The following is a 72,089-nucleotide window of genomic DNA, read 5'->3' as shown; positions in this document are numbered from 1 at the left end:
CAATAGAAATCACTGTTCTCTATGGAAAGTTAGTGGTGAAAGAGGGGTAGGGAATTTGTACATTGTTTTAAGGGAAAAGGATGTCATGTGCAATATTGTGAGAAAAGTAAACAGAATGCAGCTCTTTGCATATTGTGGGCAGAAAAACAAGTCCAGGAAACAGGTTCTAAAATGGGTTGGTCCAGTAGAGGCGACCATGAAGCAAACAAAGTTGGCTATTTTTTGCAAATATTCAATAACAGAGAGAAGAAATAGTTGCTGGTGGCTGGCTAGTAGTATATAAATAGTCATAGCTAATTTTTGTTACTCTTTTTCATGTACATGGTGCCTTTCATCCAAAGACATCAAAGCACTTTACACACATTAATTAAATCTCACAGCACAGCTCTAGGCAGGTGATTATTACTACAGTATAGTAAATGGAGAGAGAGAAAAGCTGAATGACTTGCCTCAGGTCACTCAGTGAGTGGCACAGCTCAGCCTAGAACCCAGGAGTCCAGACTGCCAGTCCCCTGCTGCTGCACAGATGACACATCTTTCTCCCTTTCTTGTCAATCCAAATATGTTTTGTAGCAAGCACCAAAGAAACCTTATTTTGGCAGATCAGAACACAGCTGCCAGAGCTAGGAACATTAATTGTGATACCTAGGTCACTTTCCCAATTGCCAGAATGTGGCATGTGATTTCAGGCACCCTGCCTCCCCAACCCGGGGAATTGAAGTCTGTGGTTTCCATGGGAAACAGCTGAGACTAGAAGCATGAACTTGCAAAATATCTTGTAAAAAGAAAAGGAGTACTTGTGGCACCTTAGAGACTAACCAATTTATTTGAGCATGAGCTTTCGTGAGCTACAGCTGTAGCTCACGAAAGCTCATGCTCAAATAAACTGGTTAGTCTCTAAGGTGCCACAAGTACTCCTTTTCTTTTTATGAATACAGACTAACACGGCTGTTACTCTGAAACCTGTCAAAATATCTTGAGAATTCAGCTGATTTATTTCTCATGCCCTAAACACGTCACCACTGCATGCATTAGCTGTCAGGAGCTTCTTACTTGTGCCAAATATTGCTAGCCCTAAACATAGAGGGCCAAATTCTGAACTGACTTACATACTAGACAATCCCTTTGGATTCACTCTCTTACTGATATGTTGAAGTCAATGGAATAGAATGGAGTTTAAATCAGCGCTCAGTGGTTTGAGCATTGGCCTGCTAAACCCAGGGTTGTGAGTTCAATCCTTGAGGGGGCCATTTAGGGATCTGGGGCAAAAATTGGGGATTAGTCCTGCTTTGAGCAGGGGGTTGGACTAGATGACCTCCTGAGGTCCCTTCCAACCCTGATATTCTATGATTCTATGACTGCTGCAGGATTTTTAAAGAAAACTGAACCCACCTTTCCCAGTGCAGCATTTTGAAAGATTACATGGTGAGAAGCAGTTTTCACCCATATATAATTTTTAATTGCACTTGATATTAAAATTTTGAAACTCCCGTCAATGCCAACCACCTATCTGAAAGGTGCTGTTATATTTAATATGTGATGGAAATATCGGGCTCAGTTTTAGTGGCACCGAGATATGTGATATATCCCCTTTTAATTGGTTTCACAATCTGAAAAAGAACTTCAGTCATCTAATTCAGTGTGTAAGCATCGCCGGAGTTATGCCAGGAAGGAATTTAGCCCATTATGTGTTATTTTTCTAATGGTTCAGGTGATTGTTATAGCTGGAACAAAACTGTTTTTCATTGTCACGGGGTCCCAGTATTTCCTGTCACATACAATATCATTTTCCAGCAATAATATAACGTAGAGTATCTCAGAACATTCAGAAGAATTAATAAAAGGCAAAATCCCCACCCTACTGAAGTTACTTAGGGAAGTCTATGAAATGTGCCGTGTCTCCAATGCATGCAAGTTTGCAGACCCGCAAGCAGAGGCAGAGGATGTGGCCCTCTAATTGCAGGTGCATTCTGGGATCTGTGGGGAAATCCTGCAGAATGGCTAACTGATGAAAACAACCTGATTAAAGAAAACAATATTTTATTATAGGGGTTCTCAAACTGTCATCCGGGACCCCAAAGTGAGTCACAACCCTGTTTTAATGGGGTCACCAGGGCTGGCATTAGACTTGCTGGGCCCCGGGGCTGAAGCTGAAGCCCAAGGGCTTCAGCCCCGGGCAGCGGGTCTCAGGTTACATGCCCTCTTTGCTCAGGGATGAAGCTCCTAGGCTTGGGATTTGGTCTTCCAACCTGGGGCGGCAAGTTCAGGCTTCAGTCCCCTCTCCTGGGGTCATGTAGTAATTTTTGTTGTCAGAAGGGGGGTCGCAGTGCAATGTTTTATTCCAAACAGGATCATCTCTGTAGCTAAACATCTCTGTCTCCATCTTGAAGTAAAATAATCTACCACATTTGAAACTATATACATTGCAGGGGGAGGAGGGAAGCATAATTTCTTACATCATTTAAAACCACAGTAAATATACATCTCAGTGGAGTACTGCATTTAAATATCCCTACCACCCAGTGTCTACATAGCATTTATCTTCAGACTCATTGTTACAAATCATTTCAATTGCAATCATTCCCTTAAACTGATTTTAGTTAGATTAATCTTATTTCTTCTCATTAAACACATCTTTCATGCAGCGTATAAACCAATAATCCAGTTGTAATGATTCTTTTGATTCTTATCAAAAAGAACAGTGGAGAATCAGAGTTAATGATAATAACATAGGGGCTACATTTATTCAGCTAAACTTAGAGTCTGCTGTTTGGGTGGCAGAGCTTCTGTGGGTTTTTCTAAAGAGCCTGCCAAAGGGCTGAAGTGAATAAAATTCAGGAGCTGATAATGTCTTTGTGCATTGACTACAGCATCTGGGCATTGGCAACCCTTTCCCTCCACTCTCCTGGAACTATCCTAAAGATGACATCCCTTTATCTACTGTATATGTGGCATCTGACCCCACACACATGTTAATTTCCTTCATGAAAATAATGTAAGTTTATTTGAGTTAATTTAATAAAATATTTTTAAAAGCCCTGAGAATATGGTGCACCTGAAAGGTGCCAGATTGACTGAAAGCCTCTAATTATCCATAGAATGTTTCTAACATGGGCCGCAGCAGTGCAAGCTTCCCTACAGTGCCATCCTATGATGCTTCAACCCTGACACAGAGAGAGATCACAAACCAGAGGATGGTTCAGTGTCCATGCCCATTCAAACCTGGGCGTCTCTGCTAAAACTGACATCAAGGTTGCCAGTCCTGGGTTTTATGATGTGAACATTTGTCCTCATGTCACACAGGCCCTAAGATGCTACCACACACTTGTAAGCTCAGGCTTTGAAAACAAACCCAGAAGCATGTGGGCACTTCTGCGTTAACATGTGTGCCCTGAGAGATGGGTGTGCAAAAGTGAACGTACACTTTTGTGTGAGCAGGTTTGGAAATGTGGGCCATAATATACTGTTGATTGAATGTGTACCATGAGAACAGAGATACCAGCACTAAGGGTAATGCTCTCCCTATGCAAATGACAGCACCCTTTTTGAAGTTTCTCTGCACTGAGTTTACGAGAAGAAGCACATATTTTTTTCCTTATGCTTATCAGAGCTCTGTTAATGGCCATTTTCATGCTCAGTTTCCTCAAGGTTGCAGCCAGCTAGCTGATTATAGAATGTCAATATTTATAGGAAACCATAATGTACAGAGCTAATGACACAATTCAATATTAATGAAGAGTGTTTTCATAAATATCAACATTCAATAATCATCACAGCTTCCGCATTAATACTTCTTCTAATTTCAAGCGGTAATGAACATGTTTCTTAAAGTTTCCAAGCTGCAGATCATCCATCCAGGATGCTTTTGACGACTTCCATCTGCTGTGTTTTGTACTGAGAAGAAAGGATCATGAGTCCATATTCCCTGCAACTAACTTTGAATGGGGCACTGATCCTGCAAGTTATCTTGTCACAATCTTTGGCTTTTTGGACCGGTGGAGATCAGGGATATTTTGGAGATGATGATATGCATGGGTCCCAAGTGCAAGATGAATAATCACAGCAGGAACACCTCCTAGATTTATCCATTTAATTCCTATGTCTGCCTTAGAAGAGATCAATGGATTCTTTTCCCATTTGCAGGATGAGCATTGCATTCTCAAGCCTTTTAAGTAAGGTGTATGTGGATGAGAGAAAGTTCCAGCAGGATATGCCATTGATTAAGAGAGTGGCACCCTGCCACCAGGTAGAAAGATCCAAATTTTAAAATGAATTCTGTTTCAGTCATAATTTATATTTATACAGCACCTTACATCCTTGAGCAGAATCATAGAATATCAGGGTTGGAAGGGACCTCAGGAGGTCATCTAGTCTAACCGTCTGCTCAAAGCAGGACCAATCCCTGACTAAATCATCCCAGCCAGGGCTTTGTCAAGCCTGACCTTAAGAATATCTAAGGAAGGAGATTCCACCACCTCCCTAGGTAACACATTCCAGTGTTTCACCACCCTCCTAGTGAAAAAGTTTTTCCTAATATTCAACCTAAACCTCCCCCACTGCAACTTCAGACCATTACTCCTTGTTCTGTCATCAACTACCACTGAGAACAGTCTAGATCCATCCTCTTTGGAACCCCCTTTCAGGTAGTTGAAAGCAGCTATCAAAGTAGCCCACAGCTCTTTCTAAACTTTATATATGCAAGAAATTAAAGTCTTAAAAATAAAAATCCATACCCACAAAACAAAAAGTGAACAGAAAGTCTTGAGACCTGGTTCAGTGTGCTGAAGAGGCAGGGGAGATCATTTTAGAGACAAGAACCACCCCAGTGAAGACTTTGTCTTCTATTGTCTCAAGATTGTAATGAAGGATGGTCAGCAACTCCAACCCCAAATCTTGTGGTGACATATAAACTCATAAACATTCCCTCAAGCACAATCCCATACTATTAAAGCCTTTAAATATGAATAGTAAGCCCTTGAATTGAACCTCATGGATTTTTGGGAGCCAATTTTATTAACAATGCATTGGCACCATCACACTCACAGACAAAAGCCTTTAAGAAGTCATTCTTCTGTGTTTAAAAGCTACCACCTGTGAATAGCACATCTGAGTAGCCAGCATAGAGGCCATGCAGGAAAGGCTCACAATGGCAAGGTTCATTTCTGGGGCGTTTGGGGAGACAAAGCTTACCACTTCTGAATAGTTTAGAAATGAAAAAAATAATCCAGCATTCTTGACACTGCTGAAATATGTGCTTCCATGTTCAGTTCACAGTTAAGAATTACAACTGCATAATTGCAACAATAGAGAGAACCTCAGCTTTATATCTTATCCAAAAGACAGCCCTTCTACTGTTCCCTAGCCCCAGACTGTCTCAGTGAGGAACAGTATCAACTATAGAAGAGCTGACCCCACTTTCTGCAACACTTGGGTTTCCTTAAGGAACATCTACACAGGGACACTTAGAATAATGAATCCAAAATTAACTAAAGGTGTGAATTAATCTTAATTAAATTAAACCCCATTAAGGGCACTGAATGGTGTGTCCAAACAAGAGGTTTAGTGAGGTTAATTAATCCACTTAAAATTCACATGGTTAGTTAAATTGGATTAACAGCATGCCTGTGCAGACAAGTCTTTAAAGGCTTCCCATCCACGTACTAACCAGGCTTGCTTTTACTTCAGACAAAGACTTCTATCAACTTAAGTGGGCACTGAGTCAGGTCCTTATATTGCAAGATCTGCTGAAATCAGCATGAGCTGGTATTTCAGCAGGTCATTGTGCTGTAAGTAGAAGTGACTTGGCAGTGGTGTAATTTTTTTTTAAAAAAAGGAGTGGGTAAACTAACCTAAACTAAACTCCATTTTCCCCAAATGAGCAATGGGTAAACTCTGTTTACCTGCTTTTGCCCTCAGTGACACTATTGCTTGTCATACCCACCCATGCACTGCTATTCTGACCATCACAGCAAAGAGATTTCTGTATGCAAAGAAGCAACATGATGGTACCAGAAATTAAAGGATGAAAGCTCTTCCTAGTCATCACTGAGTGGGAGAGGGGTGGAAACAAGGTGATGAGGAGCCCATGTTTAATTGCAGGAGGAAATGGTGGGGTGGCAAAATCTAACTTAACAAAAGAAAGAAAATGTAGCTGGCTTTTCCGCTAACAAAGGAATATCTATTGGACTAAGCAGAAATCTGGGAAACAGGGACTCTTGAGTTTTAATGCCACCTGTCTAACTCACTTGCTGCATGGGCTTGTCCACTCTGGTAAGTTCCCTATTTCTTCATCTGTAAAATAATGGAATGTGAAATAATATCTAACTTAGTCACAAGGATGCTGCGAGACTAATGTAGTTAATGTTTGTATGCTATTGTGAAAAACACCAAATGCTGTGTAAGAGCTAAGTGTTATCATTTTTTTCTTGTCATGAATGGTAAATGGTTCATTTGCATAGCAAAATCTCTTTATTCAAAAATTTTAATTAATAGTGATAATCATTAATAAAATTAGTTATATCCACATTCACTATCTCCTGGATCATCCAGAGCTGTAAAAGGCAATGCTCAATTCCTTTGTCCACTGCCCTTTTTCATTATATTGACATTGGCATAAAATAAAATTCTTGATCTTTCTATAGTACAAGTTCGACCTTTTGTGCAGTAATATGAAGAACTTGTGACTGCAGAAAGCTAATTTTACCTAATTTTCCTGTGGGAATTAAGGAATAGGGCCAGGATATTAAATTTGCCTCCTTTTGAATAAAATGTATCAGTATTTATGGCACATTTTGGAAAACTGCATTAACAGTGTTATGCATAAATAGATCTTTGACATGAAAGTGTGAAGTAGATCCTGAAATAGATGTTAATGCAAGAAAAGGGTCATATTTTCAAATGCATATTAAACATTTCCCCTGGGTTCCAAAAGTGTTTGCTAAACAATTGCAGATGCAGATTTGTTTTGCTGGGAAATGCTGTTTTTGCCACCACCTGATAGGAAGGCAAACAAAATGATCCATTAAACAACTGTAATCACAAAATAGAAACCTCTTTCCTTGTTAATTTGAAATAAAGCACATTAAAAGAAAGAATGACATTTTAAAAGTTATTTAGAAGAGTGAATAATTATTTTTCTGTTCAGAATTTGTTGCCCCTTTCCCCCCCCCACACACAAAAAACAGATGTTAACCTTATTGCATTACGGCTTCTACCAAAGCTCCCTTGTTGTAGTAATTCAAAGTAATTTGCATGGATACGTTGTAGTTTTCTTTGATAGGCCTCCTAGCTGAAGTCCCTTTAATTCTCTTAAGCGTGTGCATTGCCTGTAAACGTTGGACAGCTTAGGAGAAAGAAGTATTCAAAAATAGGCACAATTCCTTCATTTAATTGTTTTTCATTTGAATTAAAGCAGTGCCTAGATGCCATTTATCACCGCCAGCTGTGATTGGGGCCCTATTGTGCTACAGCTACATAGAGATAGTCCCTGAACCAAAGAGTTTACAGTCGAAATGGACAAATCAGATAAAAGGCAGTAGGGCAAACACAGGTAAAGTGACTTGCCAAAGGTCACACAGCAGGTCAGTGGCAGAGGAGCATGTGGTGAGGAGGCTAAATCAGCAAGAAAGCAGTAGGGCACTAAAGAGAAGCGTACTGATATGATCCTGCTATAGTGTGAAGAATGTATTAATAGATACTTGGTGCTGACATGACAGCATACTCTGACAATAGGGAATGTGGTCTGAAGGAAAAGAAACATTGTTGGCCTGAAATCCAGTAAACATTTATGATGTCATCCACAGACCATGAAAACCTGCTTCCACCTTTGTACAGGGATTTTCTTGGGCAAATGTTTATAGTTTATGATGGGCCTGTATCGGAGATCGATGGGTGGAAGCTGCTGAGGGAAAGTGGGGAATCATTGCACCCTCCTGCCATCTTGGCCATGACCACTTCTCGTCCAACACTGCCCACTTTGTAAGTGACCTTACCCTTTTTGGAACCATCATCTTAAGGGAGGCTGGGGCTGCTATTTGCCAGCCCAACCTCCTTCCCTGAAAGACTTTGTTCAAATGGGTCTCTATTCCAGAGTTTACACTGGCATAAACCTGGGCTGAATAAAACTAGAGCAGAATAATAGACAAGACACAGGCAGGACAAGACATACACATAAGGACAAAGCCTGTCAAGGCAGTTTCTTTCCCTAGCCATCTCTGTCTCTCGGAGTAGTGAATGACCATTTTCTGGAAATCATTTAAAACTAGTATAGACCTAGCCCTACAAAAAGATACCTCTTACCAGCCATTGGGGCTCAAGGTTATCAGTGAAAATACCTCTTAAATTCTTTTTATTATTCATCTGGAGTTTAAGAAAACACTTTGAATAGTGTAATACTGTGTACCCAGTAGACGGATGCCGGAGATTGCATTAAAATAGTATAAAGACAGCCTGAACTGTCTAATATGCTGGGCGATCTACATCCATATATTAAACTGTATTGATCTGTGTGCCATGGAGAAAAAGATTAAACAATGAATCAGGCCACATACTGTCTGCATCTTAGACACACAGGGGTGGTGTTTTTCACTGATGCATAGGGAGGCTTGAAACCCTCATTAATTGTAACAGGAGTTGAATAAGCTCAGAAGATGAAGCCTATAGATTGCAATATGTAGATAGGCTGGCTGTTGCTGAGTGAAAACAAGCCAGGGTTTCTCTGTAATCCCCCGGCCGTGTTGTTTGAAGGAGAAGGAAGGACAATGGTTTGGAGTGTGAGGGAATCTTCTACAAGAATCTGGAGATGAACAGATCCAAGTGAATAAGGCTGGAACTACCCAACAAGTGCACATAGCCACTACCACGGCGTGCAACTTTCCTACATTTGTAACCCTCTAGTCCCGCTATGTCGCTAAAGTGGAGCCTTGGGAACAGCTCAGCTATCAAGAGGCTGTGTGCTCCCACCAATAATTTTTTAAGAGAACTGGCTCTTCAGCCAGCTCAGAAGCACCTTTCTGCCTTCCACAGGCTCTCTCCTGCACTCACCTCTCCACTGCAAGCTGGCTGTTGTTCCTCTTACAGATGCTGATGTAGCTGCTAAACTTGTGCGGCTGACCGGCTGCTGCTCAGGGTCCTGGTTGCCACGTTCCTCTGCTTGCTGCTCCTCCACTCAGCCTGATTTCCCAGTCCTTCCTGATGCACTCACTTCACTCCTTTGGCTCCGGCTCCCAGTCTGCTGATCACAACCTCCCTCACAGCGGTTCCTGCTCACCCAATCTCCACTGGAGAAGAGGTTGTCTTTAAGATCCTCATCAGCTGCTGTACCATTGATTTCCCTCCAAACCTGACTGGAAACAAACATTGGGAATGAAGGGACTATTAAAATGTGTTATTTAATAATAAAACCCCCTCACCTCCTGAATCACCACCCTCAGGCGAAGGACTTGGGGCCTGTTGTTTAGTACTCCAAGCTGATGTGGCAGGTGGCCACTGCACTGAGTATTGCACACGTGCACACGAGACTGACTAAGGAGCAATAGGAAAGTCTGAAATTCAGAATCAGTGTCTGGAATTCTGAGGGCTGCCTCTGGTCTCAAGAAGCCAAAGTGTTTTTAAAATGCTGTTTTACATGCATTCCAGGCAGGGCTGGATTAACCAATAGGCTAATATGGCTATAGCCATAGGCCCTCCTATTTTTAGGCCCTACTGGTCAGGCAGGGGATGCGGCTGGGGCTGAGTTGGGAGTGGGTGGGCGGAGCGAGCGAGCTTGCTCACACAGTCCTGCTGAAGCGCTCCTGCCAGCAGGAAAGGCAAAGCAGCGCCCTGCGGCTTGGAAGAAGCTCAGGTCAGCTGGCAGCATGCTGCGTCTCCCCGCACAGCAGGAACACGCTGTCAGGTATCCGGTTAACACTGGTGACCGGACACTAAAAAGCCAGTTACCACAGGAACCCGTGGGTGTAGTTTGGGCAGATATTGTGTGTGTCCCCCAGCTTGCCCTACCCCCAATTTCTCCGGAGCTCTGCTTAGCTGTCAGGGAGGGAAGAGGCTCCCTCTGTCCCTTTCCTCAGCTGAGGCTGGCAGGCAGCTCCAGGATGCTGCCTCCTGGGTCCTAGTGCCTGCTACTCATCTTCTATGTATGCTGGGTCCCATTTCTGGACAACTAGTGAGTGGCGGGGCTGGGGGGAGCAGAGCAACAGGGTGGCAGGGGGAAGAGGCAGTACCAGATGGGAAGCTCGCGCAGAACCTGCACACGCTCTATCCAGCTCCAGCCGGAACTATTGCCCCTCCCATGTATAAGGAACGAATTCCCACACATTTGTAGGAAAAACAAAACAAAACATCCCATTCTGGGTACCAGTACTTTACATATTACAGTACCTTCCATCGAGAGGCTTCAGAATTATGATGCACTGTGTGCAATACTGTATTGAACTGTACTAAAAATCAAAGAAATCCAATTTTTTCTTTGATGTATTTTTCTGTACTGGGATGCACAGGCAACCAAGTTCTTTCCTTATGCTCAGCCTAGTTCCACAGATCAACACATCTTTGTACTTTTAAGGGGGTGCAAAAGCACTGGAGGAAGCTCAACACATAAATCCACTTCTTAGCAGGCTATGATAAAAAGACTGGCTGAATAGGCTAAAGGTAGGTTCTGTCCATGTGCTGGTTCTCTAGCAGTTCAATCCACCATAAAAGTACCTTTGATTGAACGTAAAGCTAAATAAAGCTGAAGTTAGTCCTCATTTTTCTGCCCCATCTCAAACCAGCTTCTTTCCCAAGTGGAAAATGTTGGGTAAGCATGGAATGTGTGTGGTTCGAGAAGGGAATGAGAACACAGGCCAATTCCTGCTGACAGTTATACCTGTGTAGCCTTATTGACTTCCGGGAGAACAGATTTTTGCACAAGAATAGATTTTGGTCCCTTCTGCTTTTTCACACCTGGTATAAGCGGAATCTCATTCACCTTCCTCCCCTAAACTCTGAGCACTTTAAGGGAAAGAAAAAAGCAAGGTCTGCTTGATTTACACATGCAAATGAAACAGGAAACTCTCCCTTCATTCTACACCAGCCTTAAACAAACACCAGACCTGATGTAACAAGGGTGTCGCTACAGCAACCTTGGTTCGACTGTTCTTTTGAAAGCTCCTTAATGGTTCTTTTAAGATGCTGATTTTCAGTGAAGTCTTTTTGTTCAGTGGGCAGAGAACACAACAGGGAATAGCTCTGTTTTGTCAACTCCTAGTCATTCAGAAGCTGAAAGGCTTTAGATTAAGTTTGTCTAATGTTTGTACAGCGATTTTGAAGAGCTAACATAGTACAGAAGTGCTAAATGTTATGACTGGGCAACCATCTAAAGATCTGTGTCCCTTCTAGCTGTTACCTTACGGAAAGCTTGAAACAAACAAATGCAAACCGTAGGGGGCTGGTGCACGCAGAGGTCATGCTTAAAAAACCTCATGTCAGAGCTGCTGATCACACATTCTAGACTAGATAATACTTAGTCCTGCCATGAATGCAGGGGACCGGACTAGATGACCTCTCGAGGTCCCTTCCAGTCCTACGATTCTATTCCATGATTCCAATTGTGGAAGAGCTTGGTGACAGAATGGCCTGATGTGGTGAATCACTGGACATTAACTACACAAACTGTATCGTCCCACAAATAATATTTGGGTTCAATGTGAAAACAGTAATTCATTGTCCTCAGCCAGTGCAACACTGGGAGGCAGCTTTCAGAACAAGACAGCCTAAAATGCAATTCCACCCAATGTAATTTTCCCACTACTACTTCCTCTGCTCCAGTGGATTTTACACTTGAGTGGTTTTCTTGTACATAATAAAAGCTGGCTGCCTCTCAGACTGAAGTCAGAGTGAGATGGGGTATGTGGTGTAGAATCCATAGCTTGGGGGAAATACCTGCAGAGCTTGGCTTTGCACTGTGCCAAGTGGAGAGCTGAGGGTAGAAGCACAAGGCTGGAAGAGGTTAGCAGGATGGGGAATGTTGCAATGTTCATCCTCGTACAGACAAGCACTCCACTACCTAGGAGGAAGGAGGCCTAAGAGAAGGACAGCGTAGCATCCCTCATGCTACCTCTTACTCGGAAATATCTGTTTGAAGAACTGAGTGTAGTGAGAGTAGAATAAACTTATTAATTTTACAAAAATAAATAACATGTAAATATGTATGTAGAGAAATGTTTGATTTCATAATTTTTTTTGCAATATGTAATTAATACTTAGGCCCTTCCCTCCCATTAGACTTATGCCCCATCAGAACCTTAATCCAGTCCTGTCTGTATGGAGATATTAGGAGAGCTAGTGAGACACAGGTGACAGTGCCAGCAGTACATTGGCAACACCAAGCTACATCTTTACATCATACAGAAAAGGTACTGTTTCCCAACTCTCTTAATGCCTAGCCAAGACCATTTCCAGCATGAAGAATAACTGGCTAAAGCTGAACCCAGGCAAACCTGAGGTGTTGCTTCTCTGCAATTGGCCAAGAGATTGTGATGCACATCATCAGACCTGGCCACTGATATTCTCTCATTCCCTCATTATAAACTCAGACCTGGCCACTGTGATCCATGCATTCATGGCCTCCAGGCTTGATTATCGAAACTCCTGTATAGGAATGAAACCATACCTCCTCAGAAAGCTCTAGCTGGTGCAAAATGCAGCAGCCTGTCTGTTCAGCAATACAGGTCACTGTTAGCCTGTCACACCAGTGCTCTGCGCACTGTACTGTACTCTCTATTCAATAAAGAATCTAATTCAAGATCTCTCCTGATAAAGTCCAATATCATAAAGAGCTTTGAGTGTTACCTAAGAGATCACCTCTCCCTCCACAGTAGTGATGACCCACAACAGCTACATTCCACTGGAACCATGAAACTGTCAACTGAAATAGAGGAGACTTCTGACCGTGGAGTCGGAGCTTCCATGGGAACTGGATCCATATCATGGAACTAACTACCCAAAAAGATAAAAGTGACCATAGGCATCACTGTATTTAGAACAAAATTCAAGACCCATTTCTTTCACTTGACTTTCCTCAAAAAGCTCTTCACTCAGACAATTAAAACAATTTATAAGCTACTTCTCCTACATGTTGAAAAGAAAGAAGGTGAAAGAGCAATTTTGCAAGATTTTGGAGGTGTTTAGATGTTACTTATGCTTCTCATCACTATATCTGGAGGCACAGACACCGACTCCATGGGTGCTCTGGGGCTGGAGCACCCACAGGAAAAAAATAGTGGGTGCTCAGCACCCACCGGCAGCCCCATGGATCAGCACCTCCCCTTCCCTCCCAGTGCCTCCTGCCCACCATGGATCAGCTGTTTAGTGATGTGCAGGAGGTGCTGGGAGGGAGGAGGCAGACCAAGGGCAGGGTGTGCCCAGGGAAGGGGTGGAACAGGGTGGGAACAGGCAGGGCAGGAACGGAGCAGGGGTTGGAAGAGGAATGCGGGGCCTGAGGCAGAGCAGGGGCGGGGGGGGGAGTCAAGCACCCCCAGGAAAATTAGAAAGTCGGCACCTACGTCTGGAGGGATTAGCTATGGCAAGCTTCCCCATCAATACACTGTCATTGTGACCTGTGGAGACCTGCACATGTCACTCTACAGAACCTGAGACCAAGTGTCAATCAGAAAGTCACTTGAGAGTGAGTTGCTCTCTCTCCTTCATAGGCTGAGCCTTCTGCTTCTGCTCTGTGGTCATCCCCTACTGACCTGAGGGCAAAGTATCCCAAACTCAAAGCCAGTAGTGGGTGATTGTACAGCCCCTAGGATGTTTTGCAGTTACCCAGGCACAGCCAAGGAACTGGGGATGGAATTTCTGCTGAAGTCAGCATATGCTGCCTTTGTGGTTTGACTGTATGATTTATACAATAATTAACAATTCTGGTCACAGCAAATTGTAATGGAAAGCAAGAAGAAAAACAAATATGATCACATTGAGGTGAATGTGTGGTTCCTAGGGAAAGGGAAACTGCAATTGGGTTAAATAAGGGCACTTTAGAAAAGTAAACAGAGAAGCCTGTTTCCAAAACCAGCAGTTTCTTGTTTTAGTTGTTGCACAAACCCTAAAGATGTAATATAACTGTAATATAATTTCTGCGATGTTAGAAAATAAATAAATAATGCAACTAATATTTTGAGAGACAAGGTGGGTGAGGTAATCTTTTATTGGACCAACTTCTAATTATTACTATTCTAAATATTACTTCACCCAGAAGATGGTCCAATTAAATATATTACCTCACTCACCACCTCTCTCTAATATCCTGGGACCATCACATCTAAGACAACAGTGCATATGCTAATATTTTGGATATATGTACTGTATGCTTATCCAAGGATCCTTAAGCATTTTACAGACCATAGTGGATTAAGCCTCAGAGTAAGGAGGTAAGGAAGTATTATAATCTCATTTTACAAAAGGAAAAAGTGGGGCACATAGTGGGGATGTAACATGGCCGACACTACTCAGGAAGCGTCAGGTAGAATGAGGCTGTGATCATGAAGAAGATATTGGGGGGGAGGGTTAAAATCCACTCAGTTGGGTATTCCATAGCAGCATGAGGAACCATGGTAGGAATGAAAAGATGGAAACACTGAAGAATGAAAGTTTAATAACTTATTACGTTGTTTGCATTTTATGGACATGTCCCAGAATTAATATTTTTACCACAGTAGTGAAAAGAATAAAAGAACCATGCCCACAGACTAAGCTGCAATATAACTTGGAATATATATAAAGAGTGAAATACCACTTAAGTTGAAATGTATATAGTATGTACATTATTTTAGCAGCTAGATACTCCAGCTGATACTGGGGCTAGGCACTGTACAAATCATGACAACACTCCCTGCCTCAGAAAGCTTGCAACATAAATAGAAAAGACAAACAGGAATGAACAGAGGCACTAAGAAGTGAAGTGGTCACACAGCAGATCAGTACCAGAGCCAGGGATGAACCCAGGTCTCCTGAGTCGTAGTCCTAACCATAAATTCACAAAATTTGTAATTTGCAGTTGGCAGGCAGGCTACATGTTGTACGGTTCTTGAGATTGGATATAATGATCTATAGCTCTTATTATGATCAAGATACCACAGTCTGACAGACAAAAGACAACATTGTTCATTTTCAGAAAAAAGCCTGGCATATTTAAAGAACTTCTCAGAGGTCATTTCATGAATGAAAATTGAATTAATTATTATTTTAAGGTGTGAGCCATTTCTATTGATCTAACTAAACCAATCCTGAGTTACACAAAATATAGACATCCATTTTAAGTGGTTAAGTCTAGGTAAGGAAGCTAAGCCAAAAGGAAGCAGAGTGCAAAAGACTAGAAAAATTTTCTTCTTTGGGATCTTTGGAACCTAGTTAGAAGATTATCATCTCTCAGGCTCTTGCACTGAGTTTTAAGAGAGATTCTGGCTGAAAATAATCAGAGTGGACTGTGTCTAGATATTGATGCATACTTTATTGCACCAAATACATGCCAGTCCATGATATGTTCAAAGATCTTTGAAATACTCTGTGCAGAATACACAGAAAGATTGTTTATAGATTCATAGATACTAAGGGCAGAAGGGACCATTATGATCACCTAGTCTGACCTCCTGCACAACGCAGGCCACAGAATTTCACCCACACACTCCTGCGAAAAACCTCTCACCTATGTCTGAGCTATTGAAGTCCTCAAATCGTGGTTTAAAGACTTCAAGGCGCAGAGAATCCTCCAGCAAGTGACCCATGCCCCATGCTACAGAGGAAGGCGAAAAACCTCAAGGGCCTCTTCCAATCTGCCCTGGAGGAAAATTCCCTCCCGACCCCAAATATGGCGATCAGCTAAACCCTGAGCATAGGGGCAAGATTCACCAGCCAGATACTACAGAAAATTCTTTCCTGGGTAACTCAGATCCCACCCCATCTAATATCCCATCACAGGCCATTGGGCCTATTTACCATGAATATTTAATTACCAAAACCATGTTATCCTATAAAACATGGTTAGAGGAAAGCATACAATATTTTTTGAGAAAACTAAGGATAAGTTATCCAATACATTTATTTGATTTCCAGGACCAAGCATTTGCAGTCTAGACTTACAGCTGTCATTTTAAAAAATACTTAATCAGTCTGTCTCTAGACTGTTATATTGGTGAGGTTTCCAACTTTGCATCACAAGAACATGAAAAATAGAGCAGGAGATACCAATATTTCAGAGATTTTCTTTTAGGGGAAGAGATGTAATGTGTCTCCAAGGCAAATATGGGCTGCTCCAACCCCCATTCTTTGGCCCTGTCACAAGGAGGGTGAAATGAAGAGTTGATATTTTCTCATTCCCTCATGCAAAGTGAAGGAAGCACCTTCTTCCTCCAGAAAAGAGGAAGTTGTAATAAGTGCATATTAAAATATGCACATTAAGATATGCACCTGGACAAAAGGGCAGCCAGTTCATACAACTGAATGTGTGCAGGGGTGTATGAATGTGTCTTGCCACTTTTCAGCTCATCCATGATTCCCAGATATAGGGAAGAATTAATCAAGGTATCCAAATCATGTTGGGAGATCTATGCTGGAGAGAAGGAGCATGGGACATTCGGTCTCCTTTGATGGGCTGTAGTGAAGCAACGACACACCGGTGCGGTGTCTCCTGCTGGTCATCCTGGGAATTAGCTCTCCAGCCTAAGGAGCACCCTCTGCAGGCCGGTGTCTCGCCTGTCGCTGGCCCCCCATGTCCCTCCTGGACCCCGGTGCCCCTCTACCTCAGGGTTCTGCTCCCAGCAGTAACCCACAATCTGGGTCTCCCCCACCCAAGGGAACCCCAAACCCTCTACCCCCACCTAACCTCAATAGCTACTGCCAGTCATTGTCTAGCTCCCGCTCACTGGGGCAGACTGCAGTCTGTAAACCACTCATCATCAGCAATGAGGTTGGACCAGCTGCCTCTGCCTGTCTCTGGGCTGCACCTCCCAGCCCCAGAACCTGCATAGGCCTTTAGCAAGGCCTCAGCCTGGGGAAGTTGCCAGGCTGGAGATCCCCAGCTCCTCTGGCCTTTCCCCAGCCCTGCTCCACTCCAGGTACCCTTTTTTCCTAGGCAACTAGGTCCTTCTCTCTCAAGAACTAGAGAAAGAGTATCCCAATTCCTCCCTGAGCCCTTATATAGGGCCAACTGTGGCCTGATTGGGGCGTGGCCCCAACTGTGGCTACTTCTCCAATTAGCCTAGCCTATTGGTTTCCCTGGGCAGCCCTTTCCCAGGGCTGCTTTAACCATTCAGGCCAGAGTGGGGTGACCGCCCTGCTATATGGGCCTTAGAGGGAGAATTCCTTCCCTCTTCCCCACAAACCAGAGGAGGTAAAACAAGTCATTTTCCAGCATGTACAAGATCTATAATTGTGACTTGAGGAGCTGCTTTTCTGGAAAAAAATATAGTCCAGCACTTCCCCAAAGATTTGCCTGTGTCTTTGTAATTTGTGTTACCTGGTGCTGAAGGTTACAGTCACTCCACAGCAGACTCTCTGAAACAGGCCAAAAAGAGTTATTTTGACAAAGTTAGAAGGTGGTCAAAAATAAGGTTAAAAATGGAAATTATCTGAAATCTTAAAGCTGCAAACAGATTTATTTTAAAAGTCACCTTCAGGGAGCCTTACCTGGCTGGGTTGGTTAGATTAGTTCTCATGCTGTTTCTTGAACAGTATAGAGGCCACTGAATGCATTATGCACCTCCATGATATTCTGTCTTGAGCCTAATATGGTGTGTTATGTGGTAGGATGCCTGTGAGGGACAGGCATCTGTTGACACCTTCCAGTCATCATGTTTTAGATCTTCCAAGGGGGTCTTTTCCATCCAGCTTCCATTGGGTCAAAGTCAAAGATGATTCTTGCAGGGAAGCTGGTAGGCATTTGGAGAAGATGACCATACCACCTTGGAAAGCATTCGGTGACCATTTGAGAGAGAGGGACCTGTTTTTCAAACATTTTGGTTCTTTGTAAAACTACCCAACTGTTCTGTTAATGATTTGGGATGTTAAACAGCAGGGATGGTAAAAGTTGCATGACACTGGAGATTCTCTACCTCTATGGTTGAAGTCACCAGGTGATAACTCTACTCCAAGCGGCATGTAGCCTTCTTCTGAGTGACGAACAGAGAGGGGACAAAAAAAGGGTGCAGGGGAATAACAGAAGTAGAAAAAGAGATGAGCAAAAATGTCTGAAAAGAAAGATGGTGACTGTGCCAGGGTGTGAAGGGACACAAGAGTAGTGCCCTCATCTTTCAATCCATTAAACAATGGCTCCTTCAGGAATAGTTGCAAACAACTAAACTATGGAGTCACGATACATTATCTCTTCCCAGTAGTGAACAGGAGAACTTGACCCATCTTTACTTTCATCTTTGCTTCTCACATAATCTTGTCTATTTCAGTTTCTGTCTGAGACATGATTAATTCCTAATGACTATCCAAAAAAAACAACAACAAAAAACCCTGGGTAACTAGTGAAAAGGGCACATTTATTCTGCTGTTTGTTAGCTGGCTTTAGCATCATGGTGTTGAGTCTTAATGCAGCAGTATGCACTGCACAGGAATTTACTTCTAGAAATGATGCAATATTTGAGCATCAGCATGGGTTGTCAATCATTCCTTGGTATTCCAGAAAACAAGGTCAGGAGGTATCCGTTTAATCATCTGAGCTACCCTTGGTAAGAGGTTCCTGATTGCTGTATCTTTTTAGATATTCAAGGTTTGCCATGGCAGAACCAGAGCAGCATTTTTAAAAGCCTAGAAGTACCTACTGTTGTCTGTGTATGGTATAGAAGTAGTACATTTTCTCTGTCAGGCACATAGGAATTGTTATGAGTACATGGAAGAGCAATATGGAGAATCAGTAGTAAAGAGTATGATTTACAGGTGTGCCATGCAGATTAAAATACACAAAAATAGTAAGGAAATTTACAATTTCAAAGCAATTTGAAATTTAAGCCAATTTGTCAATATTTACATAATCCACCATTTCTTTAGCTATCTTCCCTGTATAATAAGTTCTGGTGCATGGAAGTTTATTTCTGCTTTTAATGTTATCATGTCACTGCAGCATAGTAGGAGAATGATACCAGAGTAAGGAAAAAGATTTTCTAGACTATCCAACTATTTTTCCTGACAATTTTTAATGGATTTTAGGGCCAGCTAATTTTCAGTTCAGTCTCCTCAAAGCCCCTTTACTAATTGTTGGCAAATGAGGTGCCCATGTTAGGAAGCACCTGTAGGTGTTCATGACCTGGCAAAGTGGCAGATCTGCAAGGCCTTGTTTAACAAAGTTATTACCCTCTCATAATGATTTCTTAGGGTATCTTAAGAAAAACATGGGCCTGACGTAAAAGTGAATTGAGATAAACGTTTCTATCCTGTTTTTTAAAAAAAGGCTTATCTGCGATGGCACAACTCACTAACCCCAATTTGCTGGCATTTCCATCATGAATCCTGTTTTTCCAGAGTTTAGAGAATAAAAATTCCCCTTGGTTTGTAACTTGGCTATAATTCTGAGGTATAAGCACTTGCAAAAAATCAGTTTGGTCTTTAAGTAATCTGAGTCATAACTATTCTGTGGCCTCATAAAATTCACAGTGATCAGTTATTACACTCACTATACTTATTATAACCATATACATTTCACAAACATCAACAGTAGAACTTAGGATCAAAATCTCAGACTACTACGACTTGTGCTAAAGAAAAATCTGACTCGCTGTAGTATTTAGGCATATGTCTTTTGTAGGCTCACCACTGCTAGTCACAAACATAGAACTGGTCAAAAAATGGGAGAAAATTCTGCAAACTCTCTGGACAGATGACTTCTCCCATGAAGCACCATGGCCTCTCCTCTTGGAGATGGGAAGCAGTACATCATGGGAGTACCTGAGCATGATTCACAATGGGAAATGTAGTCCTATTTGGGTGCCGCAGAGGTGAATGAAGACATGACACAACTGAACTACAGCTCTCGTGCAGCACCACAGCAGTATTCCCAAATGGAAATATTTTGGTTTCGGGACATTCATTTTTTCAGTGAAAAAAATCAAAATTTTCCACAGAAAGCAGACGTTTTTCATGATTATATTGTATTTTGTCAAAAACACAATTTTTGGTTAAAAGAATTTAGATGGACATTTTTCAACCAGCACTATAAATACTTGAGCAAATCTAGTGAGGCAGTTACGAAGTGACAAAAGAAATGTCATGGGACACCTGGCTTCGATTCACTGTCCTGATCTCACAGTTTCTGGTGTCGGCATTGCGCGGGAGATGACACAGCCTTGGGAGGGAAGCCCCCTTTTCAGCTGATTAGCACTAGTGCTGACAGTATCTAAAGATACTGCCTTTCTCAGGAAGGAAGGTGGCTGCAACATGGGCATAGAGAGTGGGTGTATATTGAAAGTGTGGACTATGGAACTGGTCTCCAAGGAAGGTAGAGAATTCCTGGAGGAAAAATAGGAGTTTGTCAGGTTAAGATGCTTTCTGTTCTCACATAACTGAATTTGCTTTGATCTGAATTTGACAAGTGATGTGTATATTATCCAACTGCAAGCACTTTGGTCTCTTAGTTTAAAAAAAAAACAACAACTAGCCCAAGGGCCAAAATCTGCTCTCAGATATGTGCACGAAACTCCCACTGTCTTCAAATTATTAACTATGAAAGCTGGGAATGGACCAGGAACATAAATTACCTGCATTTTCAGAATTTCAAGAGTGTCCATGTAGTTCAGATAGTAGGACTTTCCTATCTGGGCTAGGAGATTCTGGGTTCACATTCCACACCAGGGTTTGGTTCAGTACAATGTTAGAGGTGTTGATGTTTGAATGAGGTGTTAAACTAAGGCTCATCCTTACCCGGGGTCCAGTGTAGTCAATGAATTTTTCCTGTTGATTTCAGTGGAGCCAGGAATTTATCCCAGCTCCTAAAATTAGTCTTAGCTACATAACCGTTATTCTACCTAACAGCCACCTTCTCAGTGAAACTGATTGTAACATCAAAGGCTCTGAATGACTTATCAATGAAATGGCTGCTACATTACCTATACAGTCACTGTACTACTAGACTTTGTCTTGTAAATGAAAAATACTGTGTACTGTAAAACCAAATTATAACCTCTGTGCATAACATTATCCTCTCTAAATATTGTCCAAACAAATACTTACAGTACTTACATTAAAATATAGTAATTGTAGCTCCAACAATCACACTGTAAAGTACTTAAATACATGTTTACATGATCCATGTATCAGATGCCATAATAGTCCTTGGTAGTGTTGGCTCTCAGACTTCTGTAAGGAATGTTAATATTTTTACACATTGTTATAACTTCCATATATCTTGTTGCTTTGATGAATTGACTTGCCCCTTGATGGCCATTTTAAATTTAGGATCTTGACTTTTGGCTGAAATCTAAGCTGAAAATGTAACATTGGTCTAAAAATATTACATTTAACATATCAATTTATTAAATCCCTTTTCAGGAATATCTTTCATCAGTTGTAAAAGTCCTTCCAGTACATACAAAACCAAGTCCTTCCAATCCCATAGGAAGCCCCATTCAAGTCAATGGAGACCTACCTGTGTAGATCAGTTTGCAGCATCAGGGCCCAAAACATTTAGTGCTTGTAATCTGTTTGGTATATGCTAGAAATATAACAGTTCAAATTACTTATTAGGAACTGAACTGTAGTTTCCCTTTACTTGTGCATCTGACATGTAATTAGTATGAATGAGTTTTAGAACACTGCTAGGCACACCTGGGACTTTTGGTTATCTGGTAGTATCCACCTTATGGGGTTACTGTATAAGATTTCACTGTCGTTTCAACTTATATATAATTGGCTCTGGTATATGAGAGCAGATGCAGGGCTATTGTCACAGCTTTTCATTTATATGTTTAGGGTGAAATTCAGAACAGAGGGCCAAGAAACCCTACTATAAGCCCTGGGTGAATTTCCCTCCACAACATGAAGCTCTCCTTTCTGCCCTGGTGATGTTAAATTAAACCTGTTCACAAAAAATAGTTCATCCAAAAAAAAAAAAAAAGCTGGTTTTATCTCATTTTTACCCAGACAATGTACACAAGACCCAAAATTCCATGTACTACCTCCTCCACCCCACCTGCTACAAATTCCTATACTCTGCCAGCTGTGGGGGAGTCCGCCGTACTGGGTCAGACCAATGGTCCATCTAGCCCAGTATCCTGCCTTCTGACAGTGGCCAATGCCAGATGCTTCAGAGAGCAGGAACAGAACAGGGCAATTAAGAATGATTCATCCCCTGTCACCCAGTCCCAGCTTCTGGCAGTTGGACATTTAGGGACAGCTAGAGCATGGGGTTGCATCCCTGATGGATCTATCCTCCGTGAACGTATCTAATTCTTTTTTTAACCCAGGTATAACTTTTGGCCTTCACAACATACCATGGGCGCCAACTTCCCCTCTGCCCGGTGGGTGCTTGACCCCCCACTCCCACGGCCCTGCCCCTGTACCATCCTCACCCCGCCCCAATTCCACCCCCTTCCCCAAAGTCCCCACCCCACCTTTTCCCACACCAGCCTCGTCCCCTCCCTGTCCCCATTCTACCACCTTCTCCCAAGTCCCCGCCCCTACCCCACCTCTTCTCTGCCTCCTCCTCTGAGTGTGCCATGTCCCCACTTCTCCCCCTCCCTCCTGGAAAGTGCTAAGTGCTGCCAAACAGCTGTTAGGCAGCAGGCGGGCAGCGCTGGGAGGGAGGGGGAGTAGTTGGGATGCTTAGCCAACATTTTCCACTTGGGAAAGAAGTTAGAGTGAGTTGGGGCAGAAAAATGAGGACTAACTTCAGGTTTATTTAGCTTTAAGTTTAATCAAATGTGAGGTACTTTTATGATGGATTGAACTGCTCGAGAACCAGCGAATGGACAGAACCTGCCTTTAGCCTATTCAGCCAGTCTTTTTATCATAGCCTGCTAAGAAGTGGATTTAAAATCCTTGAGGGAGAGGGGAGGGAGAAACCTACAACATTATATGTTGAGCTTCCTCCAGTGCTTTTGCAACCCCTTAAAAGTACAGAGATGCACTGGCCTGTGGAATTCAGCTGAGCATAAGGAAAGAACTGGGTTTCCCGTGCATCTCAGTACAGAAAAATACATCAAAGAAAATAATCCATGTTAACCAGATACCTGGCAGTGTGTTCCTGCCACACGGGGAGATACAGATGGGAGTGAACGGAAACAGCAGGCTGCTGGCTGAACTGCTTCCAAGCCACAGGGGGCTGCTTTGCCTTTCCTGCTGGCAGGAGCGCTCCAGCAGGGCTGCGTGAGCAAGTCCACTCCCCACCCCATCCTGCCCCAGGTGCGCCCCCTGCCTGACCAGTAGGGCCTAAAAAATAGGCGGGCCTAAGGCTATAGCCTTATTTGCCTATGGGTTAATCCAGCCCTGCATATAGACATGATATAATGTGTGAAAGAGGACTGAGCCTTGTGATACCTGTACAGGTGAGGGCTCTGGAGGTTGAGGAACAGTTCCCCTTAATGACCCTCTGGATTTGGTCTAAGAGGAAGAACCTGAACCATCTCAGGGCATTTCTGTAAATCTCTACAGTAGTCGTGCCCAAACTTTTCCCTGTCATGTCTCTCTCTTACCAGTAATGGAATCTGTCCACCCCCACCCCCATTGCTGCACAGCCAGGGCTTCCTCAGCAGAGGAGCTCAGGCTGAAGGCGGAGCTGGGGGCAGAACTGGGAATAAGGGAGGAGCTGGGGCTAGGTGCAGAGCTGGCCTGGGGGTGGAGAGGGAATGATGGCAAAGCTGGACTGAAGGCGGAGCAGAGGGCAGAGTGGAGCTGTAGCTAGGGTCAGAGCTGGTCTGGAGGCAAAGGAGGACTGGATGGTGCTTCCTCCCCACCCCCCATGGGGGCTAACCCAGACCCCACCACATGCTCCCCTGAATGCTCCACTGCACCCCCCCAGGGGGTGCACCCCACAATTTGGGTACCACTGTTCTACAGCCTCTTGGAGATTGGATGGGAATATTTAGTGATCAGTGGTATCAAATGCTACAGAGAGCATCGGTGTCTTTCCCTTGTGTATGGACAACCGGAGAACAACAAGTGTTGTCTCAATAATATGCTCTGGCCTGAAGCTTGACCGAGAGGGATCCTCAATACTGACATTTGAAAAGTGTTGGGGGCATGACCTGTGATGTGTTTGTTTTGCGAATTACTAAAAAACAATGTCACAAATCCAACGCCTTTCACAAGAACTAATTTAATTTGAAAAGCCTGTGAAAAGGATCCCAGTTGCCCCCAAACATTAGCACAGATTTCCCATACCAGTCAGCTGAACTGGCAACCCACCGCACATGCTCCCACCATCAGGTTGTTACATCTGACGTATTTTACAGATTCTGAAATCTTCCTGCAAAGCAGCATTGTGTTACAATTCTAGTCCTAAACTACTGCAATTCCAGACCTCCTGTACTGCAATAGATTTACTTGAAATTCATAAATTTCCTTATCGGCAATAAGATTCCTTATTGGCAGAAGCTGCAGGGGGTGGCAATCGCTGTGCCAGCTCATTTTTTGTCTTGGATTGGTGCTGGGGCATTTTTTTGGATGGTTTTATTTGCAGTTTGTGGTCCTTCAAGTTAAGACGGTGGCAGGAAATAACAGGTTTCAGAGTAGCAGTCGTGTTAGTCTGTATTCGCAAAAAGAAAAGGAGTACTAGTGGCACCTTAGAGACTAACCAATTTATTTGAGCATGAGCTTTCGTGAGCTACAGCTCACTTCATAGGATGCATTCAGTGGAAAATACAGTGAGGAGATTTATATACACACAGAACATGAAAAAATGGGTGTTATCATACACACCGTAAGGAGAGTGATCACTTAAGATGAGCTATTACCAGCAGGAGAGTGGGAGGGGGGGAAGAAAACCTTTTGTAGTGATAATCAAGGTGGGCCATTTCCAGCAGTTAACAGGAACGTCTGAGGAGCAGCGGGAATAAACATGGGGAAATACTTTTACTTTGTGTAATGACACATCCACTCCCAGTCTCTATTCAAGCCTAAGTTAATTGTATCCAGTTTGCAAATTAATTCCAATTCAGCAGTCTCTCGCTGGAGTCTGTTTTTGAAGTCTTTTTGTTGTAATATTGCAAACTTTAGGTCTGTAATCGAGTGACCAGAGAGATTGAAGTGTTCTCCGACTGGTTTATGAATGTTATAATTCTAGACATCTGATTTGTGTCCATTTATTCTTTTACGTAGAGACTGTCCAGTTTGACCAATGTACATGGCAGAGGGGCATTGCTGGCACATGATGGCATATATCACATTGGTAGATGTGCAGGTGAATGAGCCTCTGATAGTGTGGCTGATGTGATTAGGCCCTATGATGGTGTCTCCTGAATAGATATGTGGACACAGTTGGCAACAGGCTTTGTTGCAAGGATAAGTTCCTGGGTTAGTGGTTCTGTTGTGTGGTGTGTGGTTGCTGGTGAGTATTTGCTTCAGATTGGGGGGCTGTCTGTAGGCAAGGCCTGGCCTGTCTCCCCAGATCTGTGAGAGCGATGGGTCATCCTTCAGGATAGGTTGTAGATCCTTGATGATGCGTTGGAGAGGTTTTAGTTGGGGGCTGAAGGTGATGGCTAGTGGCGTTCTGTTATTATCTTTGTTGGGCCTGTCCCCTGTAGTAGTTGACTTCTGGGTACTCTTCTGGCTCTGTCAATTAGTTTCTTCACTTCAATAGGTGGGTATTGTAGTTGTAAGAATGCTTGATAGAGATCTTGTAGGTGTTTGTCTCTGTCTGAGGGGTTGGAGCAAATGCGGTTGTATCGTAGAGCTTGGCTGTAGATGATGGATCGTGTGGTGTGGTCTGGGTGAAAGCTGGAGGCATGTAGGTAGGAATAGCGGCCAGTAGGTTTCCGGTATAGGGTGGTGTTTATGTGACCATTGCTTATTAGCACCGTAGTGTCCAGGAAGTGAATCTCTTGTGTGGACTGGTCCAGGCTGAGGTTGATGGTGGGATGGAAATTGTTGAAATCATGGTGGAATTCCTCAACAGCTTCTTTTCCATGGGTCCAGATGATGAAGATGTCATCAATATAGCGCAAGTAGAGTAGGGGCATTAGGGGACGAGAGCTGAGGAAGCGTTGTTCTAAGTCAGACATAAAAATGTTGGCATACTGTGGGGCCATGCGGGTATCCATAGCAATGCCACTGATTTGAAGGTATACATTGTCCCCAAATGTGAAATAGTTATGGGTGAGGACAAAGTTACAAAGTTCAGCCACCAGGTTTGCCGTGACATTATCGGGGATACTGTTCCTGACGGCTTGTAGTCCATCTTTGTGTGGAATGTTGGTATAGAGGGCTTCTACATCGATAGTGGCCAGGATGGTGTTTTCCGGAAGATCACCGATGGATTGTAGTTTCCTCAGGAAGTCAGTGGTGTCTCGAAGATAGCTGGGAGTGCTGGTAGCGTAGGGCCTGAGGAGGGAGTCTACATAGCCAGACAATCCTGCTGTCAGGGTGCCAATGCCTGAGATGATGGGGCGCCCAGGATTTCCAGGTTTATGGATCTTGGGTAGCAGATAGAATGCCCCAGATTGGGGTTCCAGGAGTGTGTCTGTGCGGATTTGTTCTTGTGCTTTTTCAGGGAGTTTCTTGAGCAAATGGTGTAGTTTCTTTTGGTAACCCTCAGTGGGATCATAGGATAATGGCTTGTAGAAAGTGGTGTTGGAGAGCTGTCTAGCAGCCTCTTGTTCATATTTCAACCTATTCATGATGACGACAGCACCTCTTTTGTCAGCCTTTTTGATTATGATGTCAGAGTTGTTTCTGAGGCTGTGGATGGCATTGTGTTCTGTACGGCTGAGGTTATGGGGCAAGTGATGCTGCTTTTCCACAATTTCAGCCCGTGCACATCGGTGGAAGCACTCTATGTAGAAGTCCAGTCTGTTGTTTCGACCTTCAGGAGGAGTCCACCTAGAATCCTTCTTTTTGTAGTGTTGGTAGGAAGGTCTCTGTGGATTAGCATGTTGTTCAGAGGTGTGTTGGAAATATTCCTTGAGTCGGAGACGTCAAAAATAGGATTCTAGGTCACCACAGAACTGTATCACGTTCGTGGGGGTATTTTCCAGCTTTGTGTTACCACCGTATCCTCAGTTATGTGAGGACTCCTTCTCTATCCCATTTTGATCTGCTGCTACATTTTCTACTCTGTTTGCTGGTTCATAAAAGATCAAAAGCCTTTTTTTTATGTTTAGAAAAGCACATTAATTACCCAGACAGGTCTGGTTTGCTGAAGGTTGTGTGTATTATCCATTTAGCTGGAGGTTTATCATGCTGTCATAATAATTCATCAAAGAGATCACAGTTTGCTGACAACACTGGTCAACTGACGTGACCCACAAGGACCACCTGTGGTGGACCCGATGAAACAGCCTGTAGCTCTTACTCCAGCATTTCTGGCATGCTTTATGTGCCACTGCACCTCAGGCACGTGCTATGTATCTTCCATCAGGTCTTTAAGAGACAAGCAGAGTGATTCAGAGAGTGCTGATAAACATAGAAGATATGAGTCACAGCTGCCCATGTCATCTCTTCTTCTGAGGTTACCATGGCTGTAAACAAGGGAGAATAGGAATAGCCAGACAATCAATTTACAGAACACTGAAAAGGTCAAGATATTATAGTATGCTGTATTGCACAGAATATACGAGGTACTAAAATTCTGATGCTTCATTCTTATGACAATAATTGCAGTGCAAGGTTAGAATGGCACAAAATTCAAGTGTTGTGACAAGTATACAAAGCAAATCCATACCTATTTCAATTACATGCTTACTGCACTACTTTTGTCTGGTCCTCTTTGGACCACTAATATTTAGGTATTGTGTCTGAGCACAAGAAGCTTATTTGACCAGCAATTCAGGCTGGAAATCTTAATGCTTGTTTTGTTTTCCCAAGACTGACGTTATTCTGGTTCTGAAATGTGGGGTAACCTCAATCAACCTGTCACCTCCTACAATGGAGGAAGTATTAGCTTTTTTTTCTCCTCTCCAGCCTCTTCTCCTTTCCAATTTTCACTTCTATTCTTTCACATATTATTCCTCATTGTGGGGGAAAGAAGTTATGTTGGTTTGATTTTGACTAGCTGTTCTTTTTTAACTGGGGCCAATCCCTCCTCTATGCCCAAATCATCAGCATGACTGCAACTTAGCCTGCCTCCATCATTTGCGTCTTTGGGACAGAATATTCCACTTTTTAAGCTCATGGCTCCAGTCAACTTTGAACAGATGGGTTATGGGAGATAGTGCAGCATGGACAGTCTCTGGAGTTCCAGGATCCTCCACATTTCTTCTTCATCCCCTCACCCGTCTCAAGAGATGTTGAAATAGATCAAACCACCCTGAAGGAAGTCTCACACACCTGAATGCTAGAGGTAATAGAAGCTGCCCCCAGGCTGCAATGGTCCCCAGCCCACATGGTCCACCAGCATCCTGCTGCCTTCCAGCTCTTCTCCCCTCAGATGTGGGTTGTCTCACATCCAAGCCGGGCTCCTCTCCAGTCCCGTTCTCCCCTCCCTAGGCTACGGCCCAGAACGTCTCCTGATACCACCCAACTCGAGGCCCTGCCCCATCGAAGGGCTGATGGCTGAAAATTAGAGGGTTATCTTTTGGGGGGGGATCAAATAGAGCACCCCAAGCCTAGCCGCTGCCTCTAGAGGAGGTTGGGAGTTGGGTCACCTAGTTTTAACCTTTGCATGTGTCCTTAGATATTTTTTCATAGCATCTGCTTGTTTTTATATATGACGAATAAAGTATCTGAGTTTTTTTGTATGTAAAAAGAAAAAAAGACAAAAGGTGCCCAGAGCTCTACTCCATAATATCATAGTTTAAAAAAAAAAAAAAAGATCAGGAGGAATTCAGGCCATCTTAGCCAGCCAGAGCTGATGTGGTGGGTAAAGGAGATTCAATTCATGCCTGAGACTCTAGCTTCCATTATCACTTTATCTTTCCAAGAGACTTTCTGAGTTCAGTGGATCTCAAGGAAGCTTATTTGTATCTTCCAAGCAGACCTAGTCATCTGCAATTTCTCCCATTTTGCTACAGAAACCTCTGCTATAACAAAGCTACTAAGAGTGTTGTACAAGCTTGTTTCTAATGTTAACCTCCCAGCATCACCAAATGGCACTTCAGAGTACTTTTGCTTTGTAATAATGAAAATATAACTTTTATGATGGCTTGTGGTTATTGTAGTTGTGCTATAACAGTTTACAGGGTTATTTTAATCTAAAATACGTTGGGTTTTGCTTCTCAGTTCTCTGTTTGTTTAAAAGTTTTTGTAAATGAAGCATAAGTGAACTAGAGAGCATTTTCTGTGAATCTGAGGTTGAAAGTGCAAGCCAGGGTCTGAATGACGTCTCTCTTGCTGTCTATTGATGAACTGGGGGAAAAGATCTCAGGAGCAGACTGTATTTGCATAGACACACCTACTTTGCCTATGTGATCAGCAGACAGATCTGTTTTGCCCAAGTGATTAACTCCGGCTGTTCTGGTTTAAAAGCCTTGAATGCAGGGGTAATGAAATTATTATTTCTTATTGCATGACTAGAGGCCAGCAGAACTGTACTTAATATGCCCGAACTGAGAGGGTCACCCTAAACTGAACCTCGCTCGCTAAGCAGGGGGTAGTGATGTTAATGCCAAGTAGCTATTAGTAGTAATAGGGATAGATGTTTGTATGTAGTATGAGAATTCTGTTTAATTAGTTCTAAGTATTGTTTGATTCTCTAGTGCTTAAAAACAGAACTGATAAGACTCAGGTTGGAGTCCTTGTTTCTACTTAGTGATTGCTAGAGCTGAAAACACTGGTGAACAGTTTTAAGAGACTGAACCTTAGGCCTGGTGTGGTGGAAGACAATGTGGAGGGTAAAGCCATAATGAGTGAAAGCCTATGCAGTGAAATCAAAGAGTTGATATTGTTAAAAACTGGCCTAAGTAGTATAACTTCAGAGCACCTAGAGATGGTGGTGGCAGCAGCAGCAGCGGTATTGCTCAAATCACCCCCCTGCCCCCTTTCAGGAGTGGCAGATGAATCTGTGGGAATGCAATCCTGAATTCTGGAACTTTGCTGATCTTGGGCAACCAACCAGCTGTGTGTGGGGTGCAGCAGAGGGAAAGGGGAATGGTAAGTTAAAAGGGCATTTGTCCATCAGACTTTCACACTGCAAGGTGGGAAACTGAGGCAAGGAACTATTACCCAAGATATTGTGGGGTGGATGTTTACTTATGGTTTGCTTTTGAATTGTTGTTGTGATGTTTTCCCAAATTAATGCTGAGTTGCTTCTGCTCTTAATAAAAGTTTTCTTTTGTTATATGCAAACTCGGTGCTTGTGAGTGGGGAAGTATTGCGAAGTAGTGTTTAGTTTCCCTAGATTTTTGGGTAGGGGCTCGAGCTGGTTCTGGTTTGTAATGTTAGAAGGAACCCTTAGATATAGAACCTGGCCCTTGATGCTGCCTACACCACCTGGCAGAAAGATTACAAAAGTAATAGCTCAAAATCAAAGAGGACTTTTCAGCAGCCAATTTGGATCCCCAGCTGGGTATCCCTTCACTTGAAGAGAGCATATAAAACATCCAGTGTATGGGGCTGAGAGAAACTGCAGCAATTGGGAAATGGAAGATTCTAGAAAGACTAAGGCTATAAAAAGAACAGAGCAAACTGGTAAAAAGCTGTGAATTTGGTTAAGGGAGCTGAGAGTTGGCCCTTTCCTCAGAGTCAGACTGGATTTACCAATATTATATGTGCAGCTGTCACTCATTATTAAGGTTGCCTGACACTTTCCATTATAAGACCCTGTTGTTTTCAGTTGTTTATAACTTTGCCAAACTTCAGACATTTAGGCAAGGGGAAAATACATTGTTTTGCCCATGTTAAAAAATTTTGGTGACCTTTGCTTTGAACAGATTCACCTCCCACATGCATTGGAGTGGGACTTGAAATTTGGCACAGGGCTGGCCTTTGTGTCAGGAATGTGCCTTTTTACTCTCCTTGTGAAAATCCACCCAAATTTGGCCCACTTATAAGCTTTTGAAAAATCACAGTTTGCACATACTCAGTAGCGATTTCTTTGATTATTAGCAGCTTGAGCCACTTACAGCTCCTAGTGCTGACCAGACTGCACAGAATAACTGAACATGCTTTCTCAATCCAAGGTTACAGGGGCAAAACTGGAGTTTCCCTGGAATGGCTGCTCCTTGGGGGGGGGGGTTGGGTAACCAGAATGGAGACTTCAGGGAATCTATTGCTCCTGTGCTCTCGGTGACCCTCCTATTGGCACCCAGGAAGCATTGAGAATGAAACTGTGAATCAAATACAGAGGGGAGAAAAGCTGGACTGGGGAGGGAGAAAGGAGTAGATTGGGACAAGGAGACTTGTGAAACTGTGACTGGGATGGGAGAAACTGGGATTGGGAACTGGGGCTGGAAGTGGAGGCTGGAACTGGGAGTCAGGTAGGGAGGTTGAACCTGGTTGCTGCGGGGTGGGGAGGCTGGAAGTGCTTGGGCAAGGAGACTAGGACTAGGAAGGCAAGAGAACAGGATAAGGACAAGTAGCCGGGGTGGGGAAGAGAGAGGACTGGGACAGGTGTAAGTTAGAGGGAATGAGGCAGAAGGAATCAAGCTTGGGAGGAACGGGCAGAAGAGTCTATGCCCACTACAGAACACTCCCCTCCAGGGCGTAGAATGGAAACCAGGTTTCCAGAATCTCACCATTTCCCTGCTATCAGAAAAAGTTTGTGAAGCACTGGCAAAGTGTTTCGCCGCAGGTGCGGCTCTTGGTGGTAGTAGCAAATATTCAAATGAGAACTGGCAAAGTGTGTGTCTCATCCCCCTGTAGCGCTGGCCCATGCAGAAGATGACACCATATTAGTGCTATCAGTTACTCCATTAGATCAAGCAGATCTAAATGTCCCCCCAACACCATCTGATGAACCATGTAGATGACACCATATTGACATGGTATGGATTTGGTTTGTCAGTTTGCATTTTCAAAAACCATACACACACCCCCTCCCCATGATTAAGGTTGCAAAGTCAAGCACTCACAAGTTAGGAAATGCCAGAATTAAAGTTGCTTTTGCAACCTTACTTGTGCCCCCTTGTGCATATGCATTGTGATACAGTCTTTAATTACACGATCACACACTATTTTTGCCACAGGGCCCTCCCTCAATCAGTGCACAGGATGAAGGGTGCTTCCTTAACAAGCAGTTATTCAATATTTTGTTTTCTCCTTATGTAGCTGCATGCCTCATTTACAGTGAACTATTCAAACCCTGCTCTGAATTCTTAATTCTGAAACCTCCCAAGCTTTCAGTGCTTGACTTTGCAATCTTTATAATGTTCTTTTAACATAGGTGGGGGTGTGTGTAATTATATGTAAATCAAGAACCCACATACTTGCTTCTGGTGAAGGTTGACATCTTATGGATAGATGTTTTCAGGCTTTGAGAGGAGTGTGTGTGTCTCCTGGGACCTTGTGGGGAGGTTCTGCCGAAGGATGAGTCCAGTAAACAGATAAAGAATGCACTGCCTCTCCATTGGGGAATGTGTCGCTAGACTGAACATATTGGCTCTTGTCTCCCAGAGAGTTTTCCAGCAAATCCCAGGGTTCCCCACTGACACTAAAGGGAGCAAAGCCTTCTGATCTAAAAGAGCCAATGAAACTCATACAAGGTGACTCAAAAACCTAGAGGGTGGGCAGTGCACCCTCACCACCATGGCTTTATATAAACTAACAAAGTCAGAAAGTGAAAACAGAAAATGGATTGAAAGAAACAGTTGGTTAAGCAGCTCTACTGCGAATACCCAGCAGGAATGCGGGTGCTTTAGAGAAGGACAGCATCAGGTCACTCTCTCTGCCCTGGATAAGGGTCTCTGCTCTAGTATTTTCCATGCAGTCTGCACAGGCCATATACAGGCTAGCAACTCTCATGAGTGTCATGCACCCTGCTCTTGCCCATGGCCCATTGAGAAGCTGCCCTCCGCTCAGGAGCTGCTGCTGGAGACGTAGGTCTGGTGACACCCACCAGAGGCTAGTATTGGTAGCCTGGGCGGATGGCTTTGGAGCACAGGTCTCAGTGGCTGCCATCAGAGACTGCTGTTCCAGGCTTGCAGCTTCCTCCAGAGCCTCAGCGCCCTGCTGAGAGGAGGGAAGCAGCCACACTGCCAAACCAGGAGCCGAGGGCACCAGCAGCAGCTCCAAACTGCAGGGAACAAAGTCAGAGGATGGGTCCCAGCCAGGGCAGGGGCAGAAGGGTTAGCGGGACCCCTGCAGGAAACCAGCTGCCACTGAGCTACTCTCTTCTTCCCACTGCTGCTGGATTCCTGCCTGGGGCAGTACCTACTTGGAGGAGGATGGAGCTCTGGGAAAAGGGCCTGAGTACAGGCCGGGGAGCAGGGGAACACTGACCAGAATTTAAGGTGTAAGTGAAGGGGAGGGCCCAAGATTCTGTCTCCCATCATTCCAGAGGCAGGGGCAGGAGGTCCCCTCAGTTTCCATGTGTGCCCTTGGGGTTCGTGTCAGACTGACTTTGCATACACAGGGTGAGTGGGGATGGAGACAGACTTGAAGACAGGAGTTATGTTGTATAAATCTCATGAGTTATAAGATCATCTGCTGATTTTTACTTATTTATTTGTCTGTCCCCTGACTTTTGATCTTGTGACATTGGCAATACTGGCTGTTCAGAGTCTTGGGTTTTTTGTATCAAGGGCAGGGACTGGTGCTTGCAGAGGATAAGATGTGAACTTGGGCTCTACCCTCAGTTCCCCCTTTGTCTCTTCCAAATTTCAGAACTGCCTGTCCTCAGCCTTTTAATCCTTCTCCCTTTGTGGAAAAATTCATGGCTTTTAATTCATGCAGAGAGTTTTTCACGACCTTCCCCAACGCCCACTGGCTATTTTCTGAAGATGTGGGTGCTAGCTGTTTTGATATTTGGATTAAAACCAGTGCTCCAGAAAGAGGGCTTCAGCAATTGCTTTCATATTGAAGTCTCTCTTGGAAGCAGATCTGTATTTACATGAACTGTCCTGTTTGTGCAGTGAAGGGAGACATGCAAGGCTTACACACAAATGGTAAACCCCATGGAGGTGCAGGTGAATGTGCCATCCAGGGGAATTCAATACCTGCAAAAGGCTTTGTGTATTTAAAGGTAAAATACCCTGATGTGGAACTCTGCAGCCTTAATTAATTATTTTTGCTTACACTCCTTTTCAGTTATTAAAGATTATGGTACAGCTTTTGTTTTGGACATTTAGATTTATTAGCAAATGTGTATTACTAGTGATAAGAGGTTAGAGTGTTTTCCTAGTTGAGTACGACCAGTTTGTTCTATACCATAAAATATACAGGATGTGCAACATGGCTAAGTTAACATTTATGGTAGAGACTTCAGCTTTTGGAATTTCCCAACTTTTTAAACCTTAACATTATGTTAACACTGGCTGTTTGCTTTTAATATGCAGTATACTGCTGGAAGCAGAAACAGAACACAACTTTTTGCCATTAGGTAATTCATGAGTCTTAAAAAGTAAATTTTGTCCAAGGTGAGGAATTACCACATGGAGGATGCTAATGCACTTGACAAGTGATATTGAGTAATTCTTTATGACTGGTGAGAGACTCCTCTAGGAGTTGTGGACAAGGTCACGTGTCCATTGGTGATGTAATTTCTAAGGAAATGAATGTACCTAGTCCACAGGGACCGATTTATTATTTTGTCATTGTATGCTTTTCTTTGTTTTGCCCCTCCACTTACATGAATGCACATGAGCTAAGATAATTGATCTCATTTAAATACACAAGCCAAGATACTGCAATTTTAAATTAATGTGTTGCCCTTAATTATTCTAAATATCTTTGAAATAAATTTACATTTAAAGCACTCCATCCTTTGCATCAAATATATGCATTTGTATCCCACAGGAAGAGAGTACAATGTAATTTGATATAATATTTTCCAATGCACAATTCTGCAAATCTGAGTTACATCTGTCTCAAGAGTACTCACAAAAAACTTCCCTCCTTTTCTTCTTCCATCTGGTAACTTTTCTTTATTAAGTATGAAAAGCCTTGATAAGCAGAATATGTTAGATATTACAACCACCTTTCTGATTGCTAAGGTGCCTCTCCCCTTAGGATTTAAGCATCTCTTTATTATTCCCCAGTATGGTTAGTAATAGCATGTTGGTTGGTTACCTACAACAAATGGCAAAAATATTGAATTAATGTAATGAAATAACTTCTAACTAAGATTGGCAGCAACTTTCCAACAAATAGTTAAAACCACTGCAGAGGCTCCTCGCTGGTAAATAAATTGGCTTAGAAAACGTTTGACAGGCATTGTCTTTGACCTGGAGGGTTGCTTTCCAGTGCACTATTGATGAAAACACTTTCTTCAAGTGGTTACTATTTGTATTGTCTGGCAGTCTCAGACAGACAGACTTCCACAGCTGTATAACCTGTGAGGCGCAATGGTCAGAAACAAGAAAATATGCCTTCTAGGGGAGAAGTGTAACCACACAACTTTTTTGGAAGCTGAGAGAGGCCATTACAAACAGACTAGAACTGGACAGAAAGGAGTTGGTGGTGGGTGTGTTGCCACCCGTTCAAAACAAAACTCTGTAGGAACATACTGTAAACAAAGTATTCTAAGATAATTTACTAATCCTGTGTCTTATAAAAAAGAAATAACCTGCTCCTTGAGTCTAAGTTTCCCAGCTGCTTGGATGACAATTATCTTTTCCTCTTTTCTCAGAGATGCATCACCTGAAGTCTTGTACTGTGCTTTATTATTAAGGATATTAGTACTGTTGATCTCCCTTCTGTCTTGCACCTTAGAGAGAGGCAGGCATGTGTGCCCTTTTACTTTCTATTGCACTTTGCAAACTACAAGCAAAAATCCATATTATTCTGTTTAGATAGCATAATCAGTATATTGCAATTTATGGTGAGATTTGGATAATTGGGCATCTGGGGAAACTGAATATCAACACCTGCCTTATGTTACATCCTTGCCAATGGTCTTTTCGTTTCCTAGCATTAAGGTCTTGTAGTATCGCTAGCTGCTGTTTCTCCCATATCTTACCATTTTCCTAAATGGAAATTGTTGGTTCAAGAGCCTGTAATTGTTCAGGAGAGGCAAACACCTCACTGTGCTGATAGATTTTTTTTTTCTTGGTCTCTTGAATCCAAATATCACCCTTTTCGCTCATTCCCCCACCTGCCCCAATGTGCTAGTGGGTACAGTTTTGACAGCAGCAATGCTGATTTGCTCTCACAGTTGTAATAAATCCCAGGTCTAGCTAGCAGGTGGTGTTAAAGGGGGAAGTTTTCTCAAAGACACAAATGGGATTTGCGGGCCTTTTTTGCCTGTGGAAAATCTCTCCCTGTGCACCACTGGCTAAGTAGTCGTCGTCCTCCTCCTCCTCTTATGCGGAGGGAGGTGAGGAGAAACCCACACCTTTGCCACACCCCCAGTATAGGAAATAGTCTGCATGCCAGGGCTCCCCTAGTGGCTCTTTCTCCCCAGGGGTTGGCTCTCTGCCTGGAAGTCTTTCTCTTTCCTCCTCCCATCCACCTAGGCTTCCTTCCTCCCACTCTGTGGTTAGTCTCCCTCTCAGTGCTGGGACATGGAGAGCATGGGCACCTGATCTTCTCACCGTTTCCCCTACCAGGATGGGAGCAGGTATGATGCTGTCACCAGCAACAGAGCTGATTTGGGCCATCTGAATACTGGGAGGCAAAACATTCCCAAGAACTGAAATAATTCAGCAGCCCCTCCTCACGCTACATAACAGCTATACTGGGTGAGACCAAAGGTCCATCTAGTCCAATGTTCTGTCTTCCGACAGTGGCCAATGCTAGGTGCCCCAGAGGGAATGAACAGAACAGGTAATCATCAAGTGATCCACCCTGTCGCCCATTCCCACCTTCTGGCAAACAGAGGCTAGGAACACTATCCCTGCCCATCCTAGCTAACAGCCATTGATGGACCTATCCTCCATGAATTTATCTAGTTCTTTTTTGAATCCTGTTATAGTTTTGGCCTTCACAACATCCTCTGGCAAGGAGTTCCATAGGTTGACTGTGCGTTGTGTGAAAAAATACTTCCTTTTGTTTGTTATAAATCTTCTCCCTACTAATTTCATTTGGTGACCCCTAGTTCATGTGTTATGAGATACAGCAGTACTGGCTTTCTTCTGCAATATATTTACAAGGGCTGCATGGTGCTAGTTACTGTGGGTGAAAGCTGCCCCTCCTATGGGCTAGACTTGAACAATCGTGGAGCCGCCCCAGGGAAGTAGGGAGGCTAAACTGATTTGAGTGGGATCATACATGGGTAGTCTGAAACAGGCCAATGCGGCAATGTTCAAGTGGGTGGAGGACATTTGTAAGTCAGAGTGGGTGAAGGTGGTAGCCTAATGAGTTGCTTAATCAACTGTCTCTATTCACTGGTTTTCACTCTATTCACACAAACTTTGTGTGTGTGTGCAGGTTGCATTTGTTGCTACAGTTTGCTTTGTAGCCTGGCTTCAGATCGGGGCCAGGATTCCATCCTCTAAACCCCTGTGTAGGTCTTGCAGGTAAAGGCCATCTGCTCAGTCTTGGCCTTGCTCATGTCATTTTGATATAGGTGTAATTAAAAACAGAGAGGCTGGTTACCTTTCAGGCATACTTCTTAGCCTCAAAAATTGCAGGTGCAGGTTTTGCATACCTTTCCCCTCTCTTTTTGTCCATCTTTTCTGTTTAGATTGCAACTGTCTGGTACTACATATGTGTACAGTGCCTAATGCAGATGAACCCTGGTCTTTGTTGGGGCCTTTGGGTACTACTGAAATACATATCATTCATAATGCATAGGGCTTCTCATAGAAAACAAAAATAATACTCATGCCTTGTGTATATCTCTGGACATCTATATTTCAGCATGTTCATTGCAAGGTCCCTACCGGAAACTTCTAGTTAAAACGCTTCCCCCCCCCCCCATCAGCTGGAAACGATCTTAGAAAAGCTGAGATTTTTCTCAGGCTCTATCCCTTTAAATTCCAGCTGTGCGGCTAGGAAACAGCACCACTCGCAGCAAAGCACTGGGCTGGGGCTGCTGGTGTGAGACTGTCCTTTTGCTTCCAGCTCTGGCAGCCAGGCGAAGATCTGATCACCCTGCTGAGTCCTCTGGGGGAGGGAGAGAGGAAGGGAAGAGGGGAAGAAAGAGAGAGACAGCGAGACATACACAGAGGAAGAGGCATAGAGCTCCTGCTCAGAGCTCATCTGCTCACTGGATCAGTTTCCTCCTTGGTGGTGGAGAGGATGAGGGTGGCTTTTTCCCCCCCTCCTCAAGATGATTTCCATAGTAACCTGATCAAGTGGTGCAATTTAGCAAACTGAGGATTTTCACTACCCCCCTCAGAATGACATCTGACAGGTAAGACTACAATATCCAGTGGATAGATATTTAAATCACTTAGATGCTTCAAAAGTTCTTTTAAAAAATATAAGCTACCCAGATATAATTCTGCTTATATTAAATAATGATGCAATTTCAGGTGGCTGAAATACCTCCTCCCCTGCCAACACACGTTCTCCCTCTTTTTATTGTCTAACAATTGTGCCCCCTACCCACCAGCCTCACCCCCCCCCCCCCCCCAAAAAAAAAAAATTGTCCTAAGAGGGTCGAGTGATAGGTTCCCAGAGAGGAGTCTGGACAGGCACTAATGCAGAGGGCCAAGCATTTGGCTCTGGGGTAGAGGAGTAGGTTGGGGACTGTCTACTTTGGAAATGCTGAGTGTTTGCTCCAGCGGCTTGTGCGTGGATGGTTGTTTTAATGCAGCAGCAGCATCACCTACATGGCCAGAACCCAGGCAGGCTTTGGGGGCGTTGGAGCAATGAGTGAGTGGGATGTGTTGCCTGGGGTTTCCATCACATGAAAGGAGGATGCTTGCTTACCTTCTTTGTTTCTTTCTAGATTGGTTTTTATTCCCTTCCCTTTGTTTCTCCTCTTTTTGATGTTGCCCCTCATTCCCTTCCTTGTTTCCCTGGTTCTCTCATCTCCTTCCTTCTTTCTTTTGTTGTTTGAGGGGGAGATTAAAACACACCCATGGACTTTACCTTAAAATCTCCAACATGTAAGAATACAGCCACACAACCAGGCATTTTCAGTCTGGCCAACACCTAACTGTATATCTATCTATATATATCTATCTATATTAGTACTTTATTGCTCTTTCTCAGATTCTGCCATAACACATTGTACCTAAACTGTGCTTCCTCATTAGAAAATTGTCTATTTCAGCCTAGCTCTGTGTTCGCTGCTGGAGAGAGGAGACATGTATTGTATGTGGCATTAGACATTGATCTAGGAGCTGGTACCTTCATTTCGCCAAAGCAATCATTGAAAAGAAGTTAATATTTTGATTTGTCTCTTTGGCCATATTAATGTTTAGCTGTAGAGGCTGGCAGATTAGGGGGGTGTGGGCAAAAGGAGTGGGAGGTGGGAGGAAGGAGCTGTAGAGATGGGCAGTTTTTGTGTATGCGCGCATGGGGAGGGGGGGGGGAGCACCAGTGCCTGGCAGTTGGTGTGTGTGTCTGAGCGGAGAGGGAGAAAGTAGAGAAAAGCAGCCTGTTGTTAATTGCCTAGGTTACAGTTCCTGACTCTTTGGACTCTTCAGTGTCCTAGTGCCCTCCATATTAGCTCACTGCATGGGCAGCAGGTCCAAGGGGAGGTCTCATCTGGTGCTCTCTGGGGAAATGATCCGGAGAGGTACTGAGCACCCACAACCTCCTTGGGAACTGCAATGCTCGGCATCTATAGGCACTATGTAAAGAAACATTAGGCTGTAATACTTCCGTATAAATTCAGTTGTTTAGTGTGAGGGTGCTCAGTGCTGTGGGTTGCCTGTGAGATATAGAAGGTCAGACTTGAGGATCTTGAGGTCCCTTCTGGCCTTAATCTCTATGAATTAGGGGGATTTCTTGGCCAGGATAATCTATAATCTCTCTGTATAAAACTATGCTCCTTGGCTACTCAAAAGGGCCTGACCAGTAGACTGCAAATCTACTGGACAAGTGACTGTAACGTGGCTCAGTGTGGTTCCACATTTCTCATCTCATTGACTTTTAAATGAAATTTGCTCTGTTTACATGTATCGAGATATTAGTTCAAGCTGCCAGCCCTGAGAATTCTAAGAATCAAGCTGTGTCCTTTCCGTTTCATGCATCCTCATCAGCAAGAAATGTTCTGCAGAAGTTCTTCCTTCACTTGTACATGTACTCCCTCATTGTCTTCAAATATTGACCTAGGTTACACCTGCGCAATCCCACTGTCTCCACATTGGGGTGCACGGGTGTAGAACGTGTACAACACTGGAAGTTGCTCAGAAACTACAGTGATGTGTGATATAAAAGTCTATATGAAATAGAATAGATGAGGGCAGAATTTGACCATGCAAAACGAATTCAGTTAATAATTTCTTCCATTGTAGTTCTTAGATTACTGTGATTACTGGTGTTGACAGGCTGAAAATTGTGCACCTAGCTAGGTTTCAGAGTAACAGCCGTGTTAGTCTATATTCGCAAAAAGAAAAGGAGTACTTTTGGCACCTTAGAGACTAACCAACCTAGCTATTTTATGCTAAATCTTACTAAAATTATTACTGATATTCTGCCCTTTGTTTTCTCCCTAAACTTGTTTATTTCACTTATATATCATAATTAGCCTCATTCAGACAATGCAAAGATTCACATGTCTGAAGATTATATTACTTTATGCTAAAGTCAAGTCATTTATAGTTAGTTGTAGGCATTCTGGTAAAGGTGGTACTTTGAGGGACCACTGATAAAGTTTTTCCAGATGACACACAGATTTAGGGAGTGGTAAATAATGAAGAGGAGAGATCACAGACATAGAGTAATCTAGTTTGCTTGGTAAGGTGGGTGCAAGCAAACAATATGCATTTTAATATGGCTAAATGCAAATGTATACATCTAGAAACAAAGAATGCAGGCCATACTTACAACACGGGGGATTCTGTCCTAGGAAGCAGTGACTCTGAAAAGAGATTTGGGAATCAAAGTGGATAATCGGCTGAACATGGGCTGCTAGTGTGACGCCATGGCCAAAAAAAAAAAAGTGAATGTGATCCTTGGATGCATAAACAGGGGAATCTTGACTAGGAGTAGAGAGGTGATTTTACCACTTCTGGAGCATTGTGTCCAGTTCTGGTGTTCGCAGTTCAAGAAGGATGTTGATAAATTGGAGAGGGTTGAGAGAAGAGCCATGAGAATGATTAAAAGATTAGAAAATGTGCCTTATCGTGACAGACTGAAAGAGCTCAGTGTATTTAGCTGAACAAAGAGAAGGTTAAGGCGTGACTTCATAACAGTCTATAAGTAGCTACGTGGGCAACAAATGTTTAATAATGGGCTGTTCAATCTAGCAGACAAAGGTATGTTAAGATTCATCGGGTGGAAGTTGAAGCTAGACAAATTCAGACAGGCAATAAGATGTCAATTTTTAGCAGTGAGGGTAGTTAATCATTGGGTTATGGTGAATTCTCCATCACTGGCAGTTTTTAAATCAATGCTTGGATTGGATTCAAAAGGAATTATTCGGGGGAAGTTCTATGGTCTGTGTCATGCAGGAGGTCAGACTAGACAATCTCAGCGGTCCCTTCTGGCCCTGGAATCTATGAACTACTAAATTTATCTTTATTGTGCTGATCACCATAGTTTCTAGGTACTATAGACTTTAAGGTCAGAAGGGACCATCATGATAATCTAGTCTGACCTCTTGTACATGGAAGGCCACAGAACCTCACTTACCCACTCCTGTAATAGACCTATAACCTCCAAGTGAGTTACTGAAGTCCTCAAATTGTAACTTAAAGACTTCAAGTTACAGAGAATCCACCAGCAAGTGGAATCCACCCGTTTAAACCACCAAGTGACCCATACTGCAGAGGAAGGCAAAAAACTCCCAGGGTCTCTGCTAATCTGACCTGGGGGAAGATTCCTTCCTGACCCCAAATAAGGCAATCAGTTAGACCCTAAGCATGTTCGTAAGACCCACCAGCCAGACATCAGGGAAAGAATTCTCTGTAGTAACTCAGAGCCCTCCCCATCTAGTCCCAACAGACGGAGATGGGGAGATATTTGCTACTAGCAGTCGCAGATGGGCCACATGCCATTGTAGGCAATCTCATCATATCATCCCCTCCATATATTTATCAAGCTCAGTCTTGAAGCCAGCTATGTGTCTCTCTCCCCCGCACCCCCACCTGCTCCCCTTGGGAGAATGTTCTAGAACTTCCTTCCTCTGGTGGTGAGAAACCTTTGTCTAATTTCAAGCCTAAACTTGTTTATGGACAGTTTATATCCATTTGTCAACATTGGCCATTAACTTAAATAACTCCTCTCCCTCCCAGGTATTTATCCCTCTGATGTATTTATAGAGAGTAATCCTATCTCCCTTCAGCCTTTTTTGATTAGGCTAAACAAGCCAAGCTCTTTGAGTCTCCTCTTGTAAAATAGGTTTTCCATTCCTCTGACCGTCCTAGAATTCCTTCTCTGCACTTGTTCTAGTTTGAATTCATCTTTCTTAAACATGGGAAACCAGAATCGCACATGCTGTTCCATATGAGGGCTCACTGTGTCTTATATAATGTTACTAACACTTCCTTGTCATTGCTGGAAATACCTCACCTGATGCTTCCTAGAATTGCATTACCCTTTTTTGTGGCTGCATTCTGAGATTGACCAATACACTCAGGTCTTTCTCGTTCTCTTCCTCTGTCACTTCCAACTGATAGGGTTTCAGCTTATAGAAAATAGCAGATTAAAGGAGCCAGTTGCTGGAATTACTATGTTCTTCCTTCCTCCTGTAGGTTATATTTCAGTGGGTCTTTTGGAGGAAGGAGGGTATGCTGGTCATTCTGAGTCTTCCGTTGTTAGAGTAAATTGTATTCAAATAAATTAATCTTGCATTGCACTCTAAATATATGAGACTTGTCTTAGTCTGAGTTATGGCAAGAGAAAGTTCCAGAGCTAGAGGCATTTTACTGAAAACTCACCTCCTCTAACACCTGCAAGTTCCCTCATGGTCTCCATCAATCATAGCATCCCCTAGAACAAAGCAATCGAGGTATTGATCACAATCCTGTGTCACGCTGAGCTTCAACTCCTGTTGACATTTGTGCAACCTGACAGTGCTCACACCTTGCAGGAATAGGCCTTGTTGTGTGCAAACATTATTGTTCATTTTATATTAAAGTACTGCCTAGAGAACCCAGTGAGGGTCCAGGTCCCATGTACAGAGTACTGTACAAACAAAGGTATACATAGGATCCATATTTCAAATTAGATGGAAAGCTCTTTGAGACAATCTAATTTGACACACAGCAACTGAATGTAATAAAATAAAGGAGGACAGGCAGTTATATAGATTGGCAAATACTCATACTGATGGCTCTGGACCTCTAGATTATTTAATACAAATTGTTTTTAAAATGAAATAAAATCAGCTATCCTCAATTATCTCACAACGTAAACATCACTGATTGACTGATTTCTTGTAATAATCACAGCAGAATTTGGCTCATCAGGTGATATTTGAAATACAGGTAGTCCATGATGTAGGCTGGACTTAACCAAATGAAGTCTTTTAGATTAGAAAGAAGATATAGAAAATGGTCTGATACCAGGTAGAAGCCAGTGAAGAGTATCGCTCACTGGCATGGCATTTTCTCTCTGAATTGTTTTAGGCAGGACATATGCTTTGCATGTGGAACCAGTCAAAAATCCTCTTAATAAAAATGTAAAAAGTACAGATCTTCCTGAAGAACTACTTGAGTGATAGCTTCAGAGATTTCTTGTAAGTTATCACCTCCCGAGATTTTATTGAAATCCTCCTATATAAAAAAACAAAAAAGAAAACTTAGACAAGATTTCTGAAAACTCCTGAAAAACATGCACATGGGAGAAAAAAGATTTAACACTAGAAAGCCTATGAGTCAGTTGAGTGGGATGATTTCTAATACTATAAAGAACTCTGATTTGAGGGATAACATGATTAAAATATGTATTATTTTGAAAAGGGGTGCCTGCATTAGCAATGGAATTATTAGCTATGTGCTTTAGAAATTCTCCCGCTATCTTTTCTGAAAACCATTTTGGTGAACAGCTGTCAAAGATGTGTGAAGAATTATTAGCAGTAAATCATGAGCCTTGGTTGTGCAGGTTGGACCTCTCTAGTCTGGCACTCTCTGGTCCGGCAACATCTGTGGTCTGGCATGATTTTATTTTGTGTTTTTTATGCTTTATCTACTTATTTCCTTGTGCCAATACAGTAAACTTGTGTAACAACACTAACACTTTGTTATGAAGAGAGCCGATAAGTCTTGCCTAGGCTGTGTTGCAAGCATTGGTCCGTTTATTCGCCTTGGCAAGATAAAAATAAAAAGAGACCCACTCGCTACAATATTGATCTCCGGGGTTCGGTGAATTCTCTGGTTCGGCACTGGTCAGGTCCCAAGGGTGCCTTACTAGATAGGTTCATCTTGTACCTGAAAATCTGAAATCCTGAGCAAATGACTTCTTTTGGGAAGAGCAACTGCATTAACAATATTTGCTTCACTTATATTCTAGTATATTTACAGTGGTTGAATTCCCCTCTCCCCAAATCATAATTGCAACATCTAGCTTTTTGTGGGCGAGTAGAATGTCTTAAATTCACACAAACACCTTACAATTGCCAACTGAGTTTATGGATGCAGGGGTGAGTGTTCTTCAGTTTTATATTAAATGGAAAACTGACTTCGGGAACTGCCTGATAACTTGGTAATGAATACTGAGAAGCAAGCAGGTTTCAGAGTAGCAGCCGTGTTAGTCTGTATTCACAAAAAGAAAAGGAGTACTAGTGGGTGCCACTAGTACTCCTTTTCTTTTTGAGGAGCAAGCAGTGTGCAGTAGGTCATTACAGTTAAAGTCTATTTACTAAAGAGGAAAAGATTTGATGGTAAAACTTTAGCGTGACCATATAATTGTAGGAATAGAATATTCACCCAGTGACCTGATAGGGGAGAGAACTACATATCTCATACTAATTATTTGGGAGGGCAGATACTTATAGAATAAGATATATACTCAGATAACATAAAGAGAAAGTGTCAAAAAATGACAGGGAGTCATCTGATGATTTTTTTTTTCTTCAGATCAACACAACAAAATTGAGACACTCTGATCTCTCTTTAAGGACATTGCAGACAAATGCATTATCATTCCTTTAGAAAAATAATTCCAGTCAACGGTCCTAATGCAGAAGCCTTTGCTCACACAAAGCTGATTAGTCATCCAAACAGCGAGAATAGTTTTAAAATAAGAGCCAATAGATCTTAACTTGGAATATTCACAGGAGAATTACTTCAGTTATTTAAAAGCATGTCAGTATGCATCAAGCATCATGAGTTATGCTACAAACAATTACATAGAGAATGCTAGACTCCAGCTAAAATAGCGTCATTTTATTCAAAAGCATTCCCCCGGGTGGCTTAGAAACAAATTAATTGGAGGGCCTTGGTTCATATGTTTTGGACATGCTCTCCTCTGAATAGCTTCTGAATATATGTTACAGAAATTATGGAAGGTATATTAAGAATCTATATAGGGCCAAATCCTAAAATCCTTAGTCTGTGAATGGGAGTTGGCTTGACTAAGGACTGAGTAAATGGGAATGAATATTGAATTAAGAACATTAGTATTCAGCCTATAGTAAATTTTTCCAAGTGCTTGCTTACGTCCGGATGCAGACTGCTCATTGAATAAAGCCACACAGAAACATGTAGTGTTTAAAGTCATTTTGTATCTTTCTACTGAGCTGTGCTCCATGGCTGTAGACATGAATCTGGGCCATCACTGGGGAGGTTCTGGGAGGTTTCCAATATTGGGAGTTTCCTTGGTAGATGATACCAAGTAATAGTCTTAAACATGACACTGCTGCTTAAAAGATACAGGTGATGATCCAAGCTTAACACAAATACATTATTAGTTTAGATGTCTACAAATGATGACATTTAAATCCACATTTTCACTGGACATGGCTTAAATGATGTTGTGATCTCCTGGTCATTTTAATATTTCACTGCAACTGCTCTTTTTCAGCAGGAGACAGAACATTGAGTCAGTTTTGATTAAGCATCTTTAATTTGACATTGAAAGGTAGATTATGTTAGAGACAAGACATAAATTACTTTCTTGTTTACTGTACATTGGCCTTAGGATTTTTTTTCTGTGATCTCATCCATAGATGAATCAATTAGGCACTACCATCCCCTTACTATTTATTCTGAATACTTTGACAAAAGCTTAAGATTGCATACACTTGGTTCATATTTTCAGTCTCAGGTTTATTACATAAGAGACCTTAGTGCATATTCGCTTTTGGATGTCTTTAATTATGTATATGTTGTGAACAGTTTACAAATTAAGTATAGAAAAAAAAATTCCTTAAGTCATCCTGTGAGTGACTAGTAAATAATTTGGTAACTCATGTCAGGGCAAACTGGAAATCCATGGAAAATATACAATTCAGTTATTTACATCTTTAAATGTTATCCCTAGGGAATGTTCTTTCAAATGGGTAGCCACCCACATTGGATAAAGCATGCTGACTACATGTTTGCTTGAATGCTGAACAGTGAAATAGTTAACAGCTTTGGGTTTTATATTATCATTAGTTTTCAGAGTCAACACCCCACTGAGATAAGTGAAGCAGCCCAAATTAGCCTCTGAGAGCTATTGTTATCATTTTTCTGTATGCACAGTGAAGAAGATAGCACTGCACGGGTTTATATTTAATGGTTAATTTTACAACAAGAAAATTCTAGTCTAGTCTAGTTATTCTACTAAACCTCTCACTATGAACTTAAGAATATTTTTTTTAATGAAAACATTTTGCAGCAAAAATTGGAAATACCCAAATTGAAGATGCCCAAAATCTGTGGGATTTGTAGTACTTTCATGCATTTTAGATTTTCATTACCCTTACTCCTACTGTTCTGGGTTGTTACATTCACTATAAATTTGCACCATATAACAGGACTGTTCGTACGGAACTAGACGGCACAATGGATTAGTGCACTTTGCCTCTCAATTTGTGGACTCAAATTTTGGCTTAGGTCCCTAGTGGACTGACTATGCAGAAAGAAGACTCAATGTAGTCAGCAAAGGATTTCTTCAAAGAATAATTTTATAACCAGAAATCAAAATGAGTTTAAAATAATCAAAAAATGTAATAATAGAAAACTCTCCTGTCCTGGAGTTTATGCCAGTCCTCTGACCCTGAATGTGGAGGCCTTCCTTCCTTAAGGGCATTCTTCCTGTTCTGTCTCCCCAGCACTCACTCTTAAAGTCCATTCCCAGAGTACCCGTGCAAGAGAAAGGAAAAAGCCAAAGAGCAGGAAGTGCCCCTGTACTCTCACTCTCACAAGCGAAAGTGATTTTGCTTCATTGCTGTGCTGGATATTTGTCCATCAGAAAGTCATCTCACAATTTGATGATATCCTCCTCAAATAAGGGCAAACAAGTGAAATAGCATGAGTTGGGGGTTAGGAATTAAGTGCATTGACAGAACTAGGTAGCAAAATTTGTATAGTCCTTGCTTATATTATTCCTGACTAACTGGATGCCTTCTGGTATGGTGTGCCTTATAAATATATACATATTATTCCATCTATCTTAAGAGCACCAAAAGGTTAGTTAGCAAAATATAGGACTATGGTACCTAATTTCAAGGTGAATACTTCAAATAAGTAGAGGGGAGAAAGGAAATCTGACTCTCTTCCCACTAGTCCTAAAGCAGCTTGGCTTGAGTTTTTCTCTGTGTATGTTATCAAGATCAGATACGTAGGTCTTAATTCAGAAATTTTTGAATTCAATATAAGTTTAGATGTGTTAGTAATTAAGAACCTGGTACAAGTAAATGCAACTCCATTGACATGGAGCTCTTGGAGCTCTGCAGGCTCGCACCAGGTCTGGATTTGGTCCCTCATGTTTAAATTGATGAATACAGTTTAAACGTTGTTTATAATACAACTCCAAGCTCTGGTTAGCAACTCCAATGTAAAACTGCTCTTCTGTAACTCTTTCCACTGAAGATGATGGAGATTTTTCTTCTACCGTAATTTGACAGCGTTCAAGAAAAGCTCTTTCTGTAAAGAGTGCAGTAATGTTAAGGATGGGAAGTTTCATTTGTTTCCTTCTGACATTTTTTGAAGAGGATTTGTGGCTCAGAACTCTCAAAGGATCCTGATTGCACAACAGACCAATGTTTTATCCGTGAATAGAGGTGAGATGGTAATTGCAGCCCACTTTCAATCTCTTCCGATGCTCCTCCAGTCTCCAAGCCATGATATTGTCTCTCTCAGTAAGCTCACTTAATTGTTTCATGCAGCAGTTTGGCGTTAGCAGGCTCCAAGGCTTCTTTATAATGACCAGTCAGTTGTATTCAAGTGCAGTAATGACTCATTTCAACTGTCTAGGGGCATGGACTGTCACAGACTTCAACAATGAGCAATTTTCTGTCCTGTCAGTGATCTAAGTATTTAAACCATGCTCCTCACCATGCTTTTACAGAATTGCACAAAGCCAAAAGGTAAAATCTAAACCTATTTTAGCTTAGTTACCCATTTGGTGGTTCTACCTTTTCATGATGGGCAGTGTTTATTTTATTATTGTTGGAAAGTTGTGGCTAAAAGATGGCTTGTGGTGCATAGTGAGATGCTAAAGGGTTGTGATTGTTCATAAGCCTTGTGGAAGGAGTTCCATAGCCAATGGCCAGCCAAAGAGAAGACTATCCTCGTCGTCTACTCGTCTTATCCTTGTTGTTGATATTTTCCATTACTCTTGCTAGAAACACAACAGTCACCCTGTATCTAGATAGTAGATACTATTGATACCAACAGGAACTCTTCACATAGATTGGGCATACAATATGGACTAATGCAGGAACAGTTAGTACTTTATTACTCTTGTGGCCTGGAACCTCAATATGCATCAGACAGAAAATATTCTCTCTAGGCCAAATTTAGGTCTGATGTTAGTGGGTACAAGTCTACTGCGTTTGAATGGACTTGCACAGGGTCCGAATTTAGTTCCCATATGCCAAATGTAATATGTTATTTGATATTAATTCTCTAAAAAAAACGTGTGGTATTTACTAACAAAACAAATTGATTTTTATTGGGCTGTGAGCAAGAACAGGGTAAAATAGGGTATGCATTCTGTAATACCTCAGGGTTATGAGGAAAATTAATAGATCATTGATTTTTCAGATGCTCAAATTAATGAATGAGTTGGAACTTGCTTTCAAAAAGTAGTAGGCCAAAAATGTCACCTGCCAGTTGTGTTTGGATGAAGGCATGCATGTAATGCTTTCATCCCTTTGCATGCTCTGCTCTTATGAGCAGATACTGAAACTGAAATTTACAGAAGTTATGCTTCCTGAGATTTTATTTTTTGCAAGATTACCATTCAACGGTCTGTTGGCATAAGGCAATTCATAGAATATCAGGGTTGGAAGGGACCTCAGGAGGTCATCTAGTCCAACCCCCTACTCAAAGCAGGACCAATCCTCAATTTTTGCTCCAGATCCCTAAATGGCCCCCTCAAGGATTGAACTCACAACCCTGGGTTTAGCAGGCCAATGCTCAAACCACTGAGCTATCCCTCTCCCCACTGATAGGGTTCAGTGACCTATACCCATAATTTACTCTTTGGGGATTGAAATTGATTTTCCTCATCTCTGACATGAGAAAATCTAGTGTGTGCCCCTTGACCCATCTCCTGAAAGTGTACGGTGGACTAATTAGAAGATATTGAGGCATCGGCTTTTAGGGCAGCAGAAATCTGCCTTGAGAGCACCAGATTGAGCAGTTATGTCATGTGTTACGATTCTAACCAGCATTTATCAATCCTTGTGAGGATTTCCATAGTCACCAGGTAGGTCATAAAATGATGTTACTGGGCCAAGACGCACAGTAATGGATCCTCCCCATTCCAGCCCTCCCACTCTTTCCTTTCTTACTGCCTCTATGCTACCACACATGGAACAGGGCTTTCAGCTACACAGTGCACTCCCTACCAGCCCTACCCATCCACCTGCAAAATGGTGCAGGTTCCACAGCCAGGGGAGACTCCAACCCACTGAGGACATGGGCTGGATTTCATCCCCAACGCTAACCACTCTTACTATGAATTGTGTTCTGGATTCACATACCGTAGACCCATCTATGACCACAAACGTGATTTAACTCCTGATAATATTAATCAGAACTTCTCTATGGAAGCCACCCCTTCAGTCAGATGCACGCATACCTCCCTGTGAAAACCAACAAGCCAAATTTGGAGTAAGGTGCAGTCCTTTGTGGAATTTAGCCATAACATAAAGCTCCATTGCCAGTCTGTCCTGCTGAGCCCAGGTATATCAATTGGTTTAAGAACAGTGGTTGATTTTTATTTTTTTTTAAACATAGTGCTGCAAGACTTAGGTACACTAGGACGAGCTAAACACAAAGTTAAATCCTTGACTCTGATTTTCATTGATTCTCTCCTTCCCCCCAAATGTCATTGCTCGCTTAGTGGTGTCAGTGCAACCTGCCCCTTTCAACCACCAATCTCCCCACCCCCCTCAAAAATCATGCTGCTGTACATAACATGATGAAGACCTATTTAGTTCAGCTCAAGGGTTTATGAAAATCAGACCTTAGTAGTCAGAGATGAAAAAGATGTATTATATCACTGAGTCCTTTCCATCTGAAAGGAATGAATACAGGAATAAATTCTGTGTTGACTTGCACCTTTTGTGCCTCCAGTGGGATTGTGTTGGATTCAAACTGGCTCAGATATTGGCCAATAGTCTCTGGATATGGGATGTAGTGGTTAATGCTTCACTCAGTTCAATAGTTGTTTCTTTGCCTTTTTAAAAAAGTTACTTCAAAACAAATGTGGAATTTTTAAAATAAGCTATTAATTGTTAATTTTCTGACACTCTTTTAGATAATTTATATATTTTGAAATTAACTCCAAAACACTAGAGTATATCCGTACAGAGACTCATGCTAAACAGCACAGTGGTTGTTGAGATTAATTGTTCAGATGAAACTGAGTCATGTTCTGCTCTCTAGTGCACTGGCACAAATCTGCAGCCACTCTATTTAAATCAAGAGATTTAATTTGGATTAACATAATTATCGCTAAAATCAGAATCTGGTCCAGAGTACCTGATTCTCCTCTTGCTTACACCAGTTACACTGGTGTAACTACACTGACGTCAGAGGAGGCAATTTTGTTTTGTAACCGTGGTTAGTGAGACCAGGTCCATGATTTTAAAAAATTAACCTGACAAACTCTTCAGAAAAGAAATGACGCTGTTGCTTCTCACTAGTGATCAGGTTTCTCGACTTTGGAACCAGACGGCAAATCGTGTTTTCTGTAGAGCAGTGCTCTGAAGGTTGAGTGCTAAGTAGTTACTACTTTCCAATCATGTGAATCAGTGGGACAGAAGGCAAGAGTAGTCCAGGGGAGTGTTTGAAAGACAAGGAGGAGGAGATCATGCTAATGGAAAAGAGGTGGGTGGTAATCATACATTAAGGACCTTGGGATATTAACCTTTGATTTGAACATGGTTTTTTCAGACTTGATTTATAGTTGAAATAATTTTGGGGAAAAGTTCCCTTTGGCTTTTCAAACAATACAGAAACATTTCTGGTTATTTTGCTTGTTTACAGAAAGGGGAAAACCGAATGGTATTATTCATACTGACAGTCATTTGATTGCATTTATAGAAGTAGCTGACTGCCTCTTATTTGGAGCCTATACAATTTCATTTGGAGAGCAACACATGCTGCATTCATCGAGAGGATTAGCTGAATTCCATGAATTAGGAGGATGACCTTGCAGCATATAATATGTTTGGCTACATGAAAACCTTTCATTATGTTTCCTCCTGCTTTTTATGTTCCTGGAGTTTGTTTGTTTGTTCAGACCCTCCTTATTTATGCTTTTTTGAGTGAACTTTCATTTCAACATAGGACAGAAGTCTGTCCTTACATAAAAGCATGGGACTCCTGTTGACTCCAGTGAGAACCACATGCCATCTCAGAGTAGGATTGGGCCTATGCCTTGTGTAGGATGCATTTGTTGGGTTGAGTCTTAATCTATTTGAATAGACTATTTTATATTTTAACTTCCAGGCTAAGAAGTTGCCCTCTTCATAAATGACTCACTGTCATCTTTCCAAGATAGATTAACTGAGTTCAGTGCAATTTGCTGTGTTTTGTTCTTCGACCTTAAAAACTGAGATTCTATCTCAGTCTGAATATTAAGGCTGATATTTTCCAAGCTGCTTAGGGGCTTTGGACATTCAATTCCCCTTAAAAGTCCAAATCCCTTAGGTGCCTACAAAAATCGCACCCTAAGAGCTCTCTTGAAAAAGCAGAAGTTTGCCCAATGTCTTTAGCCAGATTTTCTTCTTTCCTTAACACATGCTGCTAATGGACATGCATACTATAAATAGATATCTTCCAGGCTGCTACCCTTGCGTCCAAGAGAGGTCAGCACTGTAGTAGTGGTTTCCCCCTCCCAACTCCCACTTGTATGTTTATAAAGAGCTTTGGGATGAAAAACTCTATGTAAATAGCATGTGGTTCATGTTTTGTAATGATACTATGCAGGGAATTTTTTATATCTTTGCATAAAATGCAATTGCATGAGCAATTCTATTCTCTATGTAAATCTCTAGGTACAGTATGCAAAGAACATAAAGCTATAGTCTCTGTTGAACTTTATTTACACTGAGATTTTAAAAAAGGAGTAGGTGACACGAGTGAAGCCCAATCACCATAATGGTGAAGCATCTTCATTGTATAATACAGAAATATACTGGATCCGTTAGCTTTTTCAGTGATGGAATTAAAATAGAGGCATTCTAAGAATGAACCAGTGTGAATGACTGATGAGTTTCTGAGGGAATAAGGTATATTGTTCTTGATAGTTTTCAGTGAAGTTTACATGAATGTGAGTGCAACTGCTAGATGTGGGAATGCTGGCATTTGAACTGCCAGTGGCTGCCTAAGGTAACTGAAGTGAAGACAAATGGGTCCTTGAGGGCAACTGAAAGCAACATAGTTGGGGAGACAAAACCTGTTAATTCAGTCAGTTTTATGTAACTTCTGATTTAGGTCAGTATGACAGTGCAGTAAGCTGCGTATAAGGTGAAAGCCATTGCTGAAACTCTTACCTAGATAACCTGTATCAGCATGTCTTTTGAGGAAGAGAGACCATCAAGAGCACATCACACCCATGCTCAGCACATTCCACTAGTGCCCGCGCTGGATTTTGAATACACTTCAGGGTCCTGTTCCCAGATGCATTAAAGGGCTAGGGCCTGACAAAGAAACAACTTCTCCATTTGCAGCCAAATAGGTGTGCTTGACAAAAGTGCAACACCTGATATAGCTCGGGGTGAAACTCTTGGGAGCACGGGGCAGCGTTCTCAGCAGAGGCTTTGGACTGTAAAATGCCTTCTTACCAAAGAGCAGAGAGAAGCTAAACCAGACTAGTTTCAGAGTACAGTGAAAGACCCGCCTTTCTCAATCAGGCTTCCCTCAGTAATGAGGTCTGAAGAAAACTCTCTAGCTGGATGGGAAACAAGAAGTGTGAAGAGCAAAAGGGTGGGGAAGAAGAAGCACACAAAGCAAAGAACAGAGGAGAGAGTAACAGATGTGTGATGCACAGGAGTGCTTGAAACTGGCTGATTTTTATTTCCTGGCCCCAGTCATATGACCTGGGTTGACTTACAGTATTGCCAATACCAAATGTTCAAAAATTATATACCAGACATCTGTATGTCACAATTATGGATGCATTAGAGACACTTCAGACAGTTACTTTATTTTAAAGATTTTTCTTGTTGCAGCACTGACGATAATGGTTTAAAATACTATTTTCCACTTGGCAATTTTATTGTAATGCCTTCTGAAAGGGTTGGTTTTAAAGGAATGCTGAATATAACAGTGTGCTGATCCGTACACCAGGTGATCAAATGTGGATTGGTCCTTGCTGCATCTGCACCCTATCAAAAGATTATGAGGATGAGGCTTTATAATGTACACCCTTTCTCTTTGGAGATCACATTTTTTCCTCCTTTTATATCCTCTAATCCGTTTTTCATGTAGAACTTAGTGAACTCTGCAAATTGTGCTGAAATAATGCAAATAGAAGTTTTGCATCGGTGTTGCCAAAGGCACATTTAAGGGGAATATTAGCTGCATTGCAATGGCGAATATACTCAATAAGCTGAAATCTCTGCTACTCAGAGGCACCACTCAGTTGACGAGAACGGAGTTGTACTCATCTAGAGGTTTGATCCTGCAAGGTGCTGAATACTGTGGCCTTGATAAAGAAAAAACATTTAAGCACATTCATAGTTCCACTGACTCCAAAGTTAAGTACATGCTTAAGTGTTTGTCTGGATCTGGGCCAGAGTACTTGGAGTCTTGGAGGATCAAGCCCTGTGCCAACAGTGGATTTGGCTCGGTCATTTAAGGCCAACATTTGTAAATTTGGTTGCCTAAAATTAGGCACTTAAATCAATAATTAGGCCCCTATATAAATGGCCTAATTTTCAAAGATGGCCACTTTGTTTCTTCTCCAGCTCACCTCTCTGGGCCTTTATCTACACTCCCACAGTGCATGAGATGACCTCCCTATCTTTATTTCCCCAAGCCACAATCTTCTCATTCAAATCCACTCCAAAACACTATCTTCTTTACATTGTGTGAATTAAAGTGGCTTTACAAGAAATTAACGGAACCATCAATGTGTGCGAATACTTGATCTGATTACTGTAACCAATATTCTTCTTCACCCCATTCATTCTATTATTTTTTACTCACTTACTGTGTCAGAACTAAAATAGATTAGATGTCATTCAGGGCAAGGACCATGGCTTTATATTTGTTCTGCAAAGCCCCAAGCACATATCTGAGCACTATGTAAATAATAAAAATATTAGCTGAAAATTTAGCCTGTATTTATGAACTTGGGCCTGGCTCAAATATGGAATTTGTAATAAAATCCAAATCAGGTGAATAGCAGCTACATTCATAATATTTTTGCACCATTCAGGGCCCAATTTGCTTTCATAGATTTTTAAGGCCAGAAGGTACCATTAGATCGTCTACTAAGACCTTAGTGGGATGATGTACATGAGAAAGGTGTTCAAGATTTAGCTGCACAACCCAATTCTGGCTGATTTAAAACCCAACTATAGTTTCCCACAAAAAGAGCTCCTTGGTTTTGTGTGCATTCCATTGCAAGACGTCGGGTTCCCTACTGTCATGTGACAAAAATGCCCAAGTCCCAATGCCAACATGGGCTTCTAAGTCATTTAAGTGCCTTCAAAAAGGGTACATGCTTTTCCACTCAAGGAAACAGGGTTATGATGCAAAGCAGGTTTTTCCCCTTTAAAATTCGGCACATGTTTTATTATAGCGATGGGAGGGCTGAGAACAGCAGCAAGAAATGGGTGTTTGCTGCCATTTCCTGTAATGTGGGGATCCAGAGCTCCTCAAACATCTTTATGGTTACAATAAACCGCAGTCGTTCAGGTTTTTGGGGAATACTGAAAGGAAAACCTCCCATTCTTCTCCTGTTCATCACACTGATAAGAGCCCCATCTTTCCCTACTCTCCGAATGCAATAGCCTCTCTCTCTAACAGTTTTTATTATAAAAGAAGGCAAGGCCAATTCAGAATACTGAAAAATGTGCCTTTCTCCTCGTCGGTGGAGAATGGCCAGAGTTCAGGGGTAATATTCAGGTTTAAAAGTATCCTTTGTTCCCTCTCTTCCCTATCCTTTCCTCCCTCCCCCTTTCCCCCTTCTCACCCAGTAGTAGTGAGCTATCTGAACAGCTCTCTCATGTCATGAATACATTTAACATTGATATGTATTCTCTTTGTGTAACAGTACACTTATCAGAGGAAACAAATCAGACTATTTATCTGTACCACATGGCAGCATGTGGCTGGGAAAATGACCAAAATGTTCCACCACATGCAGGACACTTGAGAGCACTGTGTTTGTGGATGTCTGGGTGGGTCCTTCAGTAATTTGCATTTCTCCCCCTTTTATTTTCTTCAACTTGCCACCCACCCAAGAAGGCTTGACATGCCACTCTGAGAATCTCCTTCCTCGCCAGGTGTAAGTAATGTCAACCCCGAGTGTATCCAGGATGTTCTCTGATTCCCCACCGGGTAGCACATTTCACTGCTACTGCACTGCCAAGCTGGCTATGGGTTAACTCCATTCTGGTCTACTTCTACCTGTCTTCTCACAGAGGCATCCAGCTGTTTGAAAATTGTAAATATTGCATCTCACTTACAGGTCCATTACAACTGTTTGGTTCTCCAGTGCCAAGCAGTCATGTTGATTTTATTAAATCTAGTAAATTTGGAATGTAATCTTTCAGACCATTCCAGAAGTCTGCCAGGAAGGATATGTGCATGCTATTTTGACAGATGTCAGACGGCCTAATTCTGCCCTCAAATACCTTCATGCAGCTTCCACCTATCTTCGTGGGAATTGTGTGTTCAAGGGGCAAACTGGACCTGCAGTGTGAAGAGAATATCTTGCCATAAAGTAGCTTGAACAAGCACTGGAAAAGATTATTATTAATTTCCATTGCATAGTGCCTAAGAACCCCCAACAGAGATTAAGGCCCTCATTGTACTAGGCATAGTACAAATTTCACCGTGTCACACGGAGCTCACAATAGGATTTAGATGATGTACCACAGACAAACACAGAGGTGAGGAGAAGATCAGAAGGACAAGGTAATTGTAGAGACAGGTGCATTTCCATGTATGCATTATTAAAAATAATAATGTCAACAATCCTATATTGACAGGAGATAAAAATTAGGAGGTCTTTAACCTCCGTTTTATGATACAATGAATAGTGTCTGTCTCAGTGGCAAGAACCTGTGTGCTAGTCTTATTGGGTGAAAGACGAATCTATCTGCACCTTTTACCATGCTTAAAATTGGGATTTCAACCTTTCTATGCAATTTAACCAAAATATCCCATAGACACTGTGAGGTAATGTTTTCTGATGGTGACTTTCAGATGTTGTCATTCTCATGTCATTTCTAATATGCTCATTAAACAAGAGACAGCTGCAGTCCATCCTCCCACACATTCCACTACTGGTGAGCTTGGGGCTGACATGAAAAATCCACAGGAGTGAAGCAATTCATTCTTTACACGATGTGGGTCCTAGGCTTCTTTTCTACAGTTGAGATTGCCAATTGAGTCAGATCTCATCTAGCAGTCTGGTGATCTAGTCTGTTCAGCCAGGTAGGAATGCATAGCAGCTGAATTTAAACACAATCCCAGGGGTGAACAGCTAGTGTTTTATGCAACAAGCTGCAGTTTAGTTACCATAACAACTTGGTGCACACTTTGTAATCTTGGCACTCTGCCTCTGATGTACTACAGTCATTCTAAAATGGGCTTTTATTTTATTCTTGTAAAATCTCTTGGTACATAATAGTTCTTTTGGACTAAGGGTGAAAAAACCCCCCGCAGGTCAAAGTCCTTACTTTTCACTGTGTTTGTGCTGACCTTTCTAAATTTCATTAGTATATAGAACATGTGGATACCAGAATTATGCCATTTTGCTTTCTAATTATAAACACTGGAAAGTGTGTGTGTAATAGATATCCACACAGAAAAAAAAAACCCACTTGCAGATGACAATTTCAGTTTTCTGGAGTTGAAGGTCATAGTCAGTTTTATACAGCAACAGTAAAATATTACCCTGACTGTAATGGCATCATATTGTTCCCATAGTATGGAATGATTGGAAGCTCAATCAGGATAGAAGCAATGTGACACAGGTTATTAGTGTAAACTAATCATCACTGTAAAATTTAAAAACCACATTTAATTATATTGATGTTAAAGGAACACTGTCAAGAATGATATATCAACATTTGCCTTTTCTCTCATCTCTATCTGTGTGACAAGTCCATGCAATTTCCCATTTGACCTGTTCTCCTCTGGTTTCTTTAATATAGCAAATTTTCATCTGATACTAATATAGCATTGTTAACTCTCATGTTTTTATCACAAAACTTGTGGTTTGGGGTTTTTTAAACCTGTTTCATTAAAGTATGATGAAAGGCTAACAGATCACAAATTTTCTCTTAGTCAAAATGGCCACCATCTCCGATTATGGCCAATGGGGCTGAAGACAGCAAGATGGCTACCATTTCCCTATGGTGCATCTGCATGTGGAAGCGAGGCTGTCCTTAATAAAATTGGCTACAGTGCCACTTCCCGATATTGAAGTAAGGTTGACAACTTTCTACTCGCACAAAACCGAACACCCTTGCTCCACCCCTGCTCACTCCATTCCCTGCTCCCTCTGTCACTTGCTCACACCACCCTCACCGACTCGCTCATTTTCAGCAGGCTGACTCAGGGGGTTGGGTTGCGGGAGGGGCTGAGGGCTCTGGGGTGGGGCCAAAAGTGAGGAGTTCAGGGTGTGGAAGGGGGCTCTGTGCTGAGGCAGTGGGTTGGGATTCAGGAGGGAGCGAGGGCTCTGGGGTGGGGCCAGGGCTGAGGGGTTTGGGATGCAGGAGGGGGCTGCGGTGTGGAGCTGAGGTGTTTGGTGTATGGGATGGGGCTCCAGACTGAGGCAGGGTGTGTGTGTGTTGGGGGTGAGAGCTCTGGGTTGGGGCTGGGGGTGAGGGGTTTGGAGTGCAGGAAGGTGCTCCAGGCTGGGATCGAGGGGTTCAGAGGGCATGAGGGGGATCAGGGCTGGGTCAGGGGGTTGGGGCGCGGGGGGGGGGGGGAGGTGAGAGCTCCAACTGGGGTGCAGGCTTGGGGGTGGGGATGAGGGGCTTGGGGTGTAGGAAGGTGCTCCAGGCTGGGACCTCGGGGATCAGGGCTGGGGCAGGGGGTTGGGTCGCGGGAGGCGTACAGGCTCTGGGCAGCGCTTACCTCAGGCAGCTGCCGGAAGCAGCAGCATATCTCTCTGGCTCCTATGCAGAGTCGCAGCCCGGCGGCTCTATGTGCTGCTCCTTCTGCAGGCGCTGCCCTTGCAGCTCCCATTAGCCATGGTTCCAGGCCAATGGGAGCTGCAGAGCCAGCACTTGGGGCGAGGAAGCTTATGGAGCCCTCTGGCTGCCCCTATGCATAGGAGCCAGAGGGGAACGTGCTGCTGCTTCCGAGAGCCGTGTGGAGCCACAACAGGCAGGTAGCCTGCTTTAGCCCCGGCAGACACTGCACTGCCAACTGGACTTTTAATGGCCCGGTCAGCAGTAGTGACCGGAGCCACCAGGGTCCCTTTTCAACCAGGCGTTCTGGTCGAAAACGAGACACCTGGTAACCCTATATTGAAGTCAGACACAGTGAGATGGCTGCCACTCTACAGGACACAAGGACTGTGAGGAGCAGCAAATACACTGTGAATGGTGTATGGGGAAGTAGGAGACAGATTTAAGGTGTGCAGCAGAATGGGGTGGGAAATGAAGTGGAGGGGGTCCAGAGCAGGGGGAGGCAGGGTGGTTGATAGGGGGGAGTGCTACTCAGTATCCAGCAGAGAAGTGTGTCGGGGAGGGGGGGAAGCAGAAGGAATCATGGAAGCATTGTTTCTTATGGCTAAAACAGTCCTATATTTTTTTTATTGTGACATTATTACTCATATCAAATATCGATGCAAGTTTTTTGCATAGAAACACTGTCAATATAGGTTCATTTCTGGAATTTACAAATACTTTCAACACTGAACTTTAAAAAATATATTTAATGAAGGGAGATTATATAACACTGTGCCCTCTAAGGATGCTCTTTACTCATTGGGTATCCATTAGCTAACATTGATTAGTTATTTCGTGCTTATTTGTGAATGTCATCATCTGTTCATTTCTTGCAGTACTATATAAACATAAAAATTTACTCATATTTAATGACACCGTATTTCTTTTCTGCTGTTGCATACAATGTACAACACTTATTTTTAGAAGATTCCCCCAGCCGACACATTCCTCTGCACTTTGTTCAGCTAAATTCAGAAAGCAGGAGTTATTGTAAAGTTCTTTAATATATATATCTCTGTAACTCATCAACCTTAAAAAGTAATATAAAGTCTATGTGCAAGTGTGAATTTTGATGCATTAATCTCAGTGATTCTCAAACTATTTACCATCCAGCCCTTCTTTTATTAAAGGAAATGGATGGCAGTTCCCCTATTTTAGGGATGAAGAGAGGGCAAATGGCATGTCTTTCTAAGCAGCCAGGGAGAGGCATGTATCTTTGTGTGCATTAAAAATGGACTTGTCAACCTGAAATTATGACGTGCATTGGCAGAGAAGTAGAGGGAAGTTTAAAAGTTGAAAACAGACTGAAAAACATGACTTGATGGCTTGTAAAATCTCATGAGTTTTGATCTCTTGAGGTTAGCAGTACTGCTAATGGGAGTTCAGGCCACAGTACAGCAGAACACTTAAGCACATGCATAACTTTAAGCATGTGAGTAACCTCCCTGAATTCAAGATAACTTCTCTCATATATTAATGTTAGGTGGGTGCTTTAGTGCTCTGCTGGATCGGAGTCCAAGTGGACTAGATCTGCGGTCTTTACTTTGAAGTAAGGATTGTCAAATTTGGATAAGTCCAAAGGACTAAGAAATCACCAATGGCTAAAATTTCAACATGGCCTCCAGGTCGCTTCAAACCAGCCTCTATATTTTGCATCAGTAGTTTTGAATTTGCAAATGTTGTAGAGCCTCACAAACATTTGCATTCACCAAACAGATAGATTGAGATAAAACTACCTGATATGTGAATGGGAAATTGCTTTCTTATGCACAAATTTGGGTATAGAGGTAGAGGCAGGTTCTAAAAGTGTTGCCTTATCTATTAAAATACTATTGTTTCTTGAATACTTTTTTTTAAATGTCATTTGCCCAACATTTGTGATTCAGCTACACAATAACCTGTCTGTGTGTGTGCAATGAGATACTACAGTTTAAGGCCAAGATTTTCAAAAGTGATTAGTGATTTGGGGTACCTTAATTTTGGGGGGTCAACTTCAGAAATCTTACAGAGGCCTGAATTTCAGAAAGTGAGAAATACTCATCCTCTGACAGTTAGGCCTTAAGTTGGACCACCCAGAATCCCTTATCATTTTGAAAATGTTGGTCTAAAACAATTCAGCAGTTATTGCAAGGAACCGTGAGTAAAAGATTTATTTTAAAATTGTAAAATACTGTAACTGTCTTTTAATAAATAAATAAATCTCACGGAAGAATATTTTTCTACCAAATTTCTGAAAGACATTGCACTGCTTGTTTATCCTCAAGAACTCATCCTCCTGCAATGATAGGTTGAAAACATAATAACCCTTAAAATGAATTTCCATGTAAATACAGATGAAAGTCATAATCCAGTGGAGAAAGTCTGCTGCTTATTGCTAAATCACTGTAACTGCCTCCTTCTCTTTCAAACCCACAGGAATATAGTGGAATAAAGAAATTTACTATCTCTCTATGCATATATCATCCAATTGTGATTCCTGGCCCAGTCAGCGCCATCGAAAATTTAACCACAATCCCTTGAGTATAGATGGTCAGCGTACTAGTGTACTATTCAACTGAGTCAGTACTCCAGTTGGTTTCTTAATGCAGAGTGGTTTTCCATGTGCTGTTCTAGCCATCCTGGTTTATGTTGTCCAGACAAATAACAGTGCCATGCAAATATTTTGAGGGATTTATGCATGACGAATTTTGATGAAACTCCCATTCCCTATTTACTACATTTTAATTTTCTATAATACATCTCAGGTAGCTCAGTATTTTCTGAATTTCTGAGATAATAGCTTGAGCATTTGTATTCTGGTCAGAAAAATGGGAAAGACTCTGAAGTTATTGTACTTTTCAAGTACTGACTGTATTATTAGCAAGAAGAATTTGCTTTATATGGTAATTTGAGGCCATAACCAAAAAAGTATATACTTTCACTAAAAAAGTCTTTCTATGTTTTTTCTTCTATATTTCAAAATTATAGTTTGAAAATCAGCAGACAATAAACTAAGTGGTTTTAGCACAACTTTTAAAGTAATTTTTGTACCATAAGCAATCAGAAACATCAACTGCTCATTTGTATGACTTCCAAAATGCTGACTTTGTCTTTTTTCAATAAACATAATAAGTAGTTGCATAGGAATATACAATTTTAAAAACAAAAAGAAATTATTGTGAGGTACTGGAATGTTTCATGTACTGAATGATGAAATATATATTTCAAGTATTTGTATTATGTTAAGCATCAGATAAGGGAAATGTATTTGAAAGCACAGTTCCGATTATTTTAATATTTATAGAATGGTAGTTTGTGTAATTGTTTTGTATGGTTTTTTGCATAGTTATTGCCTTCCAATATTGGTAGGGAAAAGACATTCAGCATAAAAGGAAAAGGAGGTGACTGAGCAGAAATAGTTTTCCTGAGACTTTTTGCTTAAGAAAAATTAAGTGTCTGTAGGGAAACAAAGAATGTGCTAGAACTTCACAATGCTGCTCCAGTACAACACCAGTGAAGCTGTAAACATTAAGTACTTTCAGGGCTTGAATGAGAATGGAACTCTCCATTTACAGGGAAATCTCTTCAGAGTCAGATGGAAGTGAACTGGTTTTGAGTTCGTTTTATTCCATTCATTCCCCCCCCCCCCCCTTTGTTCAACTTCTCCCATGTTAAAGCTTTTGAACCGTGATCGAACATACTATAACAGTTTCAGCGCAGTGGAAATGAAGACAGCTAAGGGTTTTTTTGCTTTTCATAGCAACAAATCCTGTTTCTCCATCGTGACTATGGTTCTTATCTAAATCATTTGCAGAAACAGTAACTTGCGCTTTTTCTTTTTTTGGTAACTTGGTTGGTGCCTGAGTGTACATGGAATCCTGTTGTTGACTTCTTAGTAGTCTGAAGTGGGCAGCTAATACTGTGTTGACTTTGTGCCCTCAGCTCTTCTGTTCTGATTCTCTCTTCCTTTATTCTCAAATTTCTATTCTGTCTGATACTCCGCCACACCCTGCATCTTTAGACCCTGAGTCTAAACTGTCGCCTCCAGCCCACACATATTTTCAGTAATGCTCAAATATAATTGAACACGTCCACTTATCTTTCTTCCTAAAGAACTGAGGAAAACTCACTTATCTCTAATGCTATTTGTTTCTCCCATCTAAGAATTTCTCTTATCAGTTTGCCTATAAGACATCTATGTATATTTCCGCAGTTTTTCAGACTCCCAACTCCATTAGAATTAAGAATGAGGTGAAAAATTTACATAGCAATAGTGGAGAATACAATTTCTTCATTAAGATTAATTTCTTTGCATCTTCTTAAGGCCCCAGTTTGGCTATGTCTGCCATATAGAGTTTGTGGCAGGAGTGGGGGCCTATGCTGATTCAAATTTTGAGAGGGGCAAGATCATTTGGTGCACTATCTTTACATAGCCGGCGTGGAGGGTTAATAGCAGTAAAATAATGCCCATAGGTAAAACAGTTCTTAAGCTAGTGGTATATTCCTCAACTGAAGAGTGTTTTTTTAGCCACAATACAGTTGTTTGTTTTAATAAAATACAGTCTTCCATAGGGCTCAGAGTGCATGTGCAAAATTTAATCAAGCACTCATAAATACATAGAAACCCACTTCTTTCAGAAGTGGACAGAAAAGACCAGGTCTCACAAAGGCCAGTATATCTGGAATATTTTGCATCAACACGCAGAATGAATTTCAAATCCAAGATCCCCTGCCAGGAATGCTCTGGCCCCACCTGCTAACTTGAGTGCCTCAGTTGGTCTCAGATGATGAGGCAAATCACTGGGCACAAGACAGCTTGCCAGTTTTTATTACAGCTTTTAGTGCTTTTGTAGATGGTTAGTATTTGTGTTTAATTTTGGGTGATTTCCTTCTCCCCTAGTTTGTCTTTATCCTTCTCTCACCCCTATTTTGCTGGTTGGGAGAAAATTACTGTTCTTGCTCTTCTTGTGGAAACAGTCCTGCTAGAGAGGAGACAGGTTCCATGGGTGTTTCTTCCATTCCCTGTTCCAAAGGCTCCACCAGGAACAGTATTTGGGGAGGCGGGGGACTATAAGGCCCCTGCTAGGAACAGTATTTGCAAAGAAGGCACTATGTTTTCCCCTCTCCTCCATGTACCACCTTGTTTTACTAAGTTCTGCTTCGGTCAGGGAAATGCAGCGCCAGAAAGGATTGAGACGAGCTTCTCTATTGGTTGAGGATGGAGCGCTAGCCCTGCACTGGTCTCTTTTAACTGCCACCAGTGTGCTCTTACTACTGGCACTGTGTGTCTCTTGCTGTCCATGTCAAATGTCAGTGCTGAGATGTACCGTGTTAACCAAAATATTTTGACTAGTCAGCAGCAGGATACCCTCAAGCAGTTATTTTGCTAATCTCAGCATTTTCTACCTGCAGAGGAAAAATGCTAACTGTTTCTGTGTGACCCTTATTCAGTGCGACGGCTACATTTCACTGTCAGCTTATATTTCACATTGCATCTTGTGATCTGATGCACAGTACAAGGAACTATTTTTATTATCTACCGCATGATAAATAAGATCTAAATGAGAAGAGCATTCTACAGTAGCTCAGAATCAAGAACAGTACAGAGTGCTTCCAAGACTCTGAAGAATGGCCCGAATTATGGGCAGAGACCTGGACTATCACAGACTTTCTTGACTGCCTCATTATTTAAATAGCTACTGATAAATGAGGTGCACAAAATGACACTAAAATGACTTGTGATGTCAGCAAACATTGCTGCCTAGAAATGGCCAGCTGCTGTTGTTGCTCTGAGAAATCAGAACCCAACTTTGCCTATTGTGTTCAATTCAAAATCAGAAACTGTTTCTGATCCCTTCTGGTAGCCTGTGGGGGAAAGGTCCATTTTGCCCAGAAGAAGTGGGAAAGAGAAAAGGGAAACAGCCTGTCTGTGTAATGTAGTTGGTATATTAGTCATTTTTAGAGGAAATTAAAATCAATATTTCTGTGATTAAAAATAATGTATCGAATATTTCCTGTTTGAGGGTGGTTAGAGCGACATATTGCAGCACGTAGCTGCAGCTGACTAGCAATATGGATTAATTATGACCACCAGCTATTGAATCTCTTATTATATTTTTAATCTGTTCCTACCACTGACTATGGTATGAATGCCAACGTACAGCTCTGTCAGCTAACCAAGCCTGTCCCTATTCAGTCAATAGAGAAATGAAATCAGTGGGAATTTTTGCCTAAGAATGTAAGATTGGACCCATAGTTTCTGCTGACTAGTAGGTATTCTTTGGTGCTCAGTGAGTTCTTTTGTTTCTTCATTCATAACAGTGTTCTATACTAAAAACATATACATTATAAAAAGTATTCTGTGGGCTCTGTTCTTGGATTTTTTGTTCTACAGAAATTTAAAGGGATAACTGGTTCAAATCCTAGAGGGTCAGATTGTGCTAGGATCTATATATGTGCATTTGGTGATGGGAGGAAAGGGCATAAGGAGCCTTCCCCACAACACTACTTGTGCCTTTCTGCACATTAGCCACGCACAGTCATGACGCTTTCACTCGGAAAGCATAAGGACTCCCAGTCTAGTCCCACTAGGCTCCCCAGAGTGGGTGGCTCTGTGATTCTGCTCCCACTTAATTTCTCCATTGGTCAATACATCTTGCCCCCAAAGAATGGCAGGGGAAGTGCACATCTTTTTCAAAGCAGGGGATGCAGCGTCTGCACTCCTGGGCCTTGTCTATAAGAGAAAAATAAGTACCATTATTTAAATTCACCACTGGTGCGGCTCCAACAGTGGAAACTGTTCTATAGATAAAGCTCAGGAGTTTTTAGCCACTGTGTCATCTAACCTGGTCCAGAAGACATGTTGTTAAAATGACTGAACTCTGCCTACATTACAGCTGACACCGATGAATTTGGGGTCCTCATTTTGCAGTGTATATGCAACCTCCCCTTGAGCTCCAGGAGGTGTTGTGCCTAGTCAGACACCATGTAATACGGGGCTGAGGTGATGCCCTTCTGTACTACCCCTTAAGTAATTGGTCACAATGTAGCCTTGACTTTAAAACAGAAAAAAAGTCTTTGAGAGCCAAGACGTGAAGTCCTTGCTTGGACAAAATCTCTGTTGACCTCAAAAGTCTTCCGAAATCAGTGAGCTCTGGATCAGGCCTTTAGCTCAGACAATGAAAACAGATTAATGCATGTGACTTTCCGGTTCTGTTGCACAACTATGAACATGTCTTGATTGCAAGCCCTGCTGGGGAATATTTGACTCCAAACAGTTTTACACTGATTTTTTTTTTTAAATCATGAAACCACTTCTACAAATTATGGCTATGCTCTTGAAAAAAATCAAGTGTCATCCTATGAGTGGTTCATTTAAGTCCTGTGTCAGGGTTTGTAAAACCATGTTCTTATTGATTTTTGTTAATAAATCCTGAAATAGAGCTCTCAGCTATCTAGTGACAGTATTCCTTTGTTCACATATATAAATGCATGTCTTTAGATTACTAATATGGATGCATGTTGGTAGTTTAATGTTTGTGTATAGGTTAGCTACCATTTAGAACTGAATTTTGTACATAATTTTTGGCACATGTAAATAACAATACCTAGACCTTACATACCAAATTTTATTCCTGGATCTTGAGGCATTTTTCAAAGAATTGATAAGTGACTTAGCCAAGGCCACACAGCAGGTGTGGCAGATCCAGAAATAGACTCTTGATTGCTTAGAACAGAGCCTATTCAGTGGACCATGCTGGTTTATAAAAATGAGTTTAAAAATCACCATGCCTTAAAAGGAGAATGTAAATATATATGGGCCCAACTCAATTCATGTTTCACTTAAATTAATACCCAAGCCAGGGCTCAAAACATTACAGCCACATGGGGGGTGCGGTGTGGAATAAGAGAACTTCAATGTTCTTGTCTTTAGCATTACACACGTTTTAATTAGTAGTTTTATTGAAGCTACTTTAGTCCTCTGATTTTTTTAAAACATTGTCTTTTTTTAATGTAAACTTGCTTCCTTGTATATCCGATTGAAAGCCAAAAGGCATTTCCAGTTTGATGGTCTCATGGGATATACCCATGAATTCCCAGCAGTGTGAACAGACAGCCTAGATTCAATTAAGCAGGTTGGTGTACTCACTCATTCGTAACAATATGCTACAGTGGGTTGCAGCTAGGGTTTTGGTTTTTTTAATTAATTGGATAAAAACAAAATTCCTACTTTATCTTAAATTTTTTCTTAGCTGCAAAATTACCGTTCTGATGTCTCTTCAGTTTCTGGGAGCAAACACTCTGAATTTGGATGTGTTCGTGCCATACAGAAATTTGAAGGCTTTTGAATTATTTTAAGTACCATTCTATGAACCTTAATGTTAATTCTTTTGTTAAGTCATCAGGTCATCACAATTTTTTATGTTAATAGAAAAAGCAACACTTATTCAGACAGGAATGTTATAGCATATTGTATGGAGCAAGCAACTGTAAGGTACACGTCTTCCTATGAGGTTACAAAACAATCTCTGCCTGATAAATTTTAATCAACAGGCATTCTGCAAAATTGCTGATAGACAACAGTATTCATTTGTGTCACATGTTGTTGTACCATAGTGATGTTTTGGGTTTGTAATGCATGTTTAAGAAAATCTTTTAAAAAATAAAGCTGTATAACCGATACTTTAAAAATGCTTGAGGGGATCATTTTATTAATCCTATATGCAATATCCTTCCTGTCAAACAGTAGAATTTAGATGGCAGAATCAATAATGTAGGGCCCACATGGGAGTTGCTAATACACAAATTAGAGCATGGTGCTTCTGTGCTTGATAAGCAAGAAAGCTTGTATTCTTTCAGCCTTTTATTGCCATGCAATCAAAGAGAATTATGGGCAGAAACAATCCAATAAAATAAAATAGAATATTTCATGAACTGAGATGTTTACTAACAAGAATAGAAGTAGTTCTTTAAAACCATTGCTGCGTACAGTAGCATGGAGTTTACAGTTTAGCAACAAAAGGCAAGTTATCAGTGTCTTCCTTTAAAAGTCTAACATAGAGTCAAACCAACATCTAATAAGATATAGTAACATTAATATGCATTTTATTTGTGTTTCTGGTGTACTTGAAAATTTTTTTGCTACATAAATTCTTTCTATCTATCTGTTCCATACACCAACGTTCATTCAAGTTACTCTGTGAAAATATTAAGGATGTCAATTAGCTATAATGAAGTAATGTAATTTATTGTCTAATGGTTATAATAATGATCTAAATATATTGAACATGAGGCACCAAGTGACTGCTCTGATAATTGCTCAGATATATGCTTGTTTTTGTAATCAATGCATTACTCAGACTATCTTCAGTGGAATTTATTACCTCATTTTCAGTTTCAAACTACTTAAATATTCAGTAGCTAGTCCCACAGAAAATTGCGATCTCCACGGCAAAGAATCATGGTGTCAGAGGTCATGGTGGGTTCTTTTTCATGTCTTTGAAATGACTCTTTAATATTCTAAAAAGGGCAAAAAGTATGCAATTTGCATTTAAAGCACTGTTCTCTGATGTTACATTGCAATGAGTATATCTTTTAGATAGTGGACATTTATCACTGTATTGCTCTTGAATCTGGAAACGCTGCAGAAGGTAGCTGAAGAACCTTTACAATCATGCAGTTCAAGGTAATACATCAGAAACTGTCACATGATTACTATGGTAACCATCAAGCCTGTGGTGTAGTAAGCAGGGTAGGTACAATTTTCAGCTCATCAAGTGTTCATGGTGATTTACTTGTTGACACTGCACATTAGATATAGCAATGTTAATGCCCTCTTCAATCACCAGGGACGAATACCAATCCCCCATTTTATAAGGTGATATGCCATAGTGACCTCAGGGAAACATTTAAAATGGTAAAACTGCATCTCTGTCAGTAAATTTGGCATAAAACAGCATAAATTACTGGGTTTAGAATGCTATTTTAAGCTGTAGTAACTTTGTCTGAAAGGTATTCTCTAAGTACTTCCAGATAAAGGAATTATTAGGATTCAGTATGAAAATCCTGTGTTTGCTTAAGCATCTGTAATAAGGGGTACATTGTGCGAGCGTGTGATTGCAACATCACCCAGTTCTGTGCTGGCAAGATTGTGACAGCTGTGTTATACAATATGGTGATTTGTCTTCGCTGTCCCATGGTATTCTCCATGGAAATTATCTGAATTTCTGAATCAGTATTGCCATTGCTGTTATGTCTTGAACTGATTATTTGAAAATGGTACATAGTTTGCATGTAAGGATTATACACACATCTGGTTTGGCTCTTTCAGAGGCATATTGAACTCCTTGTACCTTGGTATCGGGTAGGTGTGCAGAATAGTCTAGTGGCTAGGTCAGATTCAGGAGGTTCCTAGAATGAATAGAGCTACTTAATCATTTTGTGTGGGTTTTTTAGGGGTACAGGGCAGGGTCCCTTACCCATCTAAAATCAACCCAATTATAAAGTATAGGTAAAAGCAGGGACATAGTAAAAGCCAGATCAGCATATTGGCTTAGGTTTTCAGGTTAAAAAAAATTGCGTATGAACCAGTAAGAAGCATTCTATTAGACTAGCATTCCTGAAAAAGAGCTGATTTATTGTGGAAAGGATGTTACCTTGTTTAAAATAATCCAGAGATTTGATGCCTAGCAGCATTCACCCATCCGTTCATTCTTCTCAGATAGTTCCATGTGTTTTGCAGTTTCAGGGGTCTTTTAGATGAGACAAGGTTCTGTGTACTCTGAATGAATATTTAAAATTCTCAAGGCAGTTTTCTCAGAGTAGGTAGTCGCACCAGTCTCACTGGCCAAAAATTCCCTCCATTGCTCAGCTGTGAAGTGTGCTATCTACCTAGTAGTGTTTGTGTTCAGCTTCTGTTGAAACCTCTTTGTTTTTATGCAGTTTTTTAAATCTCAGGGAGCCATTTATTGGCTGGAAATAAAATGAGGCTTTGTCTTTGTGTTTCAATTCCTAGATGGTGGAAATACCACACAGAGATCATAATTGTGCTATTTAAGCCCCATTCATGGCTCCGTGAGGTATTAGAAAGCTGTGGAGAGCATCAAAAGAAAATAATTAAAATACAGATCTTCAACCCCCATTTGCACACCATCTCCCACTTAAGCTCTTTAAGAAATGTCTAGTTTTGACTTAGTTTTCACCTTCAGAATGGTCAGTACATTGGCTGGTTTGATGAATCTTACTCCTGCCTATGTCCCAATATTGTGGGGCATCTATGCAGGACATCTGGAGCCCATCTATCAATAGTTTCTCTGCTGACTGCTATTCCAAGTCCTTTCCCTTCAGTGTTGTCAAGAATTGGAAGGAGACTCCATGGAAAACAGTACTATAGGGTCAGCATTATCTTCTGTGGAGAAATCTTCTCACATTTGAGCAAGGATGTTTCCACAGTTTCCAGGCCCTATAGCCTCCCAAAACAGGAAGGAATGGATTTTGTGGGATCAGTGAGCAAAGGGGGAGCATGCCATTGAGTGACTTCTCTTCCTTTTCCATTCCCCCCGGGGTGTTTTTCTCTCCTGCATATATAACTAGGGAGAGAATATGGGCCATATTTTGTAATATACTTTGGGATCCTTGAGAATGAAAAGTTTCATGCATAGTTATCAGGATTTACCTACAGTTGCCACAGAGTGGTATATATGATATCATAGTTATCTCCCAATGTTGTTATGCCAATTTACTTCAGCTGAGGATCTAGCCCAGAGTAACTGCACTATTGAAGCTGCATACCAAAGCTCTTCTCAGTTACAGTTTGACACGCGAATGGGTGAGTGTATTTGAATTTCTCTAGTTCAGTTTCATTGATGTCCCTTTTGAAAGTATCATCATAGCAAATCCCAAAGGGAGGTAGCCTTCTGGCAGAACAAGGCCACCCAGCTCGATCTCTAGGTGGGTCGTTGAGGTAGTCGGTTGGATATTCAGTTTATATCCATCATTGGCGATCTTATCTCACCACCAAAGCTTTTGGTGACCACGTGATCACTGGCCATGTAGCAGCATTACTTGAAAAACATGCTTTATAATTTGCTGGTCTTTCATCTTAATAATATGTCAATACCAAGAAAGCCTCCAAAATCAAACCACTGCTGATGGAAGCAATTGCTGGACTTGGCTATGAATATCCTCATTACTGACCTTGTCCTGCCACTTAAGATGGAGCAGCTAATGAACATGATGGGAATCAAAATGTCAGTCCCTTTGAGGTCAGTGCATTCATGGTGTGAAGGCATTTACACTGAGCTGACCACCTGTGACAATCTGGGCATTTGTCCTTGTTGCTGTAAGTTTCTCTGCCACTCAGGCAAAAAGGACCAATGGAACCTTGTGAAAGAGTAAGACTGTTTCACAGGTAGAGGTGTTACAGTTTAGGTGTATAGAGATCAGCATGGAAGTGATAACTCAAAGTGCCTATACACCTAAAAGGTAGCCAGTAAGCTTTAAGTCAATACTGTGAACAGAGTGAAACTCTCATTTATGACTTCATGCTATCTCCATAGTGAAGTTTGTCTGATATGATTTAATGGAGAGACTTGTTCCTCAATAAAAGGTTAGTTTTCTTCTTTATTGAGACTTCCCTTAACCTAATAAAACAACGTACACACACCATCCTGTCTAATGACTTGTGATCTATGGATCAGTTGTGCATTGTAATGCAGGGAGGTGGGATTTATGGGGTCAAACACCATAGAAGTAAAATACCATACGTTACAGGGGAAGGAAAATTGCAAAAGAAAGAGCATGTTTTTGGTTAAAATTATGATGGAGATAGATGATGTCTGGTATTACTTTCCAGACCACAGTTACTTAAAGATTG

This window comes from Chelonia mydas, chromosome 1 (assembly GCF_015237465.2).
Source record: "Chelonia mydas isolate rCheMyd1 chromosome 1, rCheMyd1.pri.v2, whole genome shotgun sequence".
NCBI lineage: Eukaryota > Metazoa > Chordata > Testudines > Cheloniidae > Chelonia > Chelonia mydas.
Note: the sequence above shows the minus strand (reverse complement) of the source record.